The sequence below is a fragment of the Schistocerca serialis genome, chromosome 2, assembly GCF_023864345.2.
Source record: "Schistocerca serialis cubense isolate TAMUIC-IGC-003099 chromosome 2, iqSchSeri2.2, whole genome shotgun sequence".
Classification (NCBI taxonomy): domain Eukaryota; kingdom Metazoa; phylum Arthropoda; class Insecta; order Orthoptera; family Acrididae; genus Schistocerca; species Schistocerca serialis.
The window spans coordinates 107960785-108032873 of NC_064639.1; the positions used below are offsets into that span (position 1 = coordinate 107960785).

Here is a 72089-nt window from a genome sequence, read left to right on the forward strand (position 1 = left end):
TGTTCAAACATGGCCATTACACCACTATCCTGACAGGTGATGAAAAGAGCTAGGGATGCCTTTGTTCATGTGTGCACAAACTTTCTACGAAATAGGAGGGGAGGAAACTATAAGGATCTGGTGGCAAATCTTCTGCACTGCTACAGTAGACTGTGGTGCAACATGTCCTGAATATTACTTTTCCTAGATTACCACATGGACTTCTTTCAGGACAACTGTAGTGTTGTAACCGACGAGCACGGAGAACAGCCACCCCCAGCAGATTTCTGACGTAAAGTGAGATACCCGGGAAAGTTGAGTGCAACAATGGTAGTCGACTACTGCTGGAAAATAATCAGGGTATCACCAGCAGGAAGTTACAAACGTTAGGCAAAGCGCCTTCAATGATCTTCCTCTGAACGGCAAAACCAAGGTTAATACACGCACGAACATATATAGGCAGTAGCGTAAAGTTATCGTAACTTCAAAACGAGAGCTAATCTTACATTTTCATTAGCATTTTCGTGATAAACGCAGCCGAAAACACAAATATTAGCTGTTTGTGTGGCAGCTACAGAGAAAAAGTAAAATTTTATTGGATAGTGTGATAAGAATGTGTACACAGCGGTTCGTTGATTTGTTGAAATTTGTGTAGATCTTGCGGAAATACTATTCGAGACGAACTGTGTTGACTACGGTATGAAATATTTACGTATATGAGAAATTACTTAAATTTGTTGGCATTTCCTGAAGTCAGAAATTTTGCACTTGAAATTGATGCTATGGTCAAAACTGCAGTCGTGCGGAATGATTATGAAGTTAACCGTCAAAGGCGAAAATGAGGTCCTTAATCTGTTAGACAACGATCACATCACTCTGATAACGGCCGGCCGGAGTGGCCGTGCGGTTCTAGGCGCTGCAGTCTGGAACCGAGCTACCGCTACGGTCGTAGGTTCGAATCCTGCCTCGGGCATGAATGTGTGTGATGTCCTTAGGTTAGTTAGGTTTAAGTAGTTCTAAGTTCTAGGGGACTGATGACCTCCGAAGTTAAGTCGTATAGTGCTCAGAGCCATTTGAACCAACTCTGATAACAGTAAGAAGGGTACGGCAGTTTATTAGCTTTCTTAACTAAACCACCAAAAAGTAGTATTACAGGTATTTCTGGAACTTCCGTAGTAAAACTAAACGTTTTGCAGAGTTTAAGGACAATAGTGTCTCTGAGAACGGAGCAGGAGGTTAGATTATAATACCACGCTGAAGTCGAGGTCTTTAAAGCCGACAAATTGGCTTAGTTGGAGTATATAGCAGGAGAAGCGATTAGATATGGTCTCTTTAAGGAATCATAGCGACATCCGCCAGCATTGGTTTAAGGAAATGACGAAAGCCTGAACAAATTTGAACTGTTGACCACGATGGCACCGAAACAGAGGACGACCGAAGAAAGGCAGAAATACTGAATTCAGTGTTCCGAAACCGTTTCACTGCGGAAAATCGTAACACGGTCCCTGACTTCAGCCGTCGCACGGACGCCAAAATGGAAAATATTGAAATAAACGATATCGGAATTGAAAAACAACTGCTATCACTTAGTAGCGGAAAAGCATCCGGACCAGACGAGATACCCTTAAGATTCTACAGTGATTATGCTAAAGAACTTGCCCCCTTTCTATCAGCAATTTATCGTAGATCGCTGGAAGAACGTAAAGTACCTAGCGACTGGAAGAAAGCGCAGGTCGTTCCCATTTTCAAGAAGGGTCATAAATCAGATGCGAATAATTATAGGCCTATTTCGCTTACGTCAATCTGTTGTAGAATAATGGAACATGCTTTGTGTTCTCGTATTATGACGTTCTTAGATAATACAAATCTCCTTCATCATAACCAACATGGATTCCGCAAACAGAGATCATGTGAAACTCAGCTCGCCCTATTTGCCCAAGAAATTCACAGTGCCGTAGACACTGGCGAGCAGATTGATGCCGTATTCCTGGACTTCAGGAAGGCATTTGATACGGTTCCGCACTTACGTTTAGTGAAAAAAATACGAGCTTACGGAATATCGGACCAGGTTTGTGATTGGATTCAGGATTTCCTAGAAGAAAGAACACAACATGTCATTCTTAACGGTTCAAAATCTGCTGATGTAGAGGTAATTTCGGGAGTACCGCAAGGAAGCGTGATAGGACCTTTATTGTTTACAATATACATAAATGACTTAGTTGACAACATCGGTTGCTCCGTGAGGCTATTTGCAGATGACACGGTTGTCTACAAGAAAGTAGCAACATCAGAAGACTCGTACGTACTCCAGGAAGACCTGCAGAGGATTAATGCATGGTGCGACAGCTGGCAGCTTTCCCTAAACGTAGATAAATGTAATATAATGCGCATACATAGGGGCAGAAATCCATTCCAGTACGATTATGCCATAGGTGGTAAATCATTGGAAGCGGTAACGACCGTAAAATACTTAGGAGTTACTATCCGGAGCGATCTGAAGTGGAATGATCACATAAAACAAATAGTGGGAAAAGCAGGCGCCAGGTTGAGATTCATAGGAAGAATTCTAAGAAAATGTGACTCATCGACGAAAGAAGTAGCTTACAAAACGCTTGTTCGTCCGATTCTTGAGTATTGCTCATCAGTATGGGACCCTTACCAGGTTGGATTAATAGAAGAGATAGACATGATCCAGCGAAAAGCAGCGCGATTCGTCATGGGGACATTTAGTCAGCGCGAGAGCGTTACGGAGATGCTGAACAAGCTCCAGTGGCGGACACTTCAAGAAAGGCGTTACGCAATACGGAGAGGTTTATTATCGAAATTACGAGAGAGCACATTCCGGGAAGAGATGGGCAACATATTACTACCGCCCACATATATCTCGCGTAATGATCACAACGAAAAGATCCGAGAAATTAGAGCAAATACGGAGACTTACAAGCAGTCGTTCTTCCCACGCACAATTCGTGAATGGAACAGGGAAGGGGGGATCAGATAGTGGTACAATAAGTACCCTTCGCCACACACCGTAAGGTGGCTCGCGGAGTATAGATGTAGATGTAGATGTAGATGTCTACGCCATCTCGCTCGTTCCGAGGAAGCTAGAGCTTAAAATTTCTCGTAGGTATTACCTCACAAATTCAATCACAAATGTGTGAGTAGTTCCCAGCGTATACAGATTTAGCTAGAATTCCGAATAAAAACCTATTTTCAGTTGCAGTCGACACAAAATAACGAATTGCACAAGCGACCAACTTAGGGAATGAGATTTTGGTTTGTTGCATCTCCTTGGATTTCTTTTTATACCTGGGATTCACAGTAATTTAGATCTTTATAAAAAACATCGTATTTACGCCAGTGACTGTAACACTTTCCTTATTTCACAATTGCAATTTCGGCCTTGGATTTCGTTACGCCGGAGTTCGCGTGTCTTTACAGAGAAGCCTAGAAAATTTTTGATGGAGCAGTTTGTGACTCATTTTATAACAAGCCTCGCACTTTTTCGTTGGCAATCAGGCCGAGTGAGGGTCTACCCTAATCCGTCATTGCCGGCTGCACGCAACCCACCTGTCCGCGGTAATCAAGCGCTACGTGCCAAGGTCTGCGCCGCCGACTCAGTCGGCTCTTCTGGAAACGGCTCAAGGACCCCTCACAGCTGGACAAGTAACGTCTGACTCACGGACTTGTATTAATTAATCAAACACTGGTCACAAGCCGTGTACATGCAGACTTTTCTTTTTTGGAATTGCTGGCTTCACTGCACGATATCATATTGGCAGGTTCTCTGACTTCTCATAGAAGTTAGTTAGCTAGCTAGTTAGTTAGTTAGTATCGTGTTCCATTCATCAATGTCACGGTAACCGTTATACTGTAGAACGTGTCAAGTGCGTAAGAAATGCACACGAGTCCAGGTGTTTTTGTTTTTAGGCTTAAAATTGTTATTACCTACCCCATTCCCTTAAACGGCCCAAAATCAATACCTTATACCTATAGATTTATTCATTCCTATTCAAGAATTCGTCTATGGCAAAGAAGGAGTTGTCAAGGTGATATGATTTCAATTTATTTTTAAAACTATTATTGCTGTCTGTCAGACATTTTGTTCATCTTGTAATTTATCGACAAGTTTTACAGCAACATATTTTACCATTTTCTGTGCCAAAGACAGATTAATTAGAGGATAGTGCAAGTCTTTCTTTCGTATGGTATTAAAATCATGAGTGTCGATGTTCTTTTTAAACTGGTCCATATTGTTGAGAATAAATTTCATTACTGAGTAAATCTACTGTGATGCTGGTGTAAGTATTCCTAACCTATCAAACTGATGCCTACAAGATAAGTGCCTATGACCCCCACACATCATTCTAACCATTTTCTTTTGAGAAGTGAATGCTTTTTGCCTAAGTGTTGAGTTAACCCAAAATATTATTCCGTATGACATCAGAGAGTGAAAGTACGCAGAATACGTTAGATTACCAATTTCTATATCCTCAAAATTAGCAATTATTGTGATTGCAAAAGTTGCTAAACCTAGTCACTTTAGGAGATATAAAATCAAAAACCTAGTACGCTCCACCCTGGCTACTGACTTCTGTTGACGTGTTATATTTATTGAAGGATCTGTACTCCTTTCAGTAGAAAATTGGATATACTGTATTTTTTCAAAGTTCTGAGGAAGCCCATTGGCAAAAAACCAGCCAATAAGTTTTCCACAGACATTATTTGTATCATTTTCTGTTGTAGTTTCTTTTACTGGATTAATAATGATGCTAGTATCACCAGCAAACAGTGTCAGTAATATTCTTGTTTCAGATAAAAAGGGAGGTCTTCAAATATATCAAGAACAGAAGGGGACCCATGATCGAACCACAGTTAGATGAAATGGGAAACTTCCTTAAATCACTTAAACCATATAAGAAAACATTTTGCTTCCTGTTCTGTAGATGCGACTTAAACCACTCATATGCTGTTCGCCGGCCGTGGTGGCCGTGCGGTTCTAGGCGCTTCAGCCCGGAACCGCGGGACTGCTACGGTCGCAGGTTCGAATCCTGCCCCGGGCATGGATGTGTGTGATGTCCTTAGGTTAGTTAGGTTTAAGTAGTTCTAAGCTCTAGTGGACTGATGAACTAAGATGTTAGGTCCCATAGTGCTCAGAACCATTTGAACCATATCCTGTTCCATTTCTACCATAGAATTGTAATTTCTGTAACATAATGTCATGGTTCACACAATTAAACGTTTTGGATAAGTCTCAGAAAGTTCTTATTGGTGACATTTTACTATTTCAAGACTCTATGATGTTGGCAGTGAAACTGTATATTTCTGTTTCAGTGGAACAGCATTTTTTAAATCGAAACTGTGATTTACTGTTGAGATGGCTAACCACTGTTGGGGTTCTAGGAGCATGTTACCTTCCTAACAACTGACGAACTGACGCTACCTGCTACCCGAGGTACCGTAAGCTACACGTTCGCATGCCATTACCTCAGGCTACATGTCATACAGCTCGAACTGAAAGTTTAGGCATGCCATGCAACAAATATGTGGCGTCAAAATTTCACATGATCCAGTTTGCCCTTTTTATTGAAAAGCTGAAATATGGAAACACTGTGTAGTTTCTTTCTGTCGTCTTGCTGAGACGAAAAATAATCAGACAGCTGAAATTCAGAGAGGTCTAAGTACCATGATTTTTTTTTTAACTCGTAATAAAGAAAGTAAAATCATGTCTTTTTGGTGGACAAAAGGTTTAATGTCTGTTTGTTTCGTTGGATGCGGCCAAGATTAAACGTGAGTTATATGTAATGCTTTCTTAAACGAATAATAGTACATGTCAAGAGTAATTTGTCGGAAAACTTGATCATAATAACCTTTCGTAAAAATTAATGAGAGAAAAAAATCAGTTAATGTTAAATGTGGCTGTCTTTAGAACGGAATCGATTCATTTTGAGTGGCATTTGGCTCCAGTTTATTCACGACCATTTCAAAAACGCAACCCTCAGAATTAAGAGACCAAGTTCGAATAGTGCAGTGGATGAGATTTTAATGTAAAGAGTGCTGTTTAATAATCAAGCGGTGGCGTAATTACTGAACGGATCTTTTTTCCCCACTTCCCCTCTCTCTGCCCCCTTCTCTCCCCTGAGTCCTTTTGCATTTCCCTCCTCTGCCTCTTCTCATTCCCTCTCGTGTCTGCCCTGCCCCTCTGAGTCCTCTTCCTCCTTGGTGCCCCCCCTTTTGTTTTTTCCCCTCTCTTCCCTCCTTGTTTTTCCCCTTCCTCCAGTTCCCCCCCCCCCCCCATCTGCCTTTGTGCTGCCATTTTCGTGCAGTGTTTTACAGTGAGTGTTCCGTGTTGTGTCTTTTGGGAAGTGTTGCGTATGGCCATCATACTGTCGCTGGGTGTGATTTTTCTTTTTATCCCTTGCAAACAAAAAGATGGAAGAGGGGGGTGAGGGAGCCCGGGAAAAGGACAGAGGAAAGGAGGGGGAGTGAGGATCAGAGTTGATAGGAGGAATAATTGGAGGGAGAGAGGGCATTATCCGTGAGGGGGAGTTGATGGACGCCACCTTAGGAAAGGAGATGAAGGGTGTAGAGATGGAGGGTAGGGGGGACACAACAGTGAAGACGTGGCAGGGGGCAGGGATGAGAGAGGAGAGGAGCAACCAGGGGGTGAGGGGGATCAAGGCAGTGGGAGGTGTAGAGGATGTGGATATGTTTGAGGAATAGGAGCAGATGGGGGAAAGGAATGAGGTCATAGAGGATCCACGTGGGGGACGGGAGGCGTATACAGAAGGAGAGGCGGAGTGCATGACGCTCAAGTATCTGGAGGGACTTATAGAATTTGGGGGGGGGGGGGGCAGATATCCAGGCGGGACTGGGATAACAGAGGATGGGACCGATTAAGGATTTATAGGCGTGCCCGAAAGGAGTGAGTGGTACGACCTACGATGATTGCCTGGGTCTTGAGGAATTGATTTTCAGGAGCCACTGGTTACACCATGCAGCAAAAAGGTCAAGGTGATTCTGGAGAAGGCGTTGGGACCGTTGGAGGGTAGCAGCGAGGGCGAGGAATGTGGTGTCATCGGCATATTGCAAGAGGTGTACTGGAGGGGGGGGGGGGGGGGTTGGGGCATATCTGCCGTGTACAGGAGGTAGAGGAGAGGGGAGAGGACAGAGCCCTGGGGCACACCTGCAGAGGGGTTGAAGGTGTGGGAATTGGCATTATGGATGGTAACATAGGAGGGGCAGCAGGAGAGGAAGGAGGCCATCAGATGGATGTAGTTGATAGGAAGGGTGTAGGTTTGGAGTTTAAATAGGAGACCGGGATGCCAGAAACAGTCGTAGGCCTTTTTGAGGTTGAGGGAGACAAAAATGACAGAGCAACGGGAGTTAAGCTGGAGGCAGAGGAGATGAGTGAGGCAGAGGAGTTGGTCATCAGCAGAGAAGGAAGGTCGAAAGCCACATTGGGTGTTGGGGAGGACGTGGTTTTGGCAGAGGTGGTGATGGATGCGCCAGGAAAGGATGGATTCCAAGAGCTTCTGAACACCGATGTGAGACAGATAGGATGATAGGAAGAGGCATCAGATGGAGGTGTGTTGGGTTTGGAGAACATCAGGAAAGGTTGTGGGAGTGCTGGAAGGGGTGGATGTTTTGGAGCACAATGGTGATGAAACGGATGATCTCCTCTGCAGTAGGTGGAGGGCGGAGCGAGTTGTTGGGGTGGATGGGGTCATCAACAGGACAGACAGGGTCAGTGAGCTCAGGGGTGCCTGGAGGAGGTTTCGCTTAACACTTCGAGGAGTAGGTAGGATGTGGTTTGTTACAGGTGTTGCAGGAGGGGGAAGAGGTGAGGTTGGGGCAATTCTTGAGGAAGTGTGAAGGTTTGCAGTGGGGACAAGTAGGGGGGTTCTTGCAGGCAGAGGTAACGTGGTCATTGTATGTGAGGCAGCATTGGCAGCAGTTGGATTGGACTGGGGAACGGGAGGGGTCCACCTTATGACAGCGAGTGTAGATGAGGGTTCCCTTGGTGAGGAGGCGGTCAATGGAGGAGGAGGATTCAGTAAATAACCGCATGAGAAAAATCGGCCCGGCATCATTGAAGATGCGACGGGCCGAGCGGATTTCTATGTCGGGCCGGGATTTGAGTTCCGCCAACACCTCAGCCTCCGTGATCACAGGGCTAAGTTTCGTGATCACAGTAGTGAAGGTCGGTGGATGTCGGGGGGGGGGGGGGTTGAGGCTGACGGGGAGAGGACAGGGTGTGGCGGGGGATGCGGGAGAGGAGATCGGTGTGGAAGGAAGCATTGGGGGATTTAATGAGGACTGAGTCCTTGCAAGGAATCAGAAGGGAGATGGGGGCATTGGGATAGTATTTCTGGATGGCGAGGGTGAGAGAGCAGGCATCAAGGAATTGAGGGGCAGGATTGGAGAGGAAAAAGGTGTGGGTGGTAGGCGTGGCAGGGGCGGGGGTCGGGGTCGCGTCCATGGGGGTGGGTGGGTCACGGATATCGGGGGTTTTCTCGGAGGAGATTTTGGGGGAAGGGTCAACATTCGGGCGCTTTGAAGGTTTTGTGGTCACGACAGGGTGGAGAGGGGGCTGGGGTATGGGTTGCAGGGGGAGATGGCGGAGGGCAGTACCACCCTGAGCAGCGGATGATGCAGAGGGAGGAGGCGTCGGTGTCACAGAGACTGAGGAACGTCGAGCCGAAATCTGTGCTGGCTTGGAGCCTGTCGGAGGCGGTGCAGGGAGTGGTGGAAAGACGGTAGCTGTCGATGGGGTGACAATGATAGGGGAGGGGGAGTTGGGAGTAGTTACAGCCGAAAATGGCGCAGGGGTGGGGTGGACAGGGAGAGAAGGTTGGACGGGAAGGGGGGTGGAGGATGAGCTCCATGTGATGGTGGGTGGAGCAGCGGGGGGAGAGGTGAAAATGATAGTGGTGGTGGGTTGGGCATGGTGGCGGCGCGCGAGAGGGGGGCGAAGACGCCGGCGGTGACGGCGAGCACCGGCAGGCGGCGACCGAGCGGCGGCGGCGGCGGCGGCGGCGGCGGCAGGCGGCGACGACCAGGCGGCGGCGGCGCGGCGGCAGGTGGCGACGGCGGCGGCGGCGAGGAGGACCGGAGGGCGAGCAGTAGCGACGGCGAACAGACAACACGGCAAGGAAAGGTGGGGCTGTTCCACGTCGAAGATACACCCTGAGAGTAGCCCAGGCAGTGCGAGTCCTCAATGGGGAAGTGAGGGAATCCAACCCTCGAATGCACGGCAGTCTTCGGACCAACGCCCTTTTCAAACCCTTCAGTGTCCGGAACTTCTGCAGAGCGATGTGTGCATAGTCATCATTCTTGTGATACAGCTTTACAAGCAGAGCGCGATCCTGCATTCTGTCAGCCATGGCGAACGACGCAGACGCGAAAGGAGGAAAAGCCGTGTACCCGGCGTGTTTATACCAACTTCAATGGGTCGTGCTCATGAGAGGTTTTTCATTTACATATTCTGACACATACAGCGCCATGTATTGATCAATTTTCACACTATTTTTTTCTTCTGCCATACGTTTCCCCCTTCTCCGATAATATTCAGTAGTAGTTTGACGTCATTCTGACCAGTGGTGTTATTTCTACAGCGTTTTGAAATTGAAACTTTAATTATAATCACCCTGTAATTTAAAATTTGGTTTTGGCATGTGTAATAGTATTGATAGGGATGGTGAGTATGACATAGATGGTGACCTGGAAAAGATAGTCACTCAGACTGGCAACACGAATGTGCATTTCGTGGAACTGTTTCAGCGTCACGATCGGCCTCATCTTAATACAGCCGTCAGGCGTAATAACATGAGACTTGGGGGTGCGCTGATGACAGAAACCATGGGTCACATTTCAGTGGTGTCTGTGGAGTCTATCGGCAGGACGGGTTTCACTAGAAATGGCCTGCACCTCAACAGGTATGGTAAGGGGAGGTTGGCAAAGCTTATAGGTGACAGCATAGTCGGGGTTGGTGGGATCCCTCATGGGAAAATTCCTGCAGTAGTGGGTGTTAGAGCTCCACCTTTTTTAGATTGAAGTCAGCTGATATGTATTCCTGCTTAAGGGAAGTCTCTCTAACAAAGGAACCACTTTTGACAAAGCTTAGGTATCAGAGTAAAGAGGGAATTGGTATATTTCATCAAAATATACAAGGTATTAGAGATAAAGTTAGTGAACTGCTTATAGATGTTGACTCTGAAATTATTGGTATATCTGAACACTTCTTAAATAAGGAAATAATTCAGAGGCTTCCTTTACCAGGATACAGGTTGGCTGGCAGCTTTTCTAGGAGCTCTTTGCTGTGTGGGAGAGTATCCATGTATGTGAAAAACGGCATACCATTTGAATCAATTGATGTTTCAAAGTACTGCACTGAAAAGGTGTTTGAATGTTGTGCAGGTGTGGTTAAATTTAACGGAGCTAAACTTCTAACTGTTGTTATTTATAGATCCCCAGACTCCGATTTCACAACATTTTTGCTAAAGCTAGAGGAGGTTCTTGGTTCACTTTGTAGGAAATACAAAAAGTTAGTTATATGTGGTGACTTTAATATTAATTGTATAAGTGATTGTGCAAGGAAGAGGATGCTGGTAGACCTCCTTAATTCATATAATCTTATGCAAACCGTATTCTTTCCAACTAGAGTGCAAGGGAACAGTAGAACAACCACAGACAACAGTTTTGTTCATTCCTCACTACTAGAAGGGCATTCTGTTATCAAAAAGGTGAATGGCCTTTCAGATCATGCACAAATTTTAACTCTAAAAGATTTTTGTGCTGCAACACGTGTTAAATATAGTCATCAGCTGTTTAGGAAAGGTGATCCAGTTGCTGTAGAGACCTTTGTAAACCTTATCAAGAGTGGCAAGATGTTTATAGCGCTGATACAGTGGACGATAAATATAATGCTTTGTCAAGAATTTTCTCGTGCTCTTTGAAAGTTGCTTTCCATTAGAACGTTCAAAACAGGGTACTACACAAACAGGCAGCCTGGGTGGCTGACTAGAGGGATAAGAATATCTTGTAGAACAAAGTGGCAATTATATCAAAACGTTAGAAACAGTCAAAATCTAAATGCAGCAGCCCATTACAAACAGTATTGTAAGGTGCTTAAAAATGTTATTAGGAAGGCAAAAAGTATGTGGTATGCAGATAGAATAGCTAAGTCTCAGGATAAAATTAAAACCATATGGTCAGTCGTAAAGGAAGTGGCTGGTCTGCAGAGACAGGTCGAGGATATAGAATCAGTGCGTAGTGGGAATGTCCGTGTTACTGATAAGTCGCATATATGTACAGTATTTAATAATCACTTTCTGAATATAGCAGGTGAACTAAATAGAAACCTAGTTCCAACAGGGAATCATATAACGCTCTTAGAAAAAATTGTTCCGAGACTGTTACCTGAAATGCTCCTCCATGATACTGACAAGAGGGAGATTGAGTTAATAATTAAATCATTAAAGACGAAGAACTCTCATGGATATGACGGAATACTAGCAGAATACTGAAGTATTGTTCTATGTATGTTAGCCCAGTACTTAGCCATATCTGTAACTTTTCCTTTAGGAGTGGTCGGTTTCCTGACCGATTAAAGCACTCGGTAGTGAAGCCACTTTATAAAAAGGGAGACATGGATAATGTTTGCAATTTTAGACCTATTTCTATGCCATCGGTGTTTGCTAAAGTTATCGAGAAGGTTGTATATACAAGGTTACTGGAGCATTTAAATTCACATAATTTGCTGTCAAATGTTCAGTTTGATTTTAGAAATGGTTTAACAACTGAAAATGCTATATTCTCTATTCTCTGTGAGGTTTTGGACGGATTAAATAAAAGGTTGAGAACGCTAGGTGTTTTCTTTGATTTAACGAAGGCTTTTGACTGTGTTGACCACAAAATATTACTGCAGAAGTTGGACCATTATGGAGTAAGGGGAGCAGCTTACAATTGTTCGTCTCTTACTTTAAGAACAGAAAGCAGAAGTTAATTCTCCGCAATATTGAGAGTGGTAGTGATGTTCAGTCCCAATGGGGCACTGTTAAGTGGGGCGTTCCCCAAGGGTCGGTGCTGGGGTCACTGCTGTTTCTTGTTTATATAAATGATATGCCTTCTAGTATTACAGGTGATTCAAAAATATATCTGTTTGCTGATGACACCAGCTTGATAGTGAAGGATCTTGTGTGTAATATTGAAACAGTATCAAATAATGCAGTTCATGAAATAAGTTCGTGGCTTGTGGAAAGCTTATTTGATGCTAAATCACAGTAAGACTCAGTTTTTATAGTTTCACAATACAACAAGAACCGATATTTTGATCAGACAGAATGGGCATATGATAAGCGAGACGGATCAGTTCAAGTTCCTAGGCGTTCTGATAGATAGTAAGCTGTTGTGGAAAACCCATGTCCAGGATCTTGTTCAGAAACTAAATACTGCTTTATTTACCATTAGAACAGTATCTGAAATAAGTGACACTTCAACACGAAGAGTAGTCTACTTCGCATATTTTCATACGCTTATGTCGTATGGTATTATTTTTTGGGTAATTCTTCTGATTCAAAAAGGGTATTTTTGGCTCAAAAACGGGCTGTTCGAGTTATATGTGGTGTAAGTTCGAGAACCTCTTGTCGACCCCTATTCAATAGTCTGGGAATTCTGACATTGCCCTCACAGTATATATTTTCTTTAATGTCATTTGTTGTTAGCAATATTAGCCTATTCTCAAGAGTTAGCAGCGTTCACTCAGTTAATACTAGGCAGAAATCCAATTTGCATGTGGAATGCACTTCCTTGACTCTTGTGCAGAAAGGAGTGCAGTATTCTACCACAAGAACTCAAAAATCTTAGCAGTAGCCCAAACTCTTTTAAGTCTAAACTGAAGAGTTTCCTCATGGCTCACTCCTTCTATTCTGTCGAGGAGCTCCTGGAAGAGCTATAAAAAATTAAGCAAATTCCAGTGTTACATTGTTGATTTTCTTTATTTAAACTTACGACTTGTCACCTGAATATGTTTTTTTATATTTCATTTTATCTGTTTCTAATATCGTGTTATAATTTCATGTACTGACTCGTTCCATGACCATGGAGACTTATCCTTAATTTGGTCCTACGGAACAATAAATAAATAAACAAAAATAAATTCCTCGTTGTTAAATGAAAAAATGAAATGGATTCATAATACAGTTCAGTTTCTATAAACGACAAGAATTTTACTTTCTACTTGATGTTTCCAAATCTTCTAACATATTTTATCAGATATACAACTTTGTTTTTTCTCAATAGTCCGAGGTCCTATCGTGAAAAACTTAAAACAAAATTGCGATTCTTAGCATTAGCTATCGCTGGCCATCATTTTCTCCCATATTTAGGGCGGCATACGAATCCAGCGACGGAAGATCTGGGCGTATTTTAAGGATTTGCTTAAATCGCTCCAATTTTGTGCATGTTCATGTGACCAGAAGTGCTGGTGGGCCAGGCCGTGTGCCATTGATCGGAAAAGTTGGCAGTCCAATTTCTGGAGAATAGGGCGGGTGCATCTCCAAGCATTTTTTGACAAGTTTTGCGAGATAGGTCGAGCATTGTCATTCTGCAATAGCACCTTTTCATGTCTATCGATGTGTTGTGGCCGTTTGTCTTTCAGTGAACGGCTCAAACGCGTCAGTTGCTTTCCGTAACGATCTCCTGTGATTGTTTGCGAAGGTTTGAAAAGCTTCGAGAACCTTCTCTGTTCCACCGCCGAACCATTATTAGACGCCAAAATCGGCTTCCTTCAAGCCTTGAAACCATTCTCTGCACTTTCTTTCACTAATAGGTGCCTCACCATAGGTCTTGTTGTTGTTGTTGTTGTTGTTGTGGTCTTCAGTCTTGAGACTGGGTTGATGCAGCTCTCCATGCTACTCTATCCTGTGCTAGCTTCTTCATCTCCCAGTACCCACTGCAATCTAAATCCTTCTGAGTCTGCTTAGTGTATTCATCTCTTGCTCTCCCTCTATGATTTTTACCCTCCACGCTGCCCTCCAATGCTAAATTTGTGATCCCCTGATGCCTCAGAACATGTCCTACCAACCGGTCCCTTCTTGTTGTCAAGTTGTGCCACAAACTTCTCTTCTCCCCAATTCTACTCAATACCTCCTCATTAGATATGTGATCTACCCATCTAATCTTCAGCATTCTTCTGTAGCACCACATTTCGAAAGCTTCTATTCTCTTCTTGTCCAGACTACTTATCGTCCATGTTACACTTCCACACATGGCTACACTCCATACGTATACTTTCAGAAACGATTTCCTGACACTTAAATCTATTCTCGATGTCAACAAATTTCTCTTCTTCGCAAACAATCACAGGAGATCGTTACGGAAACCATAGGTCTTACCCAGCATTTTATGAGCCTCAGCCGCAGATTTTTTCATGTTAAAGCAGAAAATTAAAACCTCCAGCAAATGACGAGAATTGGGCTCGTAAGTTGACACATTCTGTCGAGAATAACTTCATGATGCAACCGCTTAACGATTAATATTCTGATGGAGTTAAGTTTACAAAAAATGGTTCAAATGGCTCTGAGCACTATGGGACTCAACATCTTAGGTCATAAGTCCCCTAGAACTTAGAACTACTTAAACCTAACTAACCTAAGGACATCACACACACCCATGCCCGAGGCAGGATACGAACCTGCGACCGTAGCAGTCCCGCGGTTCCGGACTGCAGCGCCAGAACCGCTAGACCACCGCGGCCGGCTTAAGTTTACACATGCCTAAATGTAACGTATCACACGACCTGCACCACCACCTGTCTCTACTGCAGTCTATTCCGAAATGGCGGAAGCAAAGTTATAAACCCAATAATTTATTGGAAAAATTCAGTATTTCACTATGATGTCAACTCATCTAAAAAAATCTGCATGAACTTTTATATTTCTTTTAAATTAATTATTTAGTCGATCACTTAACCATAATAATAGTAACTACTACGTTAGATTTTAGCTTTTCGCGAATTCCAGATGGACTGCGTCTATGTTTTATAATGACGATGTTAAAAAATTTTTAGTTTTTGTTTCGAATCTGATGTAACAGTTCTGTAGGGAACGGTAACATAAACCAGTTAATAATCTTTTGCACAAAATTTGACGGCTAGCTTGACCACTAACATATCAAAAATATGTAGTATATCGGCGTTTATTGAGGTATTTTAAAGCTGATATGCAAATATACTGTCTGATCTTATTTAATAAAAAATTGGTTTTAAACTGCTATATCGAAAAGAAACTGGGTTAGTTTTTGGAATATAGAGGGCGTTACTTAAGCTACTTGAAGCAAACCGAGGCTGCTGTCCTTGTTGTAATCAGTAACCTGAGTTTCGTCCTGTAAAGTCATGCGGTGGCATGTACTGCTAGAAGTTTGTTCGATTACACCTCACGCAGCTGGTATGTGTTCGCAGCCCGTGGTCTTGCGGTAGCGTTCTCGCTTCCCGTGGGCGGGGTCCCGGTTTCGATTCTCGGCAGGGTTAGGGGTTTTTCCTGCCTCGAGATGAGTGGGTATTGTTGTCTCGTCTTCATGATCACCATTCATTCCCATTACGGTCGGTGGAAGGCAATGGCAAACCACCTCCACTAGGACCTTGCCTAGTGCCTCGGGCATGGATGTGTGTGACGTCCTTAGGTTAGTTAGGTTTAAGTAGTTCTAAGTTCTAGAGGACTGATGACCCCAGAAGATAAGTCCCATAGTGCTCAGAACCATTTGATTTGAACCTTGCCTAGTACAGCGGTGCGGGTCTCCCGCATCGTCGCTTACGCTCCTCGGAGTATGGGACCTCATCGTCATCAGCTCGTATATTGACTAAAATGGATCATTTCTAAAGGATAACGTGGTTTTCTACCTATTATTTAACGTAAATTAATTCTGATTCTGTAGTTTCCTTGCATTTTATACCCGAAATCTAGATATAACAGAATAATAAAAAGCCAAATACACTGTACAGTGATGAATAAGACCGCTTCAGTCGTACGACAAATCTTCATTTCCGATACAACTATCATGCAACTGAAGAGATCTTATTCATCACGGTTCAATTCTACACCTATGGATGCCCACGATACAAAATTTGTGACAATGGGATAGCGACCGAGTGCCGTGTTCGTACAATTCATTATTGCAGAAACTCACATTTCCATGTAAGTAATACTCTAGTCAAAAATAAAAACATATTTGTGTTTAACTTATGATTCAGTATTTGTTTGAAGACAAATGTGGATGGTGTTAGGACAGCAACCAGCGACAAATTTACTTTCAGTTCTTTTATTCAAAGGGTACCGTTACCGGTTTCGAATCGTTGTGATTCATCCTCAGACGGTTTACACGCTTTCTTTATGACATGTGCTGTGTTTTTTACAGTTTAATTGTCCTAAAATATAAATAATACATAATTGTGAACACCCCACACACAGACGATTGCGTTACAGATTTTCGATACATGTGACTTTATTTTCATAATATTCGTCCAACAGATGTTATGAAAACAAACACTCCAAACCGACGTTTCACGTAAGTCACATGCAACGAAAATCTGTAACGCAACCGCCGGCCGGGGTGGCCGAGCGGTTCTAGGCGCTACAGTCTGGAACCGCGCGACCGCTACGGTCGCGGGTTCGAATCCTGCCTATGGCATGGGTGTGTGTGATGTCCTTTGGTTAGTTAGGTTTAAGTAGTTGTAAGTTCTAGGGGACTGATGACCTCAGAAGTTAAGACCCATAGTGCTCAGAGCTATTTGAACCATTTGTAACGCAACCGTCTGTGTGTGGCGTGTTTATAATGATGTATTATTTATATTTTAGGACAATTAATCTGTAAAAAACACAGCACATGTCATAAAGAAAGCGTGTAAACCGTCCGAGGATGAGTCACAACGATTCGAAACCGGTAACGGTACCCTTTGAATAAAGGAACTGAAAGTAAATTTGTGGCTGGTTGCTGTCCTAACAAATGGTTCAAATGGCTCTGAGCACTATGGGACTTAACTGCTATGGTCATCAGTCCCCTAGAACTTAGAAGTACTTAAACCTAACTAACCTAAGGACAGCACACAACACCCAGCCATCACGAGGCAGAGAAAATCCCTGACCCCGCCGGGAATCGAACCCGGGAACCCGGGCGTGGGAAGCGAGAACGCTACCGCACGACCACGAGATGCGGGCACTGTCCTAACACCATCAACATTTGCCTTCAAACAACAGCCACGGTCTCCATCATGTCATCATATGACAAAATTGTAGTATTTGTTTGTTGACATTCCCATTTCTTTATCAATATGGAATTGAAATACATTTTTATAAAAGTCTTTACTAGCGAGAGTCGAACCGCCGACTTTACGATTACAGAACTTTCGTGTCACCCACTCAGTTACAAGCGATTACGCCTCTACGCTTTGCGAGGTGTGCTGGAGGGAGCCGCGAGTCGCGAGTGCCGGGCCGCGCGGCCTTGCCACACACAAGCCGGCAGTGCTGTTGCAGAGTCACTTCCAGGCGGCGCGGCGGGGGCTCCTTGTGTCCGGCGTCCTTCCGTCACGCCCGCCGCACCTGGCCGACTGCCAGCAGCCCGCCGCACTCGCTGTCAAAGGAAAGGGAAAAGGAGGGAGGAGGCTCCCATTGTGGTGGCCCCGGAGACAAACAAACAAACAAACGGCAAGGAGGCGCATGCCAGCGCCACCACTCTTTATTTCCTTTTTCTCCCGCAGCGCTAAAGGCATTGTTAGCATCGACGAATTCGTGACGTTTCACCTCGCTAGAGCTATTTCTGTCGACACAGCTGTTTCCGGCAGCGCCTCTGTTTTTGACTCTCATGACTTCTAAAGTTGCCTGCCAAGCCCTCGCAATAGCAATAAAAGAGTTACGTTTTTGCGTCGTTTAAAGTCCATTTAGAATTAAGTTCCTATTACACAACCGACTAAAAGGCGGTCAAAGCAACCTTATGACAAATCTAGAAAGTACTTTTTTTAATTAAAATCTATCTTCTATATACCATGATGTGCACAAGAAATGTTCTGTGACAGTAAATGTAAATGTGACTGGAGCCTCCCGTCGGCTATACCCTTCACCGGCTGAAAGTCTTTCGATTTGACGCCAGTTCGGCAACTTGCGCGTCGATGGGGATGAATTGATGATGATTAGGACAACACAACACCCAGTCCCTGAGCGGAGAAAATCTCCGACCCAGCCGGGAATCGAACCCGGGCCTTTAGGATCGACTTTCTGTCGCGCTGACCACTCAGCTACCGGGGACGGAGTCTATGAGACTAATGTCAAACATTATCAAGAATTCTCACTGCCTAAAATTTGACAGCAGCAAGATACATGACAAACTGTTTACTATGTCATACTTCATTCTGTCGTATTAACTGACACGCATGTCATTGCGATAGAAGTGCGTAATATGCCACTGATGATGTGTTATGAACCCGAAAACCGGTTTTGGAGAATGAAAATTTCTAGTGCAGCTAGTGGTGTATAAAAGACGTCTTTTAATAAATACCTGAAACCTGCGTACCTTTGTGACAGAGAGCACTTGTCAGTCTTGAGTATAAATACGGATACCTGCAACCTGGCATTTATGAAATAACTTCTTCACTTCCATGAATTAGTGTTGGTGCTCTCTTCGAATGGGGCACACATAAATTACATATCCAATTTTCCATATTATCTCTGGTTACTCACAGCACACATGGTACTGCTGTTACCATGCGATTCGACTCCACTATTACCATTGCCTATCGACCACAGAATTAAGTAGTTTTCACTATAAACACTGAAGGTCACTAGAAATCTGTGGTCGATATGCATTAAAAATAGATGCTTCCAAAAGCATATTAGTGGTCTGATGCGCAAGTTCGTACCGTTTTTCCGTAGGTTTAGTAAACACAACAGACATACATAACAGAGACTTTAGTCATCAATAACATACTCTCATTCAGTATTTACAACTGTCTGCCAACTTTCTGAGGCAGCGACTGTGGAAATCACGTCATTTTGAGACGAAAAAATTGCCGAGACATTTACGAAGCACATTTACATCCGGAAAAGAAATTGCTGAAGTAGAAATAATTCAAAAGCCAAGATCGCTTAAATACAGTTTACTGGATAACCGGTGTCAATACACTAAAGGTGCCATCATCGCATCTCAGTGTAGCTTAACATTTAGAAATAATTCAAAAGCCAAGATCGCTTAAATGCTGTTTACTGGATAACCGGTGTCAACACACTAAAGGTGCCATCATCGCATCTGAATGTAGCTTAACATTTATAAACCATTTGGATATAACGATACATGAGGCAGACCAGCTGATATACAGTGAACAATGATTTTATATCAGCTGGTCTGTCTCATATATCGTTATACCTAATGGTTTATAAATGTTAAGCTACATTCAGATGCGATCATGACACCTTTAGTGTGTTGAAACCGGTTATCCAGTAAACAGTATTTAAGCGATCTTGGCTTTTGAATTACTTCTACACCAGAGTGATAGCCCCACCACACACTATTCGTCCACTGCAAAGCTCCTGAATGTTGTTTGACGGAGAACGGAAAAGCTGAAAATATATGAGAGCGCAAGATCAGGCAGATAAGGCGGGTGCGCTCAAATGGACCGAGCGAGGTGGCGCAGTGGTTAAACATTGGACTCGCATTCGGGAGGACGACGGTTCAATCCCGCGTCCGGCCAACCTGATTTAGGTTTTCCGTGATTTCCCTAAATCGCTCCAGGCAAATGACGGGATGGTTCCTTTCAAAGGGCACGGCCGATTTCCTTCCCCGTCCTTCCCTAATCCGATGAGACCGATGACCTCGCTGTCTGGTCTCCTTTCCCAAAACAACCCCCCAACCCCCAACCCGCTCAAATGGCTCTGAGCACTATGGGACTTAACTTAGAACTACTTAAACCTAACTAACCTAAGGACATCACACACATCCATACCCGAGGCAGGATTCGAACCTGCGACCGTAGCGGTCACGCGGTTCCAGACTGAACCGCCTAGACCCGCTCGGCCACACCGGTCGGCTAAGGCGGGTGCGGAATGACTTCCCAGCCCAACTCCTGTGCAGTCTAGCAGCCGAATACGGGCGGGTGTTGTCGTGGAGTACCATCACTCCACGTACTCATTTTGGTCGTTGTTCTTGGATTGCATCTGCTAGATGTCTCAGTCGTTCACATAAATGTCAGCAATGATGGTAGCACCTCGTGAAAGCAATTCGCTGTACACCATATCGTCACTATTCTACCAGATGCATAAAATTATGTTTATTGGATGCTGGTAAGTCTTTCTGTGGAGAGACGCTGCTTTGTTTCGGCTGAGTCATCCCTTTGTTTCCCTTAAGTTAGCAAAAAGACACGATTTCTCGTCACCAGTAACGATACAGGACAGGAATGGTGGATATTGTTCACCAGCCAATTGATGACGATCAAATAGAGATGCACATATCGCCACACGCTGATTTTTGTAATTTTGGCTTAGAGCATGCGGTACACATATACCCGATTCTTGAACCTTCACTATTGAAATGCAAATTTCGCACGGTGGTGGAATGATAATAGTTCATTACATTTACCAGTTCTCGTGTACACTGACGTGGATAATTGTGGATTAATGCATTTAAACGATCTTAATCAAACCGGAAGGTTTTCCTGAACGTGGAGAGTCACTAATGTCGAAACGATCATCTTAAAACGAGAAAACCATTTTTCTGCCATGCTCTGTCCAAAGGCTGCCGTCGCTGTTGTCATCTCTCTAATGAAGTGAAACAGGAGTTAGTGTCGGAAACGTTCCGATTTTTACTGTTGGTCCACTATTTTCTAGCGTCCGCAACTCCAGTCGCTCCATCCAGATCACAAAATGACGATACGTAAACTCAAATAGCAACAGCACGCTACAAATAAAAAAAAAAAAATGAAAGTCGATAAATAAACTCAGAGCAACCGGAATACCAACGCGTAAAACAAAAATGCTACGAACTTATGCACCAACCTAATCAACCATGATTTATAACCCACATAAAAACCATCACTGTCATCAAGGAAACTCAATAATTTCATAAAATACGCTCTCTTTGCTGTCGTCCAAGCTCTCTCCTAACTTAATTTTAAAAATGTTGCATGCAGGTTCTTTTATCAACAAGAGAGATAAATTCTGGTTCGAGAAACAGGAGGGTTGATGACAGTAATTAACTTCTCGAACTTACTCTGCCGTCAATTTAATTAAATTTTTGTCTCTGATCGACAAAGGCGGTACAAATGTAAAAAAAAAAATTACGGTAAATAAATTCTTTCATCCTCTTAAAAAACTGGAACACTTCGACTATGACGACGTTGTGTCACTCATATATCCGTTGTTGTTCTTAGGAGCACCACCTCATCAACCGCGCTGCTGCTACGGTCGCAGGTTCGAATCCTGCCTCGGGCATGGATGTGTGTGATGTCCTTAGGTTAGTTAGGTTTCAGTAGTTTTAAGTTCAAGGGGACTGATGACCTCAGATGTTAAGTCCCGAAGTGCTTAGAGTCATTTGAACCACTTCTTCCTGGTGCCGCGTCATGGACACCTTGCTGACAGGACGTGATGCTCCAAACGTCGACGCAGTCCTGTGTGGGTAACTGTCTTGCTGCAAACAAGTTCATGTCTTGACACAAAGTACGTGACCTGTCTGTACTACCCCACACAGCCGAGGAAACAATATACTACCCGGTTACAGGTACCCATAAATATGCGGAACTGACCGCGAGAGGTGGATCGTACTGTACAAGAGGAAAAAAGAGAGTATTGTGTTGTCGATAAAGAAGCAATAACTGTTGAATTGGTCTGTAAGGCGGGATCAGTATTTTCGAACGTGGACTAGCCATTCGATGTCACCTGAATGGGAAATCCATCACGGATATTTTAACCTTTCTAAAGCTGCCCAATTCGACTATTGGTGTGTGTGAAGTGGAAACGGGAAGGAACAACTACAGTTAATCGAAACAGGGCAGATAAAAACAATATTGTGGCGCCTGAATTATTCTGACCTGCTACAAAATAGGCACTGCACGGCCACTGCAGCCAGTATGAAATAAATCAAATATATTCGCAGTTGCGAATATGCATAACCATCAACAGTACAATGGAATGACGACGATGAAAATTTATGCCGGACCGGGACTCGAACCCAGATGTGCAGCTTGAAGAGAGCTGTCGCCTTACCATGTGACAATTCACGCACGACTCGCAGCCGCACCCAAACTTCCATATCTCGTCAGCCATGCGTCTTACAACTTGTACATCCGCTATGTATATTCCCGTACGGGTGAGACACCTTCCTGGATAGTAGCTTACCCAAGTCGGCGGATAAATACGATATGCCAGTGCCTGTATTATTCTGAATACGATGCAAAGTTCCTTTGGACATGCATGAGTAATGAATGTACGAGTACAGGTTGTAGATGCGCGGTCGAAGACACATAGTATTTTGGATCGGGATGTGATTCATGCATGATAGCAAATGGTAAGCTGAGCGCTCGCGATACACGGGAAATTCGGGTTCCAGTCCCGATTAGGCACAGATTTTCATTCTCGTCATTCCATTCTACAGCTGATGGTTGAGCATATTCCCAACGGCAAATACATTTTATGGAAGGCTAGACTGACTTCGTGTAATGACGGACACGTTTGTCCGTTGAAATCAGCGGAAGCAATCACTCGTGAGGTCCAAAGCGCTGCAAACAGTTCAGCTGCCACAATGACTGTGCGTAGGGAGTTGAAAAAATGGGGTATAATGATCGAGCAGCTCCTCCTAAGTCACATATCTGTGTAGTCAATGCCGGCCGGACTGGCCGTGCGGTGCTAGGCACTACAGTCTGGAACCGCGCGACTGCTACGGTCGCTGGTTCGAATCCTGCCTCGGGCATGGATGTGTGTGATGTCCTTAGGTTAGTTAGGCTTAAGTAGTTCTAAGTTCTAGGGGACTGATGACCACAGCAGTTAAGTCCCATAGTGCTCAGAGCCATTTGAACCATTTTGTGTAGTCAATGCTACGCGACGCTTCAGGGGTGTAAAGGGTGCCATCACTGGACAATGGAGGAAAGGAAACGAGTTATTTGTAAAACGTCCTCTTAGAAAATTAAGAATGACAGTGCTGGAAATCCTGTTACGTTATTTGATTTTGAAACAGCTGAGCAAAACTGAGCATACTCAGACAGATCTCTCTTTACCTATTCTGATAAACACTAAACTGACACACAATATTGTTAGCGCAACGCAATCTGACTTTCAATAATCCCTACAAAAGAATGTCCCTGGCTAACAATAACCTATACCTTTCAAGAATCACTTACATCACAAAAATCTTCGTTACTTGAACTACTGCAATACAGCAAGCGCCAATACTGCCAGCTGAATAAAAGACTCTAACTACTGAAGGTATTAACTACTGATAGGCATAGTTAGCAAATGAAAGATTTTGATAGAGAACAAACAATGTATTTACCTTAACAGTGCTCAAAAGCCCCATATATACTCGAAACTCTGGCATCTCTCTCTCCACATCCACCACTGCTGGCGGCTCACCTGCAACTGCCCAACGTTAAGCGCTGTTCCCATCCAACTGCCCAACACTAAACTAGTGAATATTCCAACAATGAGTCCAACCAGCCACAGACTGCACACAGCACAGTCAGCGATTTTCATACAGAGCGATACGTGGCGTCACCAACATAAAAACCTGAACAGCCTACTTAGATCTGTAATAAAGAATCACGCTATACGCTGCAGCAATCCGGTGAAAGGCTCTGGGTTTGACGAATGCCGGGAGAATGCTACCTGGCACCTAGTCTAGCGTCAGCAGTGGGAAGTACAGAGTAGGCTGTGTTACGACATGGCGGGTGTTCTTAATGATTGGGTTGTGGTCATGTCATCGCACGTAAGAAAACGCTAAATTAGAAGGACAAGAACCGTGTTGAGTGTACAGCAGAGGAGCATTTCAGAGGTTTATAGTCTGTATCAGCATGACAATGCACCTTGTCAGAAAGCGATGGCCTGTCCACAGCGACGTTCCTGAAGCAGACAGGCTTTTGCTGTGTGCAGTAATAAAGCATGGATGCACACCGACTATGGCACGGTCGCGAAACGGCATCAAGAAGGCAGTGACCAGCATGGCAATGGAAAAAATGGTTCAAATGGCTCTGAGCACTATGCGACTTCTGAGGTCATCAGTCGCCTAGAATTTAGAACTAATTAAACCTAACTAACCTAAGGACATCACACACATCCATGCCCGAGGCAGGATTCGAACATGTGACCGTAGCGGTCGCTCGGCTCCAGACTGTAGCGCCTAGAACCGCACGGCCACTACGACCGGCTGGCAATGGAAAGAGCGAACAGCACCACACCTCCAGGAAGGCAGAGTTCAGCGCCTCCTGTCGACGCTGACTTAAGCAGCTGCTCATCGCTGGTCGACCCCAGATCGGTCGCAGACTTCGATAGCATCAGTACTGAGTAATAGGAAGACGATACTTGGCCTGCACTCTGCGAGAAGTGACAGTCTCCGAAAGAACAGATACCACGCATTCACATAACAGATATTCCCAGCTGAACAAATGATACACTTTCTCCAGTGTGGATGCACAAATACGTCCGGCCTCCTATGGGACTTCCACAGCAGCGAACAGTGAGTAAATAGACGGGCTGGACAGCGATGCGGATAGACTGCGCTCGGTGGAACTGTGGATCGGCCATGAGGTGTGCCGACACAGTCCGCACAGGAGCGGTAAAGGCGTTCCCGGATGGCGCACTGGTTAACACACCTGCCTACTAAGCGTACTCGCTTCGGCGGTAAATATACTAAAATTGGAACTGTCAGAGAAGATTAGCGTGGCCCCTGCGCAAAGGTGACACGCAAAATCGTCAAGCGTTCCACATTTCAGCCGGCACGGTAGCTCAGCGTGTTCAGTCAGACGGTTAGCTCCCCTATCTAATAAAAAAAAATTGAGTTTGTGGAACGAAGATGGACTAGAACAAACGTCATGGTACGTCCGCCCCGAACAAAGAGAATGGAAAATCACGAACAAAATGCGATCAAAAGAAAAAAGGTAATCAGGAGATCCCAGGTTCGAATCCCGGTATGATACATATTTTAGTTCGTCACCGCTGATTGCTCGTTATGTCCCGTTGCAACTGACAGCAGTGTTCCCTTCAATTTTCATACACACACAGCAAGAAAAGTTTTGCATCAGCTCGGTTCCGAGAGTTCCGGTACCTGTACAATATTTTTCCCATAAACATCACTTCCGCCCTTTTTATTGCTCATAGAAACCACACATTGCATGTTGTATCACCCTACAGCGAGACCTTCAGAGGTGATCGTCCAGATTTCTGTACACACCGGTACTTCTAATATCCAGTAGCACGTCCTCTTGCACTGATGCTTGCCTGTAATCGTCGTGGCATACTATCCACATGTTCCTCAAGGCACTGTTGGTCCAGATTGTCCCACTTCTCAACGGCATTCGGCGTAGATTCCTCAGGGTGGCTGGTGGATCACTTTGTCCATAAACAGCCCTTTTCAATCTATCCCAGGCCTGTTCTATAGGATTCATGTCTGGAGAACATGCTGGTCACTCTAGTCGAGCGACGTCGGAGGATGGCATTCACGTATCGTACAGCCGTTATGGCCCCTTCCGTGACCACCAGCGGCGTACGTCGCCCCCTCATATTAACACCCCAAAACATCAGGGAACCTCCACCTTGCTGCACTCGCTTGACAGTTGGTCTAAGGCGTTCAGCCTGACCGGGTTGCCTCCAAACACGTCTCCGACTATTGTCTGGTAGAAAGCATATCCAACACTCATCGGTCAAGAGAACGTGATGCCAATCCTGAGCGGTCCATTCGGAATGTTGTTGGGTCTATCTGTACCGCGCCGCATGGTGTAGTGGTTGCAAAGATGGACGTCGCCGTTGACATCGGCGCACAGTTTTAGTCGTAACGCGACGTTCTGTGGCTGCACGAAAAGCATTATTCAACATGGTGGAGTTGCTGTCAGGGTTCCTCCGAGCCATTATCCGTACGTACCGGTCATCCACTGCAGTAGTAGCCCTTGGGCGGCCTGAGCGAGGCATGTCATCGACAGTTCCTGTCTCTCTGTATTTTCTCCATCTCCGAACAACATCGCTTTGGTTTACTCTGAGACGCCTGGACACTTCCATTGTTGAGAGCCCTTCCTGACACAAAGTAACAATGCGGACGTGATCTAATCGCGGTATTGACCGTATGGGCGTGGTTGAACTGCAGACAACACGAGCCGTGGTCCTTCTTTCTGGTGGAATGACTAGGACTGATCGGCTGTCGGACCCCATTCCGTCTTATAGGCGCTGCTCATGCATGGTTGTTTACATCTTTGGGCGGTTTTAGTGGCATCTCTCAACAGTCAAAGGGGCTATGTATGTGATTCAATATCCACAGTCAACGCCTATCTTGAGATAGGTAATTTTTTTTTATCTGTGTATACTGTGCCTTAGCTGCGGATTCGCTGCGGTGTCTGTTCTGTCGAACATGTCTGAAAGAATAGGCACCACACCTTAGTATAAGTTATGTTTCTCGCCGTCTTAGAAATAAGGTGGCAACGGCCTTGCCACAGTGGTAACACTGGTTCCCGTCACATCACCAAAGTTAAGCGGGCTAGCACTTGGATGGGTGACCATCCGTTCTACTGAGTGCTGTTGGCGAGCGGGGTGCACTCAGCCCTTGTGAGACAAACTGAGGAGCTGCATGATTGAGAAATAGCGCCTCCAGTCTAGTAAATTGACGTATGCCGGAAGAGCGCTGTGCTGACCACGTGCCCCTCCATATCCGCGTCCAGCAACGCATGTGGACTGAGGATGACACGACGGCCGGTCGGTGCCGTTGAGCCTTCCAAGGCCCGTTCGGACGGAATTTACAATAGTTTAGAAATAATGTGTTCAATTCTTCTTCAAGTTTAATGTACAGGTCATTTTGGATTCCTGCCACCAGCCATCGCAACTTCTCTTTTTTGTTGTTTGTGTTAATGCGGAGCCCTACAGTAGCCGACACATGAGCCAGAGCCTCAGGCGAAGCCTCTGTGTTGAGTTCGAATGTCAACTCCTCAGCATTCAACAACACTACCTTCTCTGGTTTCGGATCTTGAGTGAGCTCCCCCACAGACATTCAGACACCTCACTGGAAATGTCCACAGCAGAATTCCGGCCGTTGTAAAAGCGAAAGACGGGCACATCTCTCGTCTCAACTCGTCCTTCGCAGCCGTCAAGTATTGTCCCGGTAACCGGCAGTTACATTATGAAGATGCGAAACACAAGAGTTTTCAATTGCGAAAAATACATATGTCTACTTTAAATTATAATACGGCTTCAAAAAATGCGTAGCACACACATTTGGTTGGCGGATGCGGAAAACGATTGTCACAAGTCACTTTGCGACCAACATCAATTTACAAAAATGAATGTGTACCTTCCGCAGAGCACGCTGAAAACACTCGAAAGCTAGTTAATGGAAATAAATGAAAGTTATTTACATTGATACTGAATCAGTATACAGTAGCCACCGTCTTCTTTAATATCCATTATGTGAAAGTATTACACATATTAAAAATCTTCTCACTGAATTCTGACGTGATGCAAAACGTCTCAGACACTGTTAGTAAAAGCGCGTTTCTACACCTTTTCTTTGATGTTGTCTGAAGATAGAGTATCAAGGAAACAATTGTTACTTAATTGCATAAAGACCACGCTTAAGAAAATAGTAGCCTTCTAGCATCTGTTCATGTACATTCAGGTGCAATGTAAATAATTTTCATTATGTGACTATCTTTAATGAAATGTACACATACTTTCCCTTACACTTTTCTCGACGGGTTCGCTGTAAAATTCACTGAAAATGTTTGATATAATATAGCGAAGGAAGTTTGGGTAAAGAAAAAAAAAAAGAAAAGAACGATAACTACCAGTTGAAAAAGACGGCTGCATTTACAAGGAAAAAAAAATGACAGTTTAAAGCGATTGCAGGTACCCTTCTAAAATAACTTTCGCCTAGTACATGTCCAAGTTTAATCGAAACTGAGTAGCAACATCATTTCGATTCCGTTAATTTTTAAGTAATACTCTTTCCAGTTGACAAACTCCAATATCTGATGAAGTTATTATTCACAAAGAGGAAGCGAACTGCAGAAAGCATCATAACTGTCTGTTCTGACAACAGTCGAAATACATTAAGCTATTTTTATAATCTCGCGCGGAGAAAGTATTCTTAGAGAGCCGGGCAAAGAAAACAAAAGCTGCCTGTTTGTCAGTGTCTGAGTCAGCACTTCTGACTCATGAGAAACTCTCTCCCGCTACTTGTTTCTCTGGGTGCTCACTTCATGTAGGAACTTTGCACAATGCCTTAAGTCAAGGCGCGACGCTAGACTAAAGTAAATATTTATGCGAAATGAAATGAAGCTCTTTTTACGTCGGCCTTCGTGCTCGCAGGCTAGCGATATACGGAACTGAAAGAAATATATACACTGATGTACCAAAAGTCATGGGATTGTTATACTGATGGCGATAGCATCACATACTCAAGCTATATAAGAGCATTGCATTGAAGGAGCTGTCAATATACTCAGGTGACTGGTGTGAAAATGGTCAGACGTGATTATGGCCGCACTATGGTGTAACGTTCCTTATAAAAATACTTCTGCTGATTACGTTGAATGAATGTCTGAACTGCAGAATGGATACATAACTCGAGTTATCGTGTAGCGCGTTGTAACTGCAAGCGGTGTGCTTACTCTGGGTTATTATTAGCAAAAACTTTATGCGAACTGTTTGGGCAATGCAGCTCCCAATATCAATAAAGAAAGAAGTCATTACAAAACACATTCAGACCCTTAAACACTAAATCCTCTGGCCCTAATCAAAACTGACAACCTTGGTCCCTGTGCACATAACAATAAATTAAATTGTCTTGGCTCTAAAGCACCCACGGTGGAACGTGATATACTCTGAACTCTCATAAATAAATAAATACGAAATTCCTTTGGCTGATAAACGAGAACATTTAAGAAAATCCTACTTCTTTGAAAAGTATATGATCTGGACAGGGAGGCGGTACTGATTGTGGTGAATTACTAACACTGATATTTTTTGTGAAATTATATTGCAAGTTAAGTTTGGCTTTTCAAAAACATTTCACAACTGAAGTAACATTGGTAAAAAAAACAAAAAAAAAGAATATGTCATATTTACCAACTGACACACAAACAAAAGCGAAATATCTAAGTAGCCCTTTTTTCAATCAGTTTACGTACATTATGGGGTTACCCAACAATTTCAAATCAGCCAACTCATCTATACTAAAGTTCTGGCAAAAAGAAAATCACTATTATTATTATTCGTCTTTACCATGTTTGCATGAAGACTTTTGCTTCAATGTTCTCGTTATTCCTACATTAACGTAACACTTGGTGGCTTCACAGAGCACACCACAAAAACTGCTTACACCATCCTCTTTCACTCACAAGCAGCTACCAGCTCTTACTCCAACACTACTGTCTCAGACCAGAAACAGTATCTTTGGCTCTGCAGTCGTGCACAGTCAGCAATCCACTTTATAAAACCTATCAGCGACATACATCATTTATAATATACTAGTTTCACTTTAGTTTACATTAATATTATTATCGTCTTCCGGTGCCACATAAAAGTGTGCCCCAGTAGACTCCTTTCAACAGGAATCAGAAACTTCGAACGTGGAATGGTAGTTGCAACTAGAGGCGTGGGACATTCCATTTCGGAAACCATTAGGGAATTCAATATTCCGAGATCTACAGTATCAAGAACGTGGCGAGAATACCTTATGTCAGGCACTACGTCTCACCACAGACAACGCACTGGCCAATGGCCTTCACCGAACGACCGAGAGCAGCAACATCCCCTGGCCTTGTGACCATATCGGTTGCTCTCTAGATGATTGGAAAACGATGTCCTGGTCAGATGAGGGCCGATTTCAGTTGGTAAGTACTGATGGTAGGATTCCAATGTGGTGCAAACCGCACAAAGCTGTGGATCCAAGTTGTGAACAAGACCCTGTGCAAGCTGATGGTGCTTCCACAATGGTGAGGACTATGTTTACGTGGAATGGAATGGTACCTCTGGTACAGCTATACCGATCATTGACTGGAAAAGGTTAACAGCAACTGCGACATGGTCGCGTATGCAAGCAGTGATCCAATACTGTCAATTGATTTTTTTATTCCAGTCTTTGATCACAACATGAATTCTTTAGAAGATGACTGGTTTTAGTCCGTAATGACCATCCTCAGATCTTTTTTACACCATGTCCTAAAGTGTGAAGGCCATAATGGCATCGCCAAAACGATATGTTTTGACGATGCCATTATGGCCTTATCACTTTAGGACATGGTGTAAAAAAGCTCTGATGATGGTCATTACGGACTGAAACCGGTCATCGTCTAAAGAATTCATATTGTGATCAAAAACTGGAATAAAAAACATTTGGAAGTGGTTAAGTTTGGCGAGGTGTAGGCACTCAGTTACAGGAAAGGTTAGGGGCAGCGTACCAGGCCACCAGTATCTTCAAGCCAAATGCAGGGCTAAGTCATGTGATAGAGGACCTAGGGTCTTTATGTAAGGATTTTAGAAAACAGGACCATGTAGTGATAGAGGGTGGGGTGGGAAACAGTTTGGACGGGGATGGGGCACATGACATAGGTGGTGATCGGGACACAATAGCTTCCCTGGCTCATGGCACCAACGCACACTTTGTTGAGGTGTTCCGGCGACATGAACGACCACATCTTGATGGAGCTGGTAGGACAGCCAACTTTGCTCGTGTTTCTCTGGTGACCGTCGAGGCTGTCAACAGATGGGGTTTCACTGGGCATGGCCTACACCTAAACAGGACTGGGAAGGGAAGGCTGGTACAGCTGATTCACGAAAGTACAGGTGAAGTATCTTGGGCCACACATGGTCAAATACCTGCTGTCATAGTTAGGAAAAGTAGGTCTTTTTTAGGATAAATCCAGAAAACAGGTCCCCCTGCCTAAAGAGTATCTCCAGCAGCTCAAAAAATACTGAAACAATCACTCACAAGACAGAATTTAACACTTCAAATATCACACATACCAAATGTCACAAAGAAAAACAAACCATTGGAAAAAGTAACATGGGGCATTTCACAGACTTAACAATCCTTCATCAAAACATGAAATCAATAAAAAATAAAATACAACTATTAGAAGTTGAGCTCCAGTCTTTGAACTGCACAGTAGTTTGTGTTACTGAGCACTGGTGTAGAGACACAGAAATCCAACATGTAGTATTATCATCGTATTAAAGGGCAAACTCCTACTGCAGAACTACTTCAAGGGGTGGAAGATCATGCATTTATATTAGAAAAGGAACACAGTTCAAATCCAGGCATGACCTCAGTACAGTAAGTGAAGACAAACACATTGAAATATCAGCTATTGAACTAACACCAAGAAATTAATCATTTTGTGTGTGCATAGATCTCCTGGTGGTAATGTGGATACTTTTTCAATAATTTATCAGAAGTTCTAGATAATGTCTCAAGTACAGAGGTCAACATAATTCTGCGTGGGGACACCAGCACCTTCATAAAAATTCTTAAAAAGTTTTGGCATGTCCCTATTGGTGAATAGTGCAACAGGGGTTACTACAATGACTGCGTCAGTGATTGACCATGTGGCCACAAATATGGACAGGGAAAAATGTGATGTAGCTGTAAAAGATCTCAGACCATCCAACCATCCCTGTCAAATAACAGCGGTAAAATCAGGCATCGAATCACTCCCTAAACTACAAGCCTACAAACGACATCTATCAGAAACCAAAATAAAAGATTTTTCAGAAGAAATAGAAAAGCAAAGCTGGAATGAAGTGTATAAGGAAACCAATGTGAATATTAAATTCTCTGAATTCTCCACATTGTTTAAATTGAACTTCGAAAAAGCATTTCCAAAATTATGCATGTCTTTATCAACGTCTCACAAAAACAGATGAATAACAGTAGATAATTAAGAAGACCTCCCAAACACTTAAACACCTCAGTTCCATGAAAAATATTTGCAATGATCCAGAATACTTAAATTTTTATCATAGATACAAAAAGATCTTTAGGAAGGTTGTGACTGCTGCAAAAAAGTCATTTAATGACAAAATAATATATATAATGCAGATAAAAAAAGCAAAGCGGTCTGGGTTGTTATAAAGAGGGAACAGGGAGAGGCAAACAAATGCAGAATAACATACTGCTAATGGAGGGGGATAGGGTAGTAAATGATCTACAACACTTAGCAAACTATGTAAATGAGCATTTTTCAAGTATTGCAGAGAAGTTGCAGCAAAAATTCTCTGATACAAATATAACACCTGTAAACAATGTTGCACTAAATACAATGATGTTACTTCTAACTACAGAGACTGAAGTCAATAAAACTGTTCAAAAACCAAAAAAATAAAAAGTCAGTAGGCTTCGATGAAGTACCAATGTGTGTACTGAAACAATGTATAGGGATTATAAAGGCCCCTTAACAAATATAATAAATGAACCCTTCACATCAGGGTCGTTTCCAGAGCAATTAAAACAGGCAAGAGTTTTACCTTTGCTTAAGAAAGGTAATGCAGAAGACATAGAAAATTACCAGCCCATTTCCCTGTTGTCACCATTCTCAAAAATAATAGAAGCAATTATGAAAGACAGATTAATGAATTACTTAAATAAATACAATCTTTTAAGCACATCACTGTTTGGTTTTCGAAGTGGAAAAAATATGGAGGCCCCCATAGTAGAATTCACAAAAGTTGTACTTGATGTTCTTGATAAAGATGAGTGTGTCACAGGCATAGTTTCGGATCTATCTAAGGCATTTGATACAGTCGACCGTAAGATTATATTAAATAAATTAGAAGCATTAGGAATAAGAGGGGTAGCTAATGACTGGTTTCGATCATACCTAGCAGAGAGGATACAAAGCATAGAGGTAACACATACTTCAAATAGATATAAACATTTAGTAAAACACTTATCAGAACCAAAATACATTAATATAGAGGAACCACAAGGTAGCACATTAGGACCAATAGTATTCCTGATATACATCAATGACTTTCCCAGTAGTGTTACTCATGGTGAAAAAACTCTCTTCGATGATGACAGCAATGCTATATTCACTGAGAAAACAAGAGAACTCCTTGCTGAGAAAGCAAATCAAACTCTCAAGGAAGTTTATAATTGGTCAATAAGCAATAAAGTGACATTGAACATAAAGGAAAGTAATGCCATGAATTTCAGTTTGAAGAGGAAAAATGACAATGTTAAATTCAATGTAGATGGCATCTCAATAGACTGTGTAACAAATGCAAAATTTCTAGGAATGAATATTGATTCTCAGTTGAAGTGGTGTAATCACACGAAGGTACTTGCAAACAAAATGTCATCAGCATGTTATGCCCTTAGAATCCTATCATCAGTGTGTAACATGCAGTGTCTTTTAGTAACATATTATTCATATGTACACTCAGTTCTTAGCTATGGTATTTTTTTTGGGAGGGGGGGGGGGGGGGGACAAACGCACAACATATGAACACAATTTTCAAACTCCAGAAAAGATCCATAAGAATAATAACGAAAAATACTAACTGAGCTCACTGTAAAGATCTGTTCAAAACACTGGGGATTTTAACTTCTCCATGTGAATACATTTACCAATCAGTTGTACACATCAAAAACAACATTGGTAAATACTGCACAAACAGCTCTGTCTATTACCATGCCACAAGAGATAGACTCAGCTTACATTTACCAAGAAAAAATTAACATAAAACTCAGAACAGCAATTTCTACTAAGGAATAAAAGTGTGCAATAAATTACCAAAAGAGATAAAAGAAATTGCAAAAATACACTAAAAAGTACCTCTTATGAAATACATTTTATACATCGAAGTATTAGTTAGATAAAACAGAGTAGGGGTTTGATAGAAAATTTTATACAAATAAATAATAATGATTATAAAACATCCAAAATCCCACATAACACCTTCACTTTACGTTTTTTTCTTCTTTTTTCCTTTCTAGAAGTACTTACCCCAAGCTATGCACAGCACAATACTAACACCTCTTTCTAAGCTCAACACCTCACTCATTATTGAAAGATACTGACTCAGTTTTTCAGGATAGTAAATGGGAAGTTGCGGTACACAAAATGGACCAGAGATCACTAGTGTGAGTGTGTGTGTGTGTGTGTGTGTGTGTGTGTGTGTGTGTGTGTTTCTGAGTGTAGTGAGTGAAGTGTTTCAGAACAATGTGTATAGTGTGTGCAATGACTGATAGTGAGATATGAGTGAACAGTGTGGCATTGCATTATTTAATAAGTTAAATGTTAAGAAAAGTATTGTACACCAGGAGTAAATTTAATGATTGTCTCAACTAGAAGTCTGTAAATATATGCGTAGACGAATTAGCTTATTTTAAATTGGTCTAAACATGTAAATACTTTGACATGTCCTATATCCCTATAAAAAGAGATCTACAGATGAATATAGCTACTACTACTACTACTACTACTACTACTACTTGGAGACAATTCTCAGCAATTCAATTCATTGACTTCATGTTCCCAAACAACGATGCAGTTTTTGTGGATGACAATGCGCCATATCACCGGGCCACAAATGTTCGAGATTGATTTGATGAATATTCTGTACAATTCGAACTAATTATTTGGCCACCCAAGTCATCGGACGTCAACCCCATCAAGCATTTATGGGACATTATAGAGAGGACAGTTCGTGCACAAGCTCCTGCACTAGTAACATTCCCGCAACTATGGACGATTATAGCGCCAGCGTGGCTCAGTATTTCTGCAGGGGCCTTCCAACGACCTGTTGAGTCAAATAAATGGTTCAAATGGCTCTGAGCACTATGGGACTTACCATCTGAGGTCATCAGTCCCCAAGAACTTAGAACTACTCAAACCGAACTACCCTAAGGACATCACACACATCCATGCCGGAGGCAGGATTCGAACCTGCGACCTTAGCGGTCGCGCGGTTCCAGACTGAAACCCGTAGAACCGCTCGTCCACAGCGGCCGGCCCTGTTGAGTTCAGGACACTTCGAGTTGCTGCACTGCACCTGGCAAAATGAAATCCGACACGACACTAGGCGGTGTCGCATGACTTGGTCACCTCAGCGTGGAACCGCGAGAACAATACGTACGTGCCTTTGTTTGAGAACATCAGCCGTCCCAGACCTGTGATCGGTAAGAAAATGCTTCTCACCATTGTTCTTGAACGGTTGCCTGTTATGATCTAGTCTCCACGAACTACTGGAAACCAGTCCAGCTCTCATTACTAGATAGCCTTCATCCTATTGTGACGTGGTCCCCTGAGGACATTATACAGGGTTATTACAAATGATTGAAGCGATTTCACAGCTCTACAATAACTTTATTATTTGAGATATTTTCACAATGCTTTGCACACACATACAAAACCTCAAAAAGTTTTTTTAGGCATTCACAAATGTTCGATATGTGCCCCTTTAGTGATTCGGCAGACATCAAGCCGATAATCAAGTTCCTCCCACACTCGGCGCAGCATGTCCCCATCAATGAGTTCGAAAGCATCCTCGATGCGAGCTCGCAGTTCTGGCACGTTTCTTGGTAGAGGAGGTTTAAACACTGAATCTTTCACATAACCCCACAGAAAGAAATCGCATGGGGTCAAGTCAGGAGAGCGTGGAGGCCATGACATGAATTGCTGATCATGATCTCCACCACGACCGATCCATCGGTTTTCCAATCTCCTGTTTAAGAAATGCCGAACATCATGATGGAAGTGCGGTGGAGCACCATCCTGTTGAAAGATGAAGTCGGCGCTGTCGGTCTCCAGTTGCGGCATGAGCCAATTTTCCAGCATGTCCAGATACACGTGTCCTGTAACGTGTTTTTCGCAGAAGAAAAAGGGGCCGTAAACTTTAAACCGTGAGATTGCACAAAACACGTTAACTTTTGGTGAATTGCGAATTTGCTGCACGAATGCGTGAGGATTCTCTACCGCCCAGATTCGCACATTGTGTCTGTTCACTTCACCATTAAGAAAAAATGTTGCTTCATCACTGAAAACAAGTTTCGCACTGAACGCATCCTCTTCCATGAGCTGTTGCAACCGCGCCGAAAATTCAAAGCGTTTGATTTTGTCATCGGGTGTCAGGGCTTGTAGCAATTGTAAACGGTAAGGCTTCTGCTTTAGCCTTTTCCGTAAGATTTTCCAAACCGTCGGCTGTGGTACATTTAGCTTCCTGCTTGCTTTATTCGTCGACTTCCGCGGGCTACGCGTGAAACTTGCCCGCACGCGTTCAACCGTTTCTTTGCTTACAGCAGGCCGACCCGTTGATTTCCCCTTACAGAGGCATCCAGAAGCTTTAAACTGCGCATACCATCGCCGAATGGAGTTAGCAGTTGGTGGATCTTTGTTGAACCTCGTCCTGAAGTGTCGTTGCACTGTTATGACTGACCGATGTGAGTGCACTTCACGCACGACATACGCTTTCTCGGCTCCTGTCGCCATTTTGTCTCACTGCGCTCTCGAGCGCTCTGTAGGCAGAAACCCGAAGTGCGGCTTCAGCTGAACAAAACTTTATGAGCTTTTCTACGTATCTGTAGTGTGTCGTGACCATATGTCAATGAATGGAGCTACAGTGAATTTATTAAATCGCTTCAATCATTTGTAATAGCCCTGTAGATGCAGTTCAAGCTCAAACTGTACGGTCGGAAATCAGCCATGTCATTCTCTGCAGGAACGATCGTGACATTCGTCTTAAGCTGTGCAGCCGCACTGGCAATCGAAGTCTGCTCGTTCTCTATACAAGTTCAGCGTCTTAACCATTTGTTACATGATGTACAGATCGCTTCACGACCCTGTATCAGTAAAGTTACATGTATTTCACAAACTGTTGAGAGATGGTTGAAAAGTTCTCATGTAAGGAAGCAGACTTCCGGGACATCCCATGTATACTTTCGACTTACGGCACAAAAACTGTACTCAAGTCTTGGGTGCCAGTCTGGGAAGGTTTCCAGGGCCTTCTCGCCGTATACTGTGAAGTAGGACTTTTTGGAAGTTAATCCCTCATGCGCGGCAGCAAGAGTGCCTTAGCCCTCAAATCCTAACTTGAGATGCAAGTCTCTATTTTGCAAGGACGTCAACAAGAATCCCATCTTTTCTTTCTCATGAAACGTCGGAAATTTCGTAGCATCTCAACAGAACTTCCGTCCTTTCAATCCTGTGTATTGCCACCCATACTAGACATACGTCAGCCTCTCTCGCTGTCTCTCTCGTGTGTGTGTGTGTGTGTGTGTGTGTGTGTGTGTGTGTGTAATAAAGAGTGGGATGACAATGTAATGTTGGTTACAGAATTTATGGACACAGCTTTAAGTAAAGCTTCTGGCGCAGACTGTTTTGTTCTGGACACATGTTATTTTAATATCTGGATGATAATTTTTTTGGTTACAACTAAAACCTCTCGAAGTACATAAGTATATGTGTTGCGGCTTGGCAAGACAGCCAAGCCACTATGAGGAAGCCGAAAGGCACGCGTTTAAGCTCACGCAGGCTGGCGTGAGATCTGGAACAGGACACGGATTTTAGACTTCAGAAAAAAGGAGGTAACTGGTAGAATACTTAACTTTAATCCATAATAGGTGAACATCGCTCTTGACGGTACATGTTTTACAGCATCAATACTAACTGGTAATGGCGCCTTGCTAGGTCGTAGCAAATGACGTAGCTGAAGGCTATGCTAACTATCGTCTCGGCAATTGAGAGTGTAATTTGTCAGTGACCCATCGCTAGCAAAGTCGGCTGTACAACTGGGGCGAGTGCTAGCAAGTCTCTCTAGACCTGCCGTGTGGCGGCGCTCGGTCTGCAATCACTGATAGTGGCGACACGTGGGTCCGACGTATACTAACGGACCGCGGCCGATTTAAAGGCTACCACCTAGCAAGTGTGGTGTCTGGCAGTGACACCACAGTATGAAACCATTAACTTCCTTTTGCCATTCTACGATACTTTTGTCGTCATGTGGAGTCCTTTAAAATTCATCACGTGCATATGTCTAGCCAACGTCTTCCAATGTCGGCAAATGCTCACTCCTTGTTTTTCGAAACCATAAACACATTATACTCATCATTTTTTCGTACTTCGATACCGCATCAAGAACACTAACACAACACTGTATTATACGTATGCCTCATTACAGCAAGTTGTGCTAAAAAGCAGTGACAACACATGTAAGAAAATACCCTTTACAATTTGGAGACTGAAAAGCATTTCAAGGTTTCCCAACCAACAATTTATTGTTGTGACGTTATGGAACAATCAGTACGCCGGGGAAAGCTTTAAACATCACATCAAGCAACTCTACGGGGAGGAAGTGATGGAATGTATTCCAACAATTAATTACTTCCTATAGCCATGGGTTTCTTGTGTCAAAGCATTCCACAAACACCTACGAAACTCTGCCACTAAAGTTCGTATTCGTTCAGTGTAAGTTAGTGTAATAAAAAATGACTAACTACACTGTCTGAAAAATTGTTAAGCACCCAGAAAGGAGGAAACGAAATGAAACTTCACAGGTTGACGGATTATGTGATATTAATTCAGTTATTACAAAATCAAAGCCGGCTGCTGTGGCCGAGCGGTTCTAGGCACTTCAGTCCGGAACCGCGCTGCTGCTACGGTCGCAGGTTCGAATACTGCCTCGGGCATGTATGTGTGTGATGTCCTTAGGTTAGTCAGGTTTAAGTACTATGTCTAGGGGACTGATGACCTCACATGTTAAGTCCCATAGTGCTTAGAGGCATTAGAACCATTTGAAGAAAATCGAATCAAACTTTCAAAGAGCTTGGCAGTATTAGCCAACTTAACAGTATGACGTTGCACCCCGTATGGCAGTGGGAAGCAAGAAGGTGCTTAAAACATCATTGTAGACCTGTGCCGTGATAGTGACACGCAAAACAACAAGGGGTGCAAGCACCCTCCATGAAAAACGTGACCACATCATAACACCACCGCCTCCGAATTTTACTGTTGGCACGACACCCGCTGGCAGACGTCACCGCGCATTCGCCATACCCACACCCTGCCATCGGATCGCCACATTGTGTACCGTGATTCGTCACCCCACTTAACGTTTTTCCACTGTTCAATCGTCCAATGTTTACGCTTCTTACACCAAGCGAGGCGTCGTTTGGCATTTACCGGCGTGATGTACGACTTATGAGATTGCTGCTCGACCATGAAATCCAAGTTTTCTCGCCTCGCTTTTGTGCTGTACGTGTCCCTTCACGTTTCCACCTCACTATCACATCGGAAACAGTGGAACTGGGGATGTTTAGGAGTATAGAAATCTCACGTACAGACGTATGACACAATTGACACTCAATCATCTGACCACGTTTGAAGTCCGTGAGTTCCGTGGAACGTCCCATTCTGCTCTGTCATGATGTCTAAGGACTACTGAGGTCGCTGATGTGGAGTACCTGGCCGTAAGTGGCAGCACAATGCACCTAAATTGAAAAACGTACTTTTATAGGGGTGTCCGAGTACTTTTGAACACATAGGGTGCCTATGGCATTTGGACCTACAGTGTATGTATTCTAGTTGCTTCGAAGGGTAGCATTTTTTAGATGTAGCACAAGATATGGTATTCAATAAACGTGCAAGTACCAGTATGTTGCGTGCCTTTTACTTACAGTCCCGAATGCACAGAGATAAAAGGGGTCATGATTGGCCATTATGTTTTGGACAACTGGGCTTTCATCATTTGTTTTGCATGCACTGAGTGCAAGAAAATGCCCTACAAAGCAAAGAGATATGTTGTTTACATCAGACATCAGAGATTAGTTTATAACAGGAATATCGGTATGTTATCGGTAGAAACAAATATAAAAGGAAATAAGCGTGAGCCATGTTGTGGGTCGCGTTGGTGCCATTGCTTGGTTGGCATCGTGTAATAGTAATAGTGGCGTCTCATTTTCTTCTTGTGTTTACTGGCGCCACTACAGTTGTTAGCTTTGTCTGTCCATGAATGGCAGCAACAGCGGTTATCGATATCTAGTACCGTGGTACTATCTTTGGAAGGACGTCAAGTGTTTTCCAGGTTGGAGGGTGTCGGGGGATTTCAGTTGGGACAGAGCATCAGTGTAGTCCGGCAGTGTGAGGACATGTTGGGACCGCTGGCGGCACGCAGGCACTGCCAGATCAAGGGGCTGTAGTTGCGAGGACCACAACCTCATTGTCCTCTGGACCCAGGACGTCTGAGTTGAGTAAACATTAACCCAGTAGTGAAACCTCCACTATTTTGAGATCATGCCATTTGTTCACGAGTTGCTGCAGGATCGCTGAGATCAACAAGTGGAGTGTTTGGAGTTAGCAAAATTAATTAGCCATCCTCCACTTCTTGTTATTAATCATTGAATTCCTTGTGTTTAGTGGTGAAGTTCAACCAGAGATATTTCCCTGCCTATTGGCCGCTAATGCTCCAGTTAACTGCCCGGAGGTTGGCGTATTTTCGCGGCAGTGTACCTTTCCTTGTCTTGACGCTGCTGTCCAGTAAGGCGTGTAGCTCGACAGCCTCCTTGATTGTAGTCCAGATACATTGTTTCTTTTGGACTACTTTGATGGTGGTGGTTCCCTCTGCTTCTGGATGTTATAAACACCGGATTCTGTCCGCCGGTTCCGCCTTGCCATGTTATTCCATCGTTGTATTGGTTATCAGACGTTAGGTAGATTTTGCAAGAGTGTTGGTCTGCGTTTAAACTGTCACTAGTTTGAGTTGCCATCCGGTTAAGTGAATACAACTCTTAGCTGCGTGTCTCATCGGTTACAAAGTTGAGCGACGTTCCCAGGCCGATCCTTGGAGCATTGTCTGAGGCCCTCTTCTGTCTTGGTTTGATCAGAGTGTGATGATTGTTTTTTTTTTTTTAATATTTTAGTATCTCTGGGAAAGTTTAGCTTTTCTTAAGAATTTGCTATCCAGGGCTTCGGCTGTCAAATTGTTTTTGAGTTATTACAATTGGGGCCCTCAGCCGACAAATAATTTGAATTTCTGGTCAATAAGGGCTTCAGCCGTGAGTGCAACTTGCTTAAGAATTTTTTATTAGACATTAACAGTCAAATTTGATACTTGTTCCTTATTGTCAACCTTATTTGCAACTGGTTCCAAATAAAATGTACGTGATTTAAAAAAAAAATGCTGAGCAGCCAATGGTGACCGAGTAAGGCCCCGCCCACACCGAATTCTGCCTTTCCCTAAGTCCCATGTTTCAAGGGGTTTAGTATAATATCGACAGTATTTTCTGACATAAGCTGCAATACATTCCTATTACCCTTGTAACTAATACCGTATTTTATGGACTATGAGACTAATATTAATTTTTACGCTATTTTTTTAAAAAATAACATTTTTACCATTTTGTTATTTGACTGCAAAGCCAGACTAAAAGAAAATCTTAGTTTATAACATAGAACTGACCTTTAAAATCCCTGAAAATCGTCATGTGAACTTTTTTCTTTTTCTTGTTCTTTTTCTTCTTCCTCTTCATCTTCATCGTTGTCTTCTTCATATATAAGGTAGCCTTAACTGCCATCTACATCTACATCTACATCTACATCCATACTCCGCAAGCCACCTGACGGTGTGTGGCGGAGGGTACCCTGAGTACCTCTATCGGTTCTCCCTTCTATTCCAGTCTCGTATTGTCCGTGGAAAGAAGGATTGTCGGTATGCTTCTGTGTGGGCTCTAATCTCTCTGATTTTATCCTCATGGTCTCTTCGCGAGATATACGTAGGAGGGAGCAATATACTGCTTGACTCTTCGGTGAAGGTATGTTCTCGAAACTTTAACAAAAGCCCGTACCGAGCTACTGAGCGTCTCTCCTGCAGAGTCTTCCACTGGAGTTTATCTATCATCTCCGTAACGCTTTCGTGATTACTAAATGATCCTGTAACGAAGCGCGCTGCTCTCCGTTGGATCTTCTCTATCTCTTCTATCAATCCTATCTGGTACGGATCCCACACTGCTGAGCAGTATTCAAGCAGTGGGCGAACAAGCGTACTGTAACCTACTTCCTTTGTTTTCGGATTGCATTTCCTTAGGATTCTTCCAATGAATCTCAGTCTGGCATCTGCTTTACCGACGATAAACTTTATATGATCATTCCATTTTAAATCACTCCTAATGCGTACTCCCAGATAATTTATGGAATTAACTGCTTCCAGTTGCTAACCTGGTATTTTGTAGCTAAATGATAAAGGATCTATCTTTCTATGTAATCGCAGCACATCGAGAGCGTTACTTACGCTGCACTTCTTGAAAGATTAAACACACTTGTTTGATTTTAGGTCGTTTGAAAGCTCCCTTCGGCCGGCCGAAGTGGCCGTGCGGTTAAAGGCGCTGCAGTCTGGAACCGCAAGACCGCCACGGTCGCAGGTTCGAATCCTGCCTCGAGCATGGATGTTTGTGATGTCCTTAGGTTAGTTAGGTTTAACTAGTTCTAAGTTCTAGGGGACTAATGACCTCAGCAGTTGAGTCGCATAGTGCTCAGAGCCATTTGAACCATTTTTGAAAGCTCCCTTCGGCGAGAATTCTTGTTGTGTTTCATCCACCATCCATTTCTCTCTCATACTTTGAATAGTTTATTTATCGAGACATCAGGAGGTTAGAATTGTGAAATGAGTCCTACCGCAATAACAGCAAGCTCTGTTTTTGCCTGTCCCAATTTCTCTTCCACAGAGTTTTTCAGATGACTGCTAAACTGATCAAGAAAAGAAGAGAACTCTTCTTTAGTAAAGTACCTTTCCTTTTCTTCCATACTCTGTTATACCTAATTTCATGCCAGTCTTGTCCATCCAACCATTGTCATGTACGAGAATAATAACATCTGCGGCGGGTCGGAAGGGAGACAGTGTTAGCAAGCTTGTGAATCCGCGTAACTCATGTTCGTCGCATCGGTGCATTGCTGCTGCCAGTTGAATCAAATGTTGCCAGATAGAGATGGGTTTCCCGCACCATCGAATATTTGGCCATTTCTAATAACGATGGGATTTTTTAAAAAACACTGGCCATTTTCATGTTAATTTCGAATATAATACGCACCTGAGATTTGGAGGCAATTTTTTGATGGAAAAGAATTCGTCTCCCTAATGGAGAGGCATCGTCAGCAGTTACCGTATCGTCTGGGTAGCATAAAGATCTGTGAAAACGACCTAGCGGATAAAGTCTGTAGTCTATGAGGCTATTTGCCGTTGGGTTCATATGTTTCTCTACTTAAATGAATAATCTTTCACTTATCAATTGTGAATCACAGAGATATCGTATTTGAAGACCTTTTACGTAAAAACATAAATGTTTCCACTAAAATCAGTAACCCACCATCACGATACCTTGAACAATCGAGCTCCCATGAGTAAAACAGCGTCATTTTAAGAAAAGCTAGTTTTTCACACATCTAAACATTCATGACGCCATGTCTCCCGAGCTACATATCAGAGACTGATGCATAGTTCAGGTACATTCAGTGGTATATGTGGATACGGTCAACAAAATGTGTTACTAGTAGTGTTAAGGGAAAGAAGTTATAAATTGAAATGTTATACCTGATGGTAAAGTTCTACTGCACGTACAGCAAAAATGTGATAAAATTTCCTCTCGTTATTCTGTGGAGGGTATCAAAGAGAAAATGTTTCTAAAAAGGCTTGAAACGATGTTTAATGATCGTTCGAATTCATTAAGTGTTGCCATTCTCAGATATGCTGTAAATATATGGTCAGCCAGGAGGAATGGAACATTATTAGAGGGGTAATAGTATTGGTAATATTGAACAAGAAACTTCAAGTGATCATGTGTCCTTTATTTTTAACCGTATCCGACACACAGCTATTTGAAAATCATGGGCATCAGTCGCATGCCCTCCTTCACAAGCACTCGCATGCGAATACTTTTATTTTTTCTTTGACTAATCGGTTTTCTGACTGGTTTGAAGATGCTTGCCACGAACTCCCGTCCTGTGCCAGCCTCTTCATCTCAGAGTAGCACTTGTAACCTACGTCCTCAATTATTTGCAGGATGTATTCGAATCTCTGTCTTTCTCTACGGTTTTTACCCCATACAGTTCCCTCTAGTAACATTGAAGTCGTTCCCTGATGTCTTAAAAGATGTACTATCATTCTGTCCCTTGTTCTTCTCATTGTTTTCCACATATTCCTTTCCTCTCCGATACTGCGCAAAACCTCCTCATTCCTTACCTTATCAGTCCACCTAATTTTCAACATTCGTCTAGAGCACCACATCTCAAATGCTTCGATTCTCTTCTGTTCCGGTTTTCCCACAGTCCATGCAAATGGTTTTCTCGTTTTAAAATAACCCAATATGATCGACATCATCGTACTCGAGAAGTGGGAAAAGTGATGGAACTGTGATCATTCCACCATAGTCCGACTTTTGGGTGCAGTTGGGAAGATTCAAGACTCAGGTGTATGTGTACCGCATGCTATAAGCCATGGTACAAAAATCAGCAGGTGACGTACGTGCATCTATGCTTGCTCGTCAGCAATTGGCTCTTGAACAACGACGTCCATTCGTATTCTGCATCGTTACTGGTGACGAGAAATGGCATCTTTACGCTAACTTCAGGAAAATAAAGGAATGGTTCCGCCGAAAGAAAGCAGCAACTCCCAATACAAAAATCTGCTCGCATCCATAAAAAAGTAATCTTATGCATCTTGTGGAACAGTGACGGTGTGGTGTACTAGGAATTGTTCTCCGATATGTAACCATCACTGTCGACATATACTGTCAACAACTGAGACGTCTTTCAGGCGCAATCCAAGAACAACGACCAGGAAGACTGAGTGAAGTGATGCTACTCCACGATAAGGCCCGTCCGGGTACTGCTAGACTGACAAATAACTCTATACAAGAATTGGGTTGGGACGTCATTCCACACCCACAGTGTTCACCGGATCTTTCGCCCTCAGATTTTCACCTTTTTCGCTCTCTCTCGAGCAGTCTTCAAGGAACTTCCTTTCCGGATGAAAATGCGCTCCATACACGACTAGACGAGTTCTTCATCTCAAAATCAAGTGATTTCTACAGTCGTGGAATCGACAAGTTACAACACCGTGGATGACTGTTGTAAATAGTAAAGAGGAATATATTACTCGTAACTAAAGTCTTTTATACGTGTATCTGTTCTGTTTATTAAACTTAAAATGCTTTTTGTCCAGAATCACGAATTACATCACCTCTAAAAGCATATATCTTTCCTCCTGACTCATCCTTGATAGGTTGAGTAATGTCCACATCATGAGTTACAGTGCCTCACCTAGCGAGATGGCGCAGTAGTTAGCACACTGGACTCGCATTCGGGAGGACGACGGTTCAATCCCGCGTCAGACCATTCCGATTTAGGTTTTCCGAGATTTCCCTAAATCGCTCCAGGTGAATGCCGGGATGGTACCTTTGATAGGGCACGGCCGACTTCCTTCCCCGTCCCTCCCTAATACGATGAGACTGATGACTTCGCTGTTTGGTCTCTTCCCACAAACAACCCAACCCCCAACAATGCCTCAGGGCGTAGACAAAGTTTCTAACTTCAGTACTTGATTTATTATGTTAAGCCTGTAATGCAAGATTATACCTCTTAATGAGTAGATTACGGCCAACATTTTAAATTTTTTAAGTCGGGAAATAAGTATATGAAATGCTGGAAACTAAAATTTTGTCGGCCGTGGAAGCCACTAACTGTGACCGTTTTAGGCGTTTAGTAATATAGATTTTTATTTTAAATTTATTTCCGGCTGGTCATGACCACCAGTGGCCCGTGTCCCTCCTCCCTGGACCCGCGCGTGGGCAGAGGACGCTTCACGCTCGGGTCACGAGGTGGAGGAGCAGTTCCTCCTGCTGCCGAAGCAGGCCGTGACCTTCACGGGCAGGAGCGCGCGGACAAAAACCGGGAGCATAATTAAATGATGCTTATCTGCTCCACGCCGCGCCGCGCCGCGGCCGGGCCGCGCGCCGTAATTCCTTATCTGGGGTGTCGGGCGTAATGAAGGGCCAGTACGTAGGGCAGCGCGGCCCGGGACTACCGAACACAGCGCAGCCCAGATCGTTCCGGCCGCTGGCCGCTTCCGATATCGCTCTGCACGACTGAGTGCGGCTGATTTCTCGGCTACCGTCGGCCTCATTGCCAGACAACGACCCGGGCGCGCCCCTGAAACGCCCATCCCGCCACTACTCGTACCCCTGAGCTCGCTCAGTGCCAGACATCACGACACAACATGGCGACCGTGACAGGACACGAAACGGCAATATTCGGGTACAAAGTGTGAAACCTTACGCGTTGTGCGGAAGCCTTTGTACTCAGAACAGCCATAGCTGTAACAGCACGGGTAATGTAACGGATGATAAACAGAAGATCGAAAATCTAAACCTAGCCTTCAAAAACTTGTTTACGGTAGAAGACTGCAGCACCATTCCCCCTTTCAATTATCGAACAAACGCAAGGATGGCTGACATAGTGTTTAGTGTATCTGGGATTGTAAAACAGTTAAGATACATCTCTTTCTCCAACTAACTGCTTAGTACACAGTATCAATACTAGGAATAAGAACAATATACATAAAGATATAAAATGACTTACTCTTGCCCAGAAAGGAGTCCAGTATTCAGCAACGCATATTTTCAGTAAGTTACCAGCAACCATTAAGAGTTTAGTTTCAGACAAGGCACAATTTAAAAATAATTTAAAAGAAATTTTGGTGGCCAACTCCTTCTATTCCATCCATGAGTTTCTCAACAAGTGCATAGACTATTTTAATGAAAATTTATTATACTTCAATTTTTGACAATACTTGCTTGTAACAGCCAAGTAACTACCTACTGTGTGAATGATGGATGTATGGAAAGCAGATGTAAGTATTAAACATGTAAATATTAGAAGCTTAAATTTAATTCATGTACATAATTTTACTCTTTATTGACTGAGGATCATTAAAATTAATGAAACGCAAGTTTTTCTAATTACATTTTTGTAATGTGTTTATCTGACATGTTCCAGACCCAGGAGGATTCCCTCTTTTATGGGTCTATGGAATGAATAATTAATCTAATCTAATCTAACTTAGACGCCAGGAAGGCATCTAGCCCAGACGGTATCCCCGTAAGATTATATGTCGACTATGCTACAAATATGGCACCATTCTTATCCATCAGAGGTCACTGGAACAGCGGAAAGTTCCACGAGACTGGAAGAAGGCCCAGGTCATAGCAATCTATAGAAAGGGTAGAAAATCGGATGCACATAATTACCGGCCAATTTCACTTACGTCGATTTGTTGTAGAATCATGGAACATATTTGTGTTCAGACATAATGACCTTTCTAGACTCTGAGAAGCTCATATGCAGAAACCAGCACGGCTTTAGGAAACAGCGGTCATGCGAGACATAGCTGGCCCTCTTTGTGCATGATATACAACAGGCTCTAGATACCGGCTCCCAGGTTGATGCCATATATCTCGACTTTCGAAAGGCGTTCGACTCAATTCCACACTGTCGCTTGCTCCAAAAAGTGCGCGCTTACGGTCGGTCTATCCCTGAATGGGGTGACTTCAATAGAAGCAAGCGTAACTTCAGGTGTGCCCCAAGGCAGCGTAATAGGTCCGCTGCTTTTTACGATTTACATAAACGATCTGGTTGATGGTATTGACAGCGGCCTTAGACTGTTTGTCGATGATTCTGTAGTCTACAGGATAGTAGTATCACACGAAAGTTGTCAATAAATCAAGGAAAATTTGCAGAAAATAAATGCGTGGTGCGGTGACTGGCACTTATCTCTCAATATTAGCAAGTGTAACCTACCGCGTATAACAAGGCGAAAATCCCCGTTAATGTACGAGTATAAAATAAATGCCTAGTCTTTGGAAGCGGTAACCTCCGTCAAGTATCTGGGTGTGACTATTCGAAACGATCTCAAATGGAATGATCAGATCATACAAGTAACGGGCAAGGGGAACTCTAGTTTGCGGTTTATTGATAGAATCCTGAAGCGATGCAGTCCTTCAACAAAGGAAATTGCTTACAATACGTTAGTTCGTCCAGTCTTAGAGTATTGTTCGTCTGTATGGGACCCTTACCAATTGGATCTGATTCAAGAGATTGAGAAGGTCCAAAGAAGAGCGGCAAGATTCGTGACTAGTACATGGCGAGAGCGTTACAAATCTCAATGAAAGTTTTAAGTGGGACACTCTTGCAGATAGACGAAGGGCTAAACGGAAGGAGCTGCTCACTAGATTCCGAAATCCGATCTCCGCCGAGGATGTAGAGCATATATTGCTACCACCATCTTTCATATCGCGTAATGATCACCATTCAAAGATAAGGGAAATTGGAGCTCGTACTGAGGCGTTGAGACAGTCGTTTTTCCCTCCGCGAGTGGAACAGAGGAGGGGTAATATGACTTTGTCGCGAATTGTGCCCTCCGCCACACACCGCTTGGTGGCTAGCGGAGTATATATGTGTATGTAGATGTAGATTTAGCCTGGATATACAGCGTGTTTCCGTAACAGCGTGCAAAAATTTAACAAGATATAGATTATTCTCCACTGGACTATTTGAGGCAAGGAACCTGCGGTCGAAGAAGCCAAGAGATAACAGGAATAAAAACACATTAATGTGTACTTTTTCGTTTACATTACTTACAGTATCCGTAAATACACTGACTGACACAAAGAAGGTACCATTTGTAACGTATCTTACAAAATTTGCTGAAACTGACGGCCGTCGACTCCAGTGCAAGCATGACATTAGAGAGCAAGATTCCGATTCCCCCTAACAAATATCCCTGATTTGTTTCGAATAGCAGCACAGGCAGCTACAATTCAGGCAACTAATTACACCTCCGTATCATGGGTCTCACCACAAGTGACTTTAGATACCCCCATAGGGTATATACACTCCTGGAAATTGAAATAAGAACACCGTGAATTCATTGTCCAAGAAGGGGAAACTTTATTGACACATTCCTGGGGTCAGATACATCACATGATCACACTGACAGAACCACAGGCACATAGACACAGGCAACAGAGCATGCACAATGACGGCACTAGTACAGTGTATATCCACCTTTCGCAGCAATGCAGGCTGCTATTCTCCCATGGAGACGATCGTAGAGATGCTGGATGTAGTCCTGTGGAACGGCTTGCCATGCCATTTCCACCTGGCGCCTCAGTTGGACCAGCGTTCGTGCTGGACGTGCAGACCGCGTGAGACGACGCTTCATCCAGTCCCAAACATGCTCAATGGGGGACAGATCCGGAGATCTTGCTGGCCAGGGTAGTTGACTTACACCTCCTAGAGCACGTTGGGTGGCACGGGATACATGCGGACGTGCATTGTCCTGTTGGAACAGCAAGTTCCCTTGCCGGTCTAGGAATGGTAGAACGATGGGTTCGATGACGGTTTGGATGTACCGTGCACTATTCAGTGTTCCCTCGACGATCACCAGTGGTGTACGGCCAGTGTAGGAGATCGCTCCCCACACCATGATGCCGGGTGTTGGCCCTGTGTGCCTCGGTCGTATGCAGTCCTGATTGTGGCGCTCACCTGCACGGCGCCAAACATGCATACGACCATCATTGGCACCAAGGCAGAAGCGACTCTCATCGCTGAAGACGACACGTCTCCATTCGTCCCTCCATTCACGCCTGTCGCGACACCACTGGAGGCGGGCTGCACGATGTTGGGGCGTGAGCGGAAGACGGCCTAACGGTGTGCGGGACCGTAGCCCAGCTTCATGGAGACGGTTGCGAATGGTCCTCGCCGATACCCCAGGAGCAACAGTGTCCCTAATTTGCTGGGAAGCGGCGGTGCGGTCCCCTACGGCACTGCGTAGGATCCTACGGTCTTGGCGTGCATCCGTGCGTCGCTGCCGTCCGGTCCCCGGTCGACGGGCACGTGCACCTTCCGCCGACCACTGGCGACAACATCGATGTACTGTGGAGACCTCACGCCCCACGTGTTGAGCAATTCGGCGGTACGTCCACCCGGCCTCCCGCATGCCCACTATACGCCCTCGCTCAAAGTCCGTCAACTGCACATACGGTTCACGTCCACGCTGTCGCGGCATGCTACCAGTGTTAAAGACTGCGATGGAGCTCCGTATGCCACGGCAAACTGGCTGACACTGACGGCGGCGGTGCACAAATGCTGCGCAGCTAGCGCCATTCGACGGCCACCACCGCGGTTCCTGGTGTGTCCGCTGTGCCGTGCGTGTGATCATTGCTTGTACAGCCCTCTCGCAGTGTCCGGAGCAAGTATGGTGGGTCTGACACACCGGTGTCAATGTGTTCTTTTTTCCATTTCCAGGAGTGTATAAGGGGATTCAGATCAGGTGAAATCGCAAGGTGTGAAATACACCTCCCCTTCGTAACGAGCGGCCAGGAAATACACCATTGAGGTGGTTGCAGACATTCGTACTGAACTGAAGCGGTGCACCGTTATATTGTGTCCACGTCCTCTCACGAACAGCCGAGGGTACATTCTCCAACAACTCAGGAAGAACTCTTTGTACGAAACTCAGCTACAGATGGCCATTCAGAGGCCTTACTGCGCCATGACTTCCTAGTAATTAGGCTCGTTTTACCTGTTTCCCGCACGAAATAAAGAATGTATATGCAAATAAACAGCACAGTACATGTAAACCTGTACGCATGTTAGTTGTAAATAAGCTGGAACCAGAAATGTTAGACAAAACGATAGACTAGTTAACTTCCATATCTCATTAAGATCTCCGATCTCATGTCCCGTACCTCAAATTGTTCAGTAGAGCATTCTCTACGTCCTATTACATTTCTGCACGCTCTTGCGGAAACACCCTGTATAATTCTGAAGATAAAAATGCTTCAGCTGTAAGTAGTTTGTTTATAAGCAAGGCCTGTTTCGCAGCACTATATCTGCATCATCAGGTGGGATCTGTACCAAATAACAGACAAAAACTCGTGTAGGGCAAGGAAACGTAACGAAAATTAAAACATATACGGGATGAACACATTTGCAAAGTTAAGCCATGTTCTGACCAGAAGTCAGCGTTCATAGTCAGAGATTTTTCGCTATTTAGCGGATGTCAATGATAAAACAGTATAAAGCAACATGGAACGCTCTCCTGACACCTACAAAGCAAAAAAAAGGTAAAGTACGAAGCTCTTACTAACAAGCTTTATGGTAGGTAAAATTATACTAAATTCTAAAAATGTTTCAAATGGTTCTGAGCACTATGGGACTTAACGTCTGAGGTCATCAGTCCCCTAGACTTAGAACTACTTAAACGTAACTAACCTAAGGACAGCACACGTATCCATGCCCGAGGCAGGATTCGAACCTGCGACTGTAACAGCAGCGCGGTTCCAGACTGAAGTGCCTATAACCGGTCGGCTACATACTAAATTCTACTCACAAGGCATATACCAGTACCTGAAGAGCTAACGGGTCCCCATGCATCGAAAACGTGATCAAAAATCGGCAGTAAAGGATTATGTTTGACATTATGTAAAACTAAGCATCCACGATGCCCCATTTACCTAATAAGGATTCAAAATCATACTAGCAAAAACCTATGTTATTCAATTGTGGTTCAGTCCCCAAAAAATCCAATGTATTACTATTTTAAGTCTTAGCACGAAACTGACATGAAACGAAAAAAGTCAGAATATGGTCTGGTATCTAAACAACTCAATCGGCAGAAATCAACGCACTGTAAACTTGTAAAGGCAGAGGGCAAGAGGCCGTACTTACTACCGCAATGTGCAATAACAGGCGGTATGTCAAACCAGTATCGTTTTCAGTCCTTTTTAGGTTTTGTGCTGCTTAATTTCACATAATCACAAAGATGATCATTTGTGACCGGTTTCTGATTACTTTTTTGGTATACGGGAGTCATTTAACTCGCCACCTACTGGTATTCCCGGTGAGCAGAATTTAGAGTATTTTGCCTACCACATAGTTTGTTATTAGCAAAAAAAAAAATGGTTCAAATGGCTGTGAGCACTATGGGACTTAACATCTGAGGTCATCAGTCCCCTAGAACTTAGAACTACTTAAACCTAACTAACCTAAGGACATCACAGACATCCATGCCCCAGGCAGGATTCGAACCCGCGACCGTAGCGGTCTCGTGGTTCCAGACTGACGCGCCTAGAACCGCTTGGCCACACCGGCCGGCTTGTTATTAGCAGGTTCTTATTTTAGTTGGCGTCCTTTCTAGGTATTACGAAAGTGTTCTATGTTACTTTATGCTCTTTTATAACTAACGTCCGCTACACAGCAAAAAACTGCTAATTATGATCGCTGGGTCAGCCCATTCTCGTTTCTGATCAGAACACGACTTAATTTTGTGAGTATGTTCATTGAGTACATCTTTTCAATTTAGTTACGTTTCCTTGTCTTACATGAACTTTTGTCTAGAACTTTGTACAGATTGCACCTGACGATGCAGCTACAATGCTGCGAAACCGGTCGCGCTTACAAATAAAGTACTTTGGCGTTGGCTGTATTGCGTTGATGGATAAGGCTTCAGACTTGGTCTTTGAAGACTGTAGGCTCGTGTTCCGTCACAGTCGTAAAATTATAGTGTAGTAAAATGCCTTGACACGAAATGGCCACTACTTGGCGAGTCCATGTCATGATATTCTACTGCGCTACAAATAACCACGTCAGAACCACACACTTCAGCGTGTTACAGGAGATTACAAATTACCCTAGGCGACACGATTAACATGACTTTTCCTACGCTAGGTACGACTGCTATCTTTTGCCTTACAGCGAAGGAAAGAGAATGGTGCAAATCTCCAAGTGGTTTCTTGAGCTGAGGGCAGAGTGCTTATAGTTTAATGAATTTTTCCGCAGAGTTTAATGAATTTTTACTGCAGAGTGCTCTCAGCCTTTCCTATGTTTTATCGTTTAGTCTAGAAGAAGCCACGGACGTCAGTAGAATATCAAATCCACTGCTACCTTGGATATACAGGGCTATTACAAATGATTGAAGCGATTTCATAAATTCACTGCAGCTCCATTCATTGACATATGGTCACGACACACTACAGATACGTAGAAAAACTCATAAAGTTTTGTTCGGCTGAAGCCGCACTTCAGGTTTCTGCCGCCAGAGCGCTCGAGAGCGCAGTGAGACAAAATGGCGACAGGAGCCGAGAAAGCGTATGTCGTGCATGAAATGCACTCACATCAGTCAGTCATAACAGTGCAACGACACTTCAGGACGAAGTTCAACAAAGATCCACCAACTGCTAACTCCATTCGGCGATGGTATGCGCAGTTTAAAGCTTCTGGATGCCTCTGTAAGGGGAAATCAACGGGTCGGCCTGCAGTGAGCGAAGAAACGGTTGAACGAGTGCGGGCAAGTTTCACGCATAGTGATGTGAAAGATTCAGTGTTTAAACCTTCACTACCAAGAAACGTGCCAGAACTGCGAGTTCGCATCAACAATGCTTTCGAACTCATTGATGGGGACATGCTGCGCCGAGTGTGGGAGGAACTTGATTATCGGCTTGATGTCTGCCGAATCACTAAAGGGGCACATATCGAACATTTGTGAATGCCTAAAAAAACTTTTTGAGTTTTTGTATGTATATCTCAAATAATAAAGTTATTGTGGAACTGTGAAATCGCTTCAATCATTTGTAATAACCCTGTACGTATTTTCAAGTCGCTGGTTGAAAAAAGTTTTCAGGTCCACGGATCATTTTCATCACTACACTAAGTGTCTCAACATTCTCCAAAACTGTCGCCACAACTAACACTAATTCAGCTGAGGTTGCTTTGTCATTTCACGGCATCCGACAACCCCTATGCCATGAAATACTTTATGTTAAAAATTAAGTTGAACGTAACTGTAGATTAAGTTGATGACCACTTATATGGAAAATCCAGCGCTTCTGTTTGAAGTTCTTCACAAATTGCCATTTCTTTTCACATACAAATTACGTTCATAATTTTATATTTACTAAACCAGATTGAAAGGGGGTGGACGCACTGCCAAACGAGAAAAGAAAAACACTAAAAAAATGCCAAAATAAAAATCGAACAAATGTCATTGTGATATACGTCAAATGATTCCATGAGGTTGGACAATTACGAAACTGAAATGGAATATTGGCTAGACAAAGTATTACGAGAGTTATCTATGTGTGTTTATCGACGTATTTATTAGTTAATAGTCATTAAAATATCGTCATTCGAGAGTAACTAGTTATCAGAATCGAGGTATTTTGGCCGTGTGCTTTGATGAATATACCTTAATGCTATAAAAGACTTTTCTTCTAAATAATGTAAAAATAAAGATAAGCAGTGCTCTCATATACAGTATTAGTTCATAGCTGCTGTTCCTCACCACAAAACCTACTACGATGTTCCATGTTAGCAAACCTGTGGGTACTTCTGAAAGAGAAACCATGTACGAAAACTTGAATCAGAACAAGAAGTAGATAAAGCAAATAGAAGTAAAAAGATTAATATGGAAAGAAACGGATAAATTTAGGCAGTTTTATGTAGTGTCCGAAAGTGTTTGCTATATCATATCATAACCATCTTTTATTACACAGTATTTTACGTTATAGTTTACAAAGGAGTTTTAATTTGAAGAAACGATTTATGAAACGAATGGTACGCTCAATAGAGTTGTATCACATCACGTATGGAGGCAGGTGGTAGAGCTCCGGATAATGGCGCTATTCTATGCCAATTATTTCTGTTGTGTCATGTGAAGCACTAACTGTTTGTGATTTTTCAGCACTTTTTCTTGGTTACAATACGACCTTATGTTATTTCAAGCATGTGTCGATTTTACATCTCTACCTACATTAGTCCATTAAGTACAGAATTTTGAAATGTTAATGGACTTTTGGATAACCCTGCATATCTAGAGTTGATTTTCGGATTATTTTAAGTATAGTGAAGGTGACCATTGTTGGTGTCACATAGTAAATACGACAAATTGGGGAGATATTCCACCTCATGCAGGAAACTATTTGTTTTACTTTTCCCAATCAAGTTTCAGCACCTTTTCATGCTATCTTCAGTGGGATTTTTTTATTCTTCAGTCTGAGAATTATTACAACATGATAACATTTGAATTTCATCTCAAAGTTATTTATAAACACATAAAAGAATGATAGTTAAGCCTCAATTTTTGCGTATGTGTTAATGACACATAACACCTAATTGATACATGAAATACTGCATGTTTTTACTTGGTGAAAATTAGGCCTAGTGTAATGGTCTGGATGACAAATGTGTATGAAGTTTTGCACATACCTTATAAGATGCTAATAAACTAAGTTCGTACCTTTACAACTGTCCCATCTCCTTACAGTTCCTCTTCTGAAAAACAAACAAAACTGTTTTTATTCGTTTATTTTTCGCTAATTTTAGATCCAAACTCGCCTTATTTAGTTTGTTACGATTTTCCTTTCTCTATGTTCCCTGTTATTTTCGATGTCTGAGTCGCTTATTTTCTTTACACCGGGAATTCTCATCGTTTCAAACGCATTTTTATTTTATCACACGGCACAAGGTTTCAGCCGTCATCTGGCATGTTGTTGCGGCTGTTTACTGTTTATTTGCGGATTTCGAGGATGGCGCCGAATTTCAAGATATTTATTGACATTCAGGACCTTTTCTGTATATCTGGAGGTATTTTTGCTCCGTCGTTGCAACCACAAAAATGCGTTTTTTTTTTTTTTTTTTTTTTTTTTTTTTTTTTTTTTTTTTTTTTTGCACCAGACTCGTTTCACTTTATTGGAGTAATGCAACACAGTGGTCGTGATTTTCGTTTGATTTCTCGCTTAAATCGGTAAATACCGTCTGCCAACACATCGCTGTTGTTTTCCCTCTAAACTAAAAATTCAATCACCACTACCAGTGTTTAAACAAGAAAAACATCAAAGATGTGCTAGCAGACGGCATTTCCCAATGTAAGCGAGAAATCAAGATCAAGAATTGTAAAGCAACTACGGACAACATGGCCACACAAATGAAGAGTTTAATGACGCCTTGTTGAGCTTTTCTGTGTGTGTTGTGTGTTTGTGTTTGTGTGTGTTTGTGTGTGTTTGTGTGTGTGTGTGTGTGTGTGTGTTGTGGTGTCAGTGACACACAGTGACAGACAAAGTAGGAGAGTGCAATTATGTGGTGTATATATCGGTGTGTATGTATGTTTTTTTTGTTTTTTGCTTGTTTGTAATGTGTGGAGTACGATTCCTCTATTGTGACAAATAGCGTATTGAAACTTCCTGGCAGATTAAAACTGTGTGCCCGACCGAGACTCGAACACGGTCGGGCACACAGTTTTAATCTGCCAGGAAGTTTCATATCAGCGCACACTCCACTGCAGAGTGAAAATCTCATTCTGGAAATAGCGTATTACGAAAAAGTGACGTGTATTTGTGTAGTATGTATTCTCGTTGTGCTTTTCTTACTTGTGTATGATAGTTTACCTGTGTTATTAATTTTTGAAGCAAGTTATTGCTAGTTTTATAAACCTTCAAATCAGACCAGTTTCTATGTTTGTTGGATGGTGACTGTGTGCCGTTAGATGGTCTGCAAATGTTCCATGGAGCTCCTGCTTTGTAATGCCATTAGATTTTCTGTGTATCACAGTTCTGAACTGTTTTGCACACGCATATATATCTAATAAGTGACAGCGAAAGCTTTCGGAACAAACAATCTTTTCTAGGCAGTATCAAACGCACAAACAGTGGCTGGATGGATGGGCATTTACACTGGCGTTACCAGTTACCAGGTTATGCGATGGCTGGAGTGAGAGGCGTGGAACACACACACTATGCTAGCAAATGCAATTGGGCAAAAGGTTTTTACACCATCGATGTACCTAATTTGTAATAAACAAGATCCTAATCTCACATCTGATGAATCAGTGGCCAAACAGAATCCGACATTCATATCAGGGTGGTATAATAACGGAGCATTTATCAGTTGATCCTTAATTTCACAAGAAGCCTTTTCACAACCATTAGACCATTGCCATGGTACATCTTTCCTCAGGAGCCGGTTTAGTGCTTCAGAGTTCATTGCTTGAGTTTTAATAAATCGACGAAGAAATGAAGCCAAGCCTATAAAGGCTTTCAGTTGTCTTCTGTTTCTTGGAGTTGCAAAATTTTTTATCGCACTAATCTTCGCTTCTGTTGGAAGAATGCCTTTTGCATTAATCATATGTCCTAAGAATTTAATTCTCTGTAGAGAAAAATTGGGATTTTTTTAGATTTGCAGTTATACCAGTTTGTTTGAACACAGCAAAACTCCTCATAATAAGTTGTACATGTTCCTCCCAAGTTTTAGAGGCAGTTAATAGATCGTCCACAAAAATTTTTATTCGACTACGTAGTTCTGGTCCAAGGGCATAGTCCAACGCAGAAATAAAAACTCCAGAGCTGATATTGAGATCAAACGGAGCGACCTTGAACTGATAGCTTCTCCCTCCATATATAAAAGCAGTATATTTTCTTGAGTCCTTGTCTAACTGGACTTGCCAAAACGAACTTAAAATCAATACTGGTTAAATAGGATACATCTTGAAATTTCTGTATTAACTCATCGATGTTCTCCGGATGTGTGCGCACAGATACTATAATTTCCCTTGCATCTAATACCAATCGAACTTTTCCTCCTGGCTTTGGTACAACAGGCAACGGAGAACAATATGGGCTGTTCGACGGTTCAATACGATTCCAGTTTAACATTTTTGTATCTCTTCCTGAACTGGTTGTTTTAATCGCCAGGGAATGGGATAGTGTGTGCGGCAAAATGTCTTATGAGGCTTAATCTGTAATGTACAAACATATCCTCTAATAATTCCGGGCTTTTAATCGAAAACTGACTCATATTCTGTTAATATATTGAATAATTGTTCCCTCTGACTATCCGTTGGGCAAGCTGACTCAGCAATTTTCTGTTCGACTGTTTGTCTGAAATCCTCTACTTGAATTGACTTGATCGATAGTCGGTACATATTATTATTTTCAGCACAAATGAACTGCACAGCTGCACCACGGAAATATCGCTCATACACTGCCTCCTTTCTCAGTAAGATCAGTGTAACAAATTGATCTTCGATTTTAAAATGTACCTTTCCTTCTACCAAGTCCAACTTGCAATTGCAGGCTTGCAAAGTTCCAATGCCAAGAATACAATCTACTAACAACTTTTCCACTACAAGGAATGTGCATTGTTTAGCTACGTTTTCCAATTTTATCTCTATAAGCGTTTGTATCTTGACGTTCCGGGATTTTGCTCCCACTGCACCTATAACTTGGCAATATTGTACTGGTAGAACAGGGATTTTCTTAATTTTACTAATTCTGCGAAACAAAGTTCCGGATACTACGTTCGTAGATGAAGCTGTGTCCAATACAACATTGGTTAAAATTCCTCCCACTTCTTTGATGATCTCTGACACAGGAACCCTTTTATCTTCGACTACACAGGCCTCTAAGTCTCTCGTCAATTCATCTGTCATTAATTCGCCTTCATTATATCTCAACATTGCCACGGAATTACTTTCGTTCAAAACGGGTTTGCCCCTTTTGTGTTCCCCGGCCGACTTTACGGAGCATAAAGCGGCCCTCTTCAGCTTAAATGTCGATTATTATTTCCTCTTGAATCATCTACTACTTCTGTTATGACTGGTTGTTGTTGAGGACTGGTTGTGTTAATTGCTTCAAATCGAGCGGCCCTCTTCAGTTTAAATGTCGATTATTATTTCCTCTTGAATCATCTACTACTTCTGTTATGACTGGTTGTTGTTGAGGACTGGTTGTGTTAATTGCTTCAAATCGAGGGTCAGAATTTCTGTACGCATTATTATTGTTTGAAAACTGCTGGTTCTGATAATCTCTTGCATTTCCAAACATTGGGTTGTATCTGCGGCCTGTTCGATTGTCTCTGAACCTGCCCCTCGCAGCACTGTTATTGAAATTTCCATTTCCGTTGCAATTGTTTCAATTGAATCTCTGACTATTCCTAGTATAAAAATTATTAAATCCGTTTCCGTTCCGGTTTGCGTTTGGCGCCTCAATCGCTCTCCTCTGCATAACCGGTTGTCTTGGCCGATGTTCATCTTCCTCGATCACATCTATAGTGTCAAGTGTAGTCATGAAAGAGTCAAGGTCATGCTCATTAATATACAGCATTCTATTTCTGATGCTGGCCGGAAGTCGAGATTTTAATATGCCAATCACCTCTTCTAGAGGCATAGGCTTATCCCAATACCGCGATTTGTTTATACATTTCTCAAAGTTTTTCTTTAAAGACCCACGTGAAAAGGAAAAAGGTTCCGGGTATAATACCTCCTGCCTTAAACGTTCTTGTTCTCCTTCGGACCAGTATTTGGATAAAAATGCTCGTTCAAAATCTTCATATGTGTCCCAAGTTGATATCATATCAGATGCCCATATAGCTCCTGACTCCAGAATGTAACCGGTCACGAAACTAACCTTTTGCCACTCACTCCAATTTTTTGGCAATACTCCCCTAAAACTTCTTATAAGCACTACGGGATGAACATTTTTCTTGTCTGGGTTGTAGATCTGGAATTGACGTTGTTTCAGCATTTTCTCCTCAGTATTGCTTTTACAATTACAGTCATTATGACTACCCTCATAGTGTTGTGATTGATGTTGATTGCAAAAACGAACGTGTGCATTATGTCCCTTTCCGTACTTGATCGGTTAAATAATGTAGCCTCATTGATAGATCTTGTTATCGGTTCATTTCCTTGCGTGGAACGCAAATCTTCTCGAGAGAGATTTAAAAATCTCTCAATGTTTTCTTTCCATTGTTTAAGTTCTTCGCCTAGTTGTTCTCTGGCTTCTCGCAAACCTTTATTAAATAAATTTTCTTCATAACTCTAGGTCATGGATTGAGATTTAAAGATCTCTCAATGTTTTCTTTCCATTGTTTAAGTTCTTCGCCTAGTTGTTCTCTGGCTTCTCGCAAACCTTTATTAAATAAATTTTCTTCATAACTCTAGGTCATGGATTGAGATTTAAGGATCTCTCAATGTTTTCTTTCCATTGTTTAAGTTCTTCGCCTAGTTCTTCACTGGCTTCTCGCAAACCTTTATTAAATGAATTTTCTTCATAGCTCTACGTCATGTATATTGTCTGAAGAAATGCTTTGCCTTTCCAAACTGAACTGCGAGAATTTTCCCGCGAGAATGTTTACCTTATGATCAACCTCGTCTTGTCTCTGCTTTACGTTATTTATGGATTTATCCAAATTTTGGATGTCCTTCTGAATCTTGTGATTGTCTCAAACCCTGCATATCTGCTGACAACTCATTTACTTGTTGCTTTAATTGATCTTGAACTTCAACTAATACCGGAATTACCGCCATAGAACATTGCATCTGTTCTTGTGCTTGAACTATCTGTGGGATTGACTCGACCTGCTCTTTAATAGTATGAAGCTTAGTAGCAACATACCCGGTTAGCTCTAGGCGTAACTTCTTCGCATTTTCATTACACTGCTGAGTGACTTGCTTGAGCAGCTAATTTTACTTCTGTCTTTTCATTCTGAATTTTCAATTCTTCCGCAGTTTTATTTAATTTATCATCAAGTTTCTGAAAACTCTCTACTAATTTATTATTTAATTCCGCTTGATTAGCTTATAATTGCTCATTCAACTTTGTTTGATTAGCTAGTAATTGGTCCTGGACTTTCACTTGATTGGCTGCTAATTGTTCCACTTTCACTTGATTGGCTGCTAATTGTTCATTCATTTCCCTTTTAGTCTCTATTTGCGCTTTAGTTAAGTCTGTTACATTTTTGGCTAACAGTGTTAACTGCTGCATGATTACAGTCAATGAGTTTATTTCGTCCCGCTCAGATGACATCGAAACACTTAAGCTTTGTTGTGGGGCCTGACTAATGCTGCCGCTAGGCACTACTTCAGTTAAGCTAGCGTCTAATGTTTCACTAACCTCAGAAAGAGCTGAGGGCTGTTGTGATTCGCTCTGCTATTGCATTGCCATTTTATAAGCCGCCCTAGTAAGAACCATTAATACACAGAACAACAAATATATAGTCACACGCATCTGAGTTAATAATGTCACTGACCTAAACTTTGCATAATACTCACTTATAATAAACACTTCCTATCTAAAGTTCAAGCCAACAGTCACTCAATCAATCTGATTCAAACCGATAGACATTTAAATAGTTATTCTAAATTTCTATCTACAAAAATTTAATTGTATATTGTCTGGCCTGAACGACGTTCTCGTAAGTTGTGGCGAAATTGTGACTTCTGGAACAGGCCTCGTCTTCTTTTCTCCCGTCCACATGCAACATAAAATTCACACAATGTTTAAGTAATGCTCAAAAATGTTGTACTGTCACAGTGAAGCCAAATTTAATATATTTTTTTGTGGTATTCAAAAAATTTAAAAACCTCTCTCACACCGGCCTGATTTAGCTTCACTGATCAGGATAGTAAAAACATGCGTATGTTAAGGGAATTTTCATTCACAAAGCAAGCTTATCACATTCACACAATTCAATACTGTTCTATCCTGATTAAATTGAGCTTAACTTAAATTCCATAAGGCAGTGAAGCAATTTCGAAGTCTCGGTGCGACGAAAATTGTCAGTCGATCTCCTGAAAACATTTGTAATAATGATTAACTTTCGGTGATCACATGGGGAAGACCGGAGATCTGCTGGTAAGACCGTGTTAACCTATTTATTTGAAGTAATAAACTGGATATCTTGAGCATACAAAACGGCAGGTTCGTCCAGTGTAAAACAGTCGTTCCCCACTGATCCCGTGCAAACGGCGTAGTAAGCAGACACTGTCAATAATAATCAGTTAAATAATACGCGAACACACTTACTTTAGTTTAGTTCATGTATTAAATTCCTTCTCATACAGAATCTCATCAAGATGGCGACTAGCTCAACAATAAATACATATACATCCTCCTTCTTTCACGGCTAATCGGCAAGCATTGTGTTGTGGATTGGCAGGAGCCAACCCACGGAGTTTGGAGGAAGCCGAAAGGCACGCGTTTTAGCTCACGCAGGCTAGCGTGAGGTCTGGAACAGGACAAGGAAGTTAGACTAGAAAAAAAAGATGTAGCTGGTGGAATACCTAACATTAATCCATTAATGTTGAACGTAGCTCTTGTCTGTACATTATTTACAATATCAATAGCAACTGATAATGGCGCCTTGCTAGGTCGTAGCAAATGACGTAGCTGAAGGCTATGCTAACTATCGTCTCGGAAAATGAGAACATATTTTGTCAGTGAACCATCGCTAGCAAAGTCGGTTGTACCACTGGGGCGAGTGCTAGGAAGTCTCTCTAGACCTGCCGTGTGGCGGCGCTCGGTCTGCAATCACTGATAGTGGCGACACGCTGGTCCGAAGTATACTAATGGACCGCGGCCGATTTAAAGGCTACCACCTAGCAAGTATGTTGTCTGGCGGTGAGACCACACATTGCCTCATTCTTTTCGTAAGAGAAAACATGGATAGCAAAGAAGCTTCTCCATAGAGTAAATGGACGCTCCAGGGAATAATAGGGCTTGAAACTACTTTGCATTGATGATCATCGTATATTAAAGTTTAGGAATCGGTAAGATTAGAAGAGATATTTCGAGATATGTACTGAGTTATATAATTTATGAAATTTCTGAAAATATCGCGGAGAGACCGCTGCAAGAGACATTACAGTACGGTTCCAGACTGAAGCGCTTAGAACCGCTCGGCCACTCCGGCCGGCGCGGATGATGACCATGTAAACAAAGTTCTGCAGAATTTACATTCAGAGTGATTAATACTGATCTTTATACCAAACTGATTAGCATGATTTTTCTGGTTACTATCTTGTGCGTGTCCTTCCATTAATAAAATAACAGCCGAGTGGCGTAAAAATCTGCAGTTATCATTCATTGGTGTTTCGCATTGGGGTGTTACATAAATTGGCAACCCTAAGCCAAAGTGGGTAAAATATTATTTTACTTTTCCAGAACGACAAAGTTTTCGTTCTGAACATAATATTCGTAGAGCGTGTGTTAGCGCCACGTTTGTTTGTCGCCAACACTTTTTCGTTTACACAGCGGCAGCGCATCTTGCTGACTGCAGTGGTCTGATGGAGCGCAGTGGCAGAACAGCTCTCGTCGCCTGCTACTTCTGGATGTTTTCGCGCAAACAAGGAAAGTAATTCCGCGGCCGTCAATTGCCTGGATGGCGCTTCGCGCAGATTGACCCCTGTTTAACCTCAATCGGCCGGCCTACATCGCCGTGCAGAGCGGCTATTCTTGAGTTCGCAGCGCTCAGAACGTTGACCGCTCGCCTTGAACTCTCCGTAGTTTTCCGTTGCTACGTCAGCTGACAAAGACACGTTACAAACTCACCACGTACATACAGGTCGCGCAGCATGGTGGAGCTTCTCTCATACTTATCAAAATCAGTATTCTTGACACATTGTCAGAAAAGGGGAACCATTCGAGAGGAAAAAAAGGAGAAGAATAATAATAATAGACAGAAAAAATGCCAAAGAAATGAGTTTAGTGTTCATACAGGATAGTTCTTACAAAATTTAGAAACAGCATTCACTTACTGTTGCTAATGATATTTATTAACAAAAACTAGCGCCGTTGGTTTGGAACCAACAGGTTTATCTTCAGACGGCTGTTCATATTTTTCACATTTAAAATTACTTTATAACGTACATGTAAGCAAGCAAGCAAGAACTCCGTCTACGGGCCACAAGTGGCCCACCGGGACCATCCGACCGCCGTGTCATTCTCAATGAGCATGCGGATAGAAGGGGCGTGTGGTTGCCACACCGCTCTCCCGGTCGTTATTATGGTCTCCTTTGACCGGAGTAACATATATGTGATGTTTACTTATCGCGGCAGCAGTTCCTTAGGGTAGTAGCGCCCTTAAAAAAAACTGCAGTGTGAATGCCACTGACCCCGAACCATCGCCTCTTCCGATGTGAATGGTGTCAAGCGAGAGCTCTTTGGAGGACAAGGTGGAGGCCTGTTGCGTTTTTTGATCAAAGCTGGTTCTGACTCAGTGGCAGATAGCATTGTGTAAGTTACACGGAGGCCACTTGAGGCCCTACAACCAACCTGTATGCACGCTAAACAAACTACTCCTACACTTGGAGTGTGATTTCGTACGGCAGAAGGAGAACTTTCGTGGATAGCTCATGCATCCTGACAGCAAATTTGTACGCCAGTCTGGTAATTCGACCTGTTGCACTGCCATTCATGAACAGCATTCCAGGAGGTGTTTTCCAACAGGATAACGCTCGCCCACATACCGCTGTTGTAACCGAACATACTCTACAGAGTGTATACGTGTTGCCTTCGTCTGCTCGATAACCAGATCTGTCTCCACTCCAGCACATATTGGACGTTATCTGACGACAACTGCAACATCATCTACAAACAGCATTAACCGACCATGTATTGGCCGATAAGTGCAACACGCGTGGATCTCCAACCATCAGACTGACATCCGGCACCTGTACAATACAATGCATGCACGTCTGCATGCTGGGATTCCATATTCTGGGCTGGCCAGAGTGGCCGAGCGGTTCTAGGCACTACAGTCTGGGACCGCGCGACCGCTACGGTCGCAGGTTCGAATCTTGCCACGGGGATGGATGTGTGTGATGTCCTTAGATTAGTTAGGTTTAAGTAATTCTAAGTTCTAGGGGACTGATGACCTCAGAAGTTAAGTCCCATAGTGCTCAGAGCCATTTTAACCATTCAATATTCTGGTGGTTAACCGGCTGTTAATGTACCACCATTTCATATTTGCTGTGGCATGTCTCGCTCTTACATTAACTTGTGGTCTTGCAACATTAATCATTCAAGTATATTACCTAGATAAATTTATTTCCGAACTTTCATTACTCAACTTTAATTACTTTTTGGTGTCGCGAATTTTTTCTCCATCAATGTATATCCTCTTCTCGAGGATTTCTCTAGTGTTTGCTACCTGTCTCGTCCTTTCCACGGCTACATTTTAGCTGCAGAGAGAAATTAAGAAATTTAGAATGTCGACTATTTTGCCAACAATCTGTGTTCGCATATATTCTGCCGCTGTGTTGATGTTTCCGCGATTTCTTTAGCCACAGCTTAGGTGCAAGCTAGTAGGTTGGCACTACGAGAGCGGACGATCCACGCCGACCACAGCGCCATCTAGCCGACCCTGTGGAGCTCAACGAGCGCCGCTCTACTTTCAGCCCAGTTCATCAAGGGCAGACGACCGAGAAACTTCGGTTTAGCTTAGTTTGCTGTTGAGACAGTGTACCAGTCACAACGGGTCTACGACGTCGCACCTACGAGCTCATCACCTAAAGTTATGTAATATGTTTGCATATGATTATATACTAGTAAAGGTGCTTGCAACTGTATTTGTAGTACCGAATTGCTTTACCTCACCTGCTTCTACTGGGTTCCTTCATTCGCCTTATGTTGCAGATAAAAAGAGCAGACCCACGCGTCGCCTTCCAGGCGGGATACAGACGAAACAAAATTTTAAATTCTGATGTTTTTTCATCGTGTAACAGTTTCACTGGCGTTTCAATGTTTGTACACAAAATTACCATATCATCAGCTGATGGAAGATCGTTGATTTCGAAACAGTTCCTTAAACCTCCATCGTGTACTTAGTTCAGTACTTTTCTCCTGTAGAATAGTTACTATTATTGCTATGTATTTCCGAGTCTCAGTGGGTAGGTGCCAGGCTAGTGTCTCGGGTTCGACCTCGGTCAGTCACAGGTTTTTTACCTATTACGTATCACTTCCTTCACTTGGGGAAATGTTTGTTAGCGTAAAATGTTGAGAGCTGCAGTTCCCCCTATAACTAGTTCGGTAAACCATTTCAGAGGTAGGAGGATTGCAACGGCATACCATCTCCAGAACGACGATGCATAGTGAAGCACTAAGATATTAAAATCAATTTTCGGAGCTCTGACAGCTTTACCTTTTTTTCTGACTTACCAGACTGGTTTGATTCGGCCCGCCACGACTTCACTTCTGCTGTGCCACCCTCTTTATCTCAGGGCAGCACTTGGGCAACATATCCTTAATTATTAGCTGCATATATTACCGTCTTTGACTTCTGCTAGACTTCTTACCCTCTACAACTCGCTATACCGTATTTTTCTTCGGAAAAGTGCCTCCGAAATTCAGGTGCGTCTTATACTCGAAATTAATATAATAATGTCCAGTGTTTGATTTAAAATCTCCACCAGGCTTAAAAATGGCCATATCTTCTATGCCGCGGTAAACCCATGTCTGTCTGGCAACCCTGGATTCAAGTGGCAGCAGCAGTGCATCAATGCGACGAGCATGAGTTGCGGGGTTTCACAAGCTTGCTAACACTGTCTCTCTCCCGCCCCACCATCACAAACGCAGAAGACTGTCTAGCCTATGATGCGTCATTGCAGTCTACGGCGCCAGCGAACTCGAATTGAAAGTGATTTGTGTTATCAGTAGCAGTACAATATTTTTTATAGTAGCTAGTTTCGTAATGGAAAAAATAAAAGGCAGTCATGCGATATTCATCTGATATAAACTGAAAGTATTAGCATATAGAGGAAATGGAAACAGAGCAGCTGAGCAGCATTTCCACCCTCCAAAAAAAAAAAAAAAAAACAACAACAATCACGATTGGCGGGTTAGTAAAGAAGAACTGAATATAAGATGAGGGAGATTGACTGCAAAATGTCAAAAACTAAAAGATGACGTATTGAAATTGATTCAAGGACATCGTCAAAATAACAAAATGATTCAAATACACGCTCGTAAGCTAGCGCTGCAGTGTGGGGTTGGTTGGTGCTACAGACTGAAGAAGCGTCATGGACTTAGCATATGAAAAAAAATCAAAATAACTCAGGAAATGCCGCAAGAGTATGAAGAGAAAATATTATGTTTCCATCACTTTATTATCCAACATCGAAAGAAAACCATTGCGCAAATAATCCAAATAGCGAATATGGACAAAACTCAAAAATGGTTCAAATGGCTCTGAGCACTATGCGACTTAACTTCTGAGGTCATTAGTCGCCTAGAACTTAGAACTAAGTAAACCTAACTAACCTAAGGACATCACACACATCCATGCCCGAGGCAGGATTCGAACCTGCGACCGTAGCGGTCGCTCGGTTCCAGACTGCAGCGCCCAGAACCACACGGCCACTCCGGCCGGCTGGACAAAACTCCTCTGACATATGATGTGCCAAGTAACAGAGCTGTCGCCATGAATGATGCTAAAACTGTAACTATGAAAATAAAATACACTACACTGTTGTCCTTTCATGTGGTGCTGACGTTACTAAAATTAATACATTGATCATATTCAAACGCAAAACAATGCCTAAACCTCCTGAAATACCGCTAGGTGGTGTTGTTCACGTACGTGAGAAGGGTTGGATGAACGAGGCTGGTTTGAAATTATGGATTAACAGAGTGAGGGAGAGATTGAAAGGTGATTTTTTGAAGATGAGTTCTCATCTTGTGCTAGATGAGTTTTGAAAAATTCTGTGAAAGAGAAACTGAGGCAGGGAAATACAGAGTTTGCTGTTATTCTGGCAGGACTTACTTTACAATTGTAACCTCTTGATGTCTGGATTAAATAAACCGTTTAAGAAGTACGGCATAAGTAACGCTCTCGACGGCAGCGAAGCCCATCTTATACATGAAGAGGACAACGATGATGCGGACTGAGAAGAAGAGGAAGAAGAAGGTTCAGATGACGATTTTCACGGATTTTTTGGGCAGTTCGGCTTTAGAAACTAACAATTTTTTGTCTGACCTTGCAATCTAATAATAAAATGGTAAAAATGTTATTTTTTCAAAAGATTGCTGAAAAATTTACCTTTTTATAGTTCGTAAAATACAGTAGTAACAAAGAAATCATTCTTTGCTGTCTTAAATCATGTCCTTTCTTCTTGCAAATGTTTTCCGCATGTTCCTCTCCTTGCCGATTCCGCAGAGCACCTACTCATTTCTTATATTATCAGTGCACGGCATCCTGCAACACTACACCTGAAACGCTTGGGTTGTCTTATTTTACGGTTTTTCCGCAGCCCTTGGTCAATGATTCATTTCCATTCAGTGTTGTGCTCCAACTGTACAGGCTTACAAAATTCTTCTAATTAAGGCCAATATTTCTAGTAGACCCTTCTTTACCAGGAGTGCCCTCTTTGCCGGCTCTAGTCTGCTTCTGTTGTCCTCCTTTCTTCGTCCTCGTGTCTTAATTTTGCTTACAATGTAGCGCAGTTCTCTAACTTCGTCTGTTTCATGGCCTCTAATTTTGTTATTAAGTGTGTAGATAATCTCATTTGTGCTAGTCCTCATTACATTCGTCTCTCTCGGGTTACTCACAGTCTATGTCTTGTACTATTTATTCACTCAATCCTTTAAGCTTAGTAATATCTAAGCAAATTTTGTCATTTGTATCCTTTCACCACGAATGTCAATCCCACTCCTAAATCATTTGTCTCTGTCACTGCTTCTTCGTTGTATAGGTGGAACAGTAGGGGTGACAGACTTCATCTTTTGTCTTATTTCCATTTCAATCTGAGCTCCTTATTCTTAGTCTGCCGTTCCTATTTCCCCACTTGGCTCTTGTACATATTGTTTACTAGCTAACCCGGCAATGCTTCACAATTGCTAAATATGTGTGAGAACTGAATATACGTCTTAAACTCCCCCCCCCCCTCCTCCCTTGGCCGTCACTGTCCACCACTTCCTCCGCCCTCTGTCTGTCCATCTCCACCTCCCTCCCCTCTCTCTGTTCAGCTCCTCCTTATCTCTCTCTGTGTCCCCCTCTCTGTCCATCTGTACCTTTTTATGACGTTAAACTTTATTTATTGTTATTGCAAACAAAACTCTGATTAGGAACTGAAGTAGTCTAAAATGAGTGAGTAAAATAGTCGAGTTCATTGGTATACAGGCTACAAGAGAGATATCGCCAGCGCCTGGATCTGTGAAGATGGTAGCTTCAATGACGGTATTTCGCACAGTTATAATCTGCGAATGAGTAGGAATACAAAATTTCAGACTGAAAGGGTACAGTACCGCCCGACATTGAAAACAGGCACAACATTCTTCGTCATTCTTGTCACAACAAAATTTTATGTAATAATAACTCAATTTCACTTAATACGCCGAAGCCGGATACCAGTGTAGGAAAGAAGGACAATTTATTTATTTGAACACATGTGCACTCCCACAAAATATATCCCTACATCCAGTTTGGTGAGATCTGTAAAATGAATGAATAGTGAATGAGCAATACATGATCATCATTGAGACGGTCCTTTGGTCACCTTTGGTGGAACCAAAGAGATGAAATTTAACTGAGCTCTGAGCTCCTGAAATGTGGCTGGCCAATACGGTAGCATGGTGCTCCCCCACCTCGGCGGAGGTGCGAAATGACCTGAAGAACGGCCATGTTTCAGCACTCTGGTGCTGGATCTTGTGTTGGTAAGACCTGTCTTACGTGTGCTCTGTAAAGACAAAAGAGTGGATAGAATGGAACGGATGTGAAATACTTAAGAGCAGCTTGGAATAATAATTGCTCTATTTCAGAAACTTTTGGGGGGAGAATTAAATGACAGGCAGGTAATATTAAGGGGATCGTAGTAATCTTCGGAAGTGACCAACGGTCACAATGAAACCACGTGTAGCAATAAGTTGAAATACGTGCGAGTGCTAGTACTAAGTTGAAATACTTCCGAGTGCTAAAATTAAGCTGAATTATTGGCGTGTGCACTATAAGTTGGAAATATTTAAAAAATGGCGTGTGCAGGACTTGAAATTAGAGACGAGTATTTCCACGTGGTGAGTACTGTGTGAGTCCAAGTCTGTGTATGAGACAAAGATGAATATGATCTTAATATTACCTTTGCGTGTTATGTTTCCGTGTGACGCTAGATTCAAACTCTACTACTCTGAGAGAGAAGCAAGGTGAGTCAGCCGTCTATCCAGCAACGCCACTTGCCTTGCATTGCGCAGGAAGACGTGCATATATCCTCCAGAGTTCGTAGTAGGAAAGAAAAGTGGGGCAGTGTCGTGTGAAACTGGGATGAATACTAATTGAAGTGGGAAAGCTGAAAGTGAAGTGATTCTGACGTTGTGACTATTCTTTGTGACGTATTCTATGTTACCAGTATTATGCATTTCATGTAATTTAAGTATGTGTGGTTTACATGGGAGAGTAGCAAGATAGGTTCAGAGGCAGTGGGTTATGCATGTTCCTTTTTGTACCGCTCGGTCTGGAGGAAATTTTCGTGATGATGGGTGTGAGAGTCGAAGTGTGAGATATAGCAAAAGATCCACCATCCTATCCAGAAAGTGCACTGTAGTGTTAGATAATCATGAGACCACAAGATATAGAATCACCTATGTAAAGCCATTCCCCACTGGGCGGAGTTTCTCATTTGTAATTGTTGTATAAAATGTAATGTTGTGTTTAGGTTATCTTTGAATCATAATAGAATTTATCGGAATTTAAAAAATAGTGAAAAGAAAAAGAGTGGTGACCTTATTCTTCGAATAGTGTGTAGTCACGATATCTAGAATTTATAATGTGTGCGGCATTTGTATTCAGTGCGATGGCCGCGTGTTGATCAAAGCCGTTGGGTAAGAAAGAAAATGTGGCATTGCCAGTGCGTAGTGAACAGTCAGAGTTGTGTAAATTACTAACAGTCACATGTGCGTTATCCGTTTCCGTTGCGTAATATTCAAACAGGAGAATAATTTGTGGCTTCACTGTGGGTACTAGAGCTCATAATCAGTTGGTTGGCTGGTTGGTTTGGGGAAGGAGACCAGACAGCGTGGTCATCGGTCTCATCGGAGTAGGGAAGGATGGGGAAGGTAGTCGGCCGTGCCCTTTCAGAGGAACCATCCCGGCATTTGCCTGGAGTGATTTAGGAAAATCACGGAAAACCTAAATCAGGATGGCCGGACGCGGGATTGAACCGTCGTCCTCCCGCATAATCAGTCATTGATGTTTTTGCGAGAAATAAGAATAAATCCACTCGCTTGGCAGACCACTCATCTTGCAGGTCTGACTGCTTGATGCCACAGTATGAGCAAGGCATGTGGGTGCCTCTCAAGACAATTCATATTCCACAACAGTGTTTTAAACATAAGCCGCTAGGCCATAATTACATCTTCGCTGTTTTGTATAAAATCGATTACGAGGTAGAAACCGATACAGTACATTGTGTATATATAGTGTGTTCAAAATTAAAGCAAAATACCGCAATTTCCCCGTCCTGTGTATACTTCACGATATATTCGTACGTACTGTCAACCAGATGTCGGTACGATCGTGTTCTGCACGGCAGACGGCATTTCCATCAATGGACCACCATGCCGGCTATAACGTCAGGTCACCTGTGAGGCGAGGTAGCGTTTGCCATTTAGCCCCACATCCACAATCACTGTGTACACAGCCACAGACGGTGCTGTATGGCACAGAGAAGACGCCTACCCGACTTTGCGCGGTGGAGGGCCATAGGACGAACGGAAGCAGGACGGTCGCAAACTGATGCGACCCGATGCCTTTATGTGAATCGTTCTGTTGTTTCTCAGATGTCCGACAGTTTATAGACGACGCAACTGTATCCCGAGCACCAGGCCACGGCCAATCACGTGTGACACCGGAAAGAGAGGACCGTTATTTGGCTTGAGGGCACGACAGTATCGTCTTTGTACTGCACGGCAACTGGCGTCTGACCTCGCAGCATCCACTGAGCGTGTTGTGTCGAGGCAAATGTTCAGAAGGCTTCGGCGGAGTAGCCTTTATTGTCAGAGACTTCCTGTATGTCTATCTCTGACGCGTCTTCGCAGACGGGAACGTCTAGAGTGGAGTCATCAACATGCTACCTGGGCAGTCG

The 72089-nt window shown here is 42.9% G+C and overlaps 1 non-coding gene across 1 annotated transcript; it reads left to right on the top strand.

Moving 5' to 3' along the window:
* Window positions 1–24830: 24830 nt before the first annotated feature.
* LOC126458758 (U6 spliceosomal RNA) lies at window positions 24831–24936 on the top strand. Its single transcript, XR_007585726.1, has one exon. It is a non-coding gene; the product is annotated as a U6 spliceosomal RNA (small nuclear RNA).
* The last annotated feature ends 47153 nt before the right edge of the window (window positions 24937–72089 follow it).